The following is a 67,822-nucleotide window of genomic DNA, read 5'->3' on the forward strand; positions in this document are numbered from 1 at the left end:
GATATCGATATTAAGAGCCCTTTATATCAAAATAAAGGGCTTTGTTGTATGGACGGGTGCAGCATTAATTCGGTTTAACGCTGATAAATTCGAAATAAACTCGTAGTGTAGACCAGGCCTTTAACTTGAGCATCTTTTTCCCTCTTCCTCCTCCATCCACATTTCCCCTTGATTACTTTGAGAGACAGGGAGAATGTCTGAGGTGATGGTCAGATTTCAGCTCTGTATGTTTTCATATTCTGGTAAAACTCAAGAGGACATGTGCTCATGAGTGAACCCACATATATTTAGTCAAGGTCCATTTGCTATACAGAAAGAGCACTTTCTTTCTGGGGTAGCTGGCAGGAGCTTTCAGAGGGATTTTGAGTTTGTGGAATTTTCTCTTTATATGCTGATTTGGTCTGTGAACTATTTAGGTTGGTCCCTTGGTGCCATTCAGTCCAATGTTCATTGGACAAAACAGTCATAAATTCAAGCCAGAATTTAAATCTTGCAGGTATGCTCACTGCTAAAGTTGTATGATAAGACTCAAGGGTTCATTTGGCTAATGGCTTTCTGTGTAGCTACGTTCTGCTTGCCTGAAAGCTATTTAGACCTCATTTGGAGTAATTTTAACTAGGAAGATATATACAATTGAACAAGTCATGGAGCTATAAAAATTGTGATTTGTTATCATTAGTGAAACAAAAACCTGCTTTTGTGAAGTCTGCATAATCACTACTGAAAGTCTGTATAGAATCTACCAAAGTTGTACAATGACATTTCACATCACACCAACCACTGGGCTTTCTAATGTAGAACTTGAACAATACTTCAGAGTGAAATTGGAAGACTCGTCCTGTAGAAACATCTCTTTGCCTAGGAATCAAATTTTCAAAAAGGTCTGAGTGACTAAGAAGCCTAAGTCCTATTTTCAAAAGTGAAATAGGCACTTGGAGTCCTAAGTTACATTGCAAATCAAAGTCTAAGTTGCTTGGTCACTTTTGAAAATGTTACCCTAGATCTTGATTTGTAGAAGTGATGGGATTCTGTACCATTGTTGTAGTGTTGCCCTTTGGATCTGCTTTTGCATGCTAACCATTCCTTGTTAGGTTGTTTTTTGTTCTTAATTTATATCCAGTCGGTGATAGTGAAAGATGTATCTCAAAATGTTCACAAGTTTGGTTTCGATAACCACCCAAAAGTTTGGATGCTTTTACGAATTCTCTTAAGCTCTTGATTGTGCAAAGTTGATCAGGAATTCCTGCAAAAGAGGCTTTCTCACAGGATTTCAAATACTTTTTGCTTCCATTCCTTGTGAAAATAATCAGCAAGCAACTATTTTTGTCATATTCGAAGCACCTCTATTTTCACCTAGAGCCTGGAGGTAAGTACAAGTGCAAAAATAATGAGAGAAAAAAATAACCCAACATTTTCAAACCTCAGAAAAGCTCTGGTTAGAATTATGGCAGCCATAAAGATCTGACATGGGAAGTAACTCAAAGCATGTGTTTTCCCCCTGTTCAAAGCAAGAAACACTAATATAGTACAACTAACCATTATCTTAAATACATATATGCATTCTACCAGTGCTTCCCCTATGTGAACCTTCAATGTTACAAGCTCAGCAAGGTCAGAATTATTACAGCTAGCACAAATTATCGATGTTGCAGACAGCTAATCCTGTTCCAGCAGATGTTCCAGAAATACATGACTTAAAGCTGAAATGACTGAACCTGTTTAAGAATGATGACCAAGAGAATTGTGACTGATCCAAAAATCTTTATTAGCACACAGGAGTCCAGATCTGTCCTAAGTTTGCTTGAGATCCCATTGCATGGCAATGCTGGTGGGCAGAGGAAAGAAGTGGTACGGGTCATTTGATTGAGTGCTCTCCTCATGGTTCACTTGCCCTTTGCGGGATTGCAGGGGAAGGAAGGGGAATGTGATCACTGATTCTGTTTTGAAACTACAGATATGTAAAGGCACTTGCTGACTCCCCAGTAGAAAAATGTCCTGAGTCAAACTCTCACCTCAGATACAGGCTGAACCACGAAGACAAGGGAGTAGGCTTTTTCCTAACATATTTTTAATATCTGTTCATTTGTGTTAAAAAAAAATACTAAGGTCCAATGCTTCCCATTTGGGACTTACCTCACCACATGGACAGCCAAGGTGCCATGCTTCATTTCTTTAGTTGCTATTCAGTTTTTACAAGATGTTTAGGAAAAACCTGTTGTTTTTCTTGGTAAATTAGGCCTGTAGTCTCCTCCCTGTTCTAAGTATTTTCCCTGACCCCATACAGGATTTTTTTGAGGGTGGCTGTACCTTTTTCTGTATATTGCAATGAGTGTGTACATCTGTTATCAGTGACCATAACCAGACCCATCATTCCAGGCATATAGGCTGAAATCCTGGCACCACGGAAGTCAATGGAATTTTGCCCACTTAGACTTTACTTGCCAACCACCGCAAAGCTAATTTCAAGGAATGTTTTGAGAAAAATAATTTAAAAGCGGATATTATATTGGTTACCTGGTTCTGGTTATGTTGGGACTCTCATTATAAACCTCTGTTTTCACATGCTCACAACTCTCTGATAAAATCCCCTTGAGAGATGAAACATTCCTGGTTTTTTGGGTTTGTTTTTTAATTCTCAGCCCACAGGTAACATTTATTGGAAAGTTTAAGGCCTTTAGCCATTTTTGTGAGTTATGGGCAAATGAATCAACACATACTCTTCCATCATACATTATTATATCTTTTCAGTGCTGTAACTGTGTCAGTCTTTCCACCCACATCAGCACAAAGCTGAACTCACTGAGACTTAGTTTTTCTAATAAATTCCTGCTAACAGTGAATAGAAGAGGGGGGAGAGAAGCAGCCACGTTCAGAAATATCATGTAAGAGCAAAGCTACATCTATCTAAGAGAATATTGCTAAGGAAAATAAAGGGGTCTCCGCTTTTAAGAACAATTCTGAACAGTAAGAGAGTCTACTGTACTCTCAGAGGGCTTAGTGTAAAGTTAGCATAAGAATACAAAGATGCATTAAAAAGTTGTGGGAAGAGGGCATTCTGGAACAATGGTTTTGTTTAATCAATAGAGATTATATAGTCTATGACCAAAAGAAAAATATTAAAATGTTACCCAACACCCATCCTTCACCTTCATCTCCACCTATGTATTGCACTAATCATGTTGTCTCTCTGATATGGTGTGAAGATTTTACCAGGTTTTAAATAACATATGAGTTTCCTTTAGTTCAATAGATTCTAATATTACTTCATGTATATTTAAAGTTTGTATCAGTGCTCATGAATTGCTAATGCTTTCTACAGTCCGTGGCTACTACTGAAATAACAATTGCATGGGTTTTAGAAAACAGCCAACGCCAGTATTGGCATGTTAATATTCATACATGTCGCTCATTATAGAGGCATAATATAACTTAGGCTTGGTCCCAATGAAGTCAATGAGAAATCTCACAAGTGAAATATTTGCAGAATTGGGCCCCTCTATTTGTGTTTTTTCGGACATCTGAAAATAAGAATGCAACAGTACGCTTATGTTTCCATATGTCTTTATCAGAAATGGGGAAATATTAAATGTGAACATTTTATCAACTTTTTTCTGTTGACATTTTAAAAATTCAATTTAATTTTTTTTGTCAGAATTGGAAACATTTTTATCAACTGTGCTTAGAACTTTAATTTCCCCTCATTTCTGTTAAAAAAAACTTTATCACAATTATTTGAATAATTGAATTCAATTATAGTAATGAATAGTAATAAATGAATACTATTTATATGCTGATTTTCAAGTGTCAAAGCCATTTTTGAGTTAATATGTATGGAAATGAAGCTTAGCAGAATTTTTTTTTTTTATTTGTATATAACTCAAAAATGTTTTTCTCTCCTAAAAAAAGCAAACATCCTTTGGCAGTGCTTACATATAAGCAATTTCAGCTCCAAAAGATAATTTCTTGGAAAGTTCAGAGCAAGTTAAAACAAAGTGCTATAAATGAAACTGTTTTATAAATTTGTCAAGCAAACCTATGGACCAGATTCTGAACTCAGTTACTTTTCTATAAATGTGGAATAACACCACTGAAGTCAGTGGCATTACTTCAGACTGACATCCATCTAAGTGAGATCAGATTTGTGCCCAGCAAGCATGTGTGAAAGGGAAGTAATATTTACTGATCAATCCAGAAGTCATCAAAACCCTATACTAATAAGTGTACACATATTATGGAAAGAAAACCGACTTTATTTGAAACTTACAATTTCTCTCACAACCATTTTTAAATTATAAAAATGTGCTGGGAGTTTCCTTTTGAAAACAAAATGCCACAAACAGGAAAAGCTGAAAGGGATGGAAGAAAATGCTAAAATCAGTAAGAGCAAGAATAATGGCCAGAACTGTACAAACTTGAACAGATGTATTTTATACATATATTAAATGCAAATAAATACTTGTACAATGTGATTAATTAGGTTGTTTGGAATGCTCTGTATCTGTATAATTCTTCCTAGTGAGACAAGCATGAACAATAGGGGAGATCCTGCAAAGCTATGTATGGATAATTCCACACTCCACTCCCTCTCTCTGTAGTTTGTCATCTTCCCGGGTTGGCACTCAGGTATGATATTAAAGGCCTAATGGTCATAATTACTTCAAGGAGTCAAAACCATGAGTGACACAGACAGCTAGTCTAGCTGAAGCTGGTTGAAAAATGATTAGGTGAAAAGTTGCAATTACTGAAAGATATTAGAGAACAACTGACCCAGACAGTTAGTCCAGTGTAACTCATCCAAAAAAGATTGGCTTGTCATCAGTGCGACTGTGAACAATTAACTTGCAAGGGGGTAGATCCAGCCTCAGTCTGGTTTTGATTTGATTCCTTTCTCAAACAGAGACTGCTGTCTTGGGTCAGCCCTAAAGCCATATCAGTCTGTCCATCACCACAAAATGTGTGTGGCGCTCAACAGAGATGTTTAACTTAGCTTTGACAGGATGCAAGAATCCTAGTCACCTGGCTTGAGAAGCCAAGAAAAGATGACAGCAGCTGAGAGTGAGTGAGACTTCACACACTTGGTGTGTGACATAAGGAAAAATAAAATGCTTACTAGTGGGCGGAGGGCCAATGGCTGATCTGAAAATGAACTGCTGATAAGCAAATGGAAACAGTAAGTGTAATATCTTTCAGGGACCCTGTACATTAATTAATTTGTAGGGCTGAGCTTGGGGAAGAAAATAAAGCCTTTGTATTGTATGAAGATACCTGCTATTGCGTGCAGTATCTGTTCCTGCTCATTTGGTCTGGACCAATGGAATTTCCTTCTGCTGTTTACCTCTTGCTAGGTAGATTGATCACTAGCTTGCTTCCAAGCTGCACTTCTTTTGCTGGCTTGCATGCTTTCTTCGGATTCTTTTGTCACCACTCTAGGCAGATGGCGTCAGTTCTCTCTGGAACAGGACAATTACAGGGATGGGGCAAAAAAGTGCCACAGGTGTTACTGTGCCCAAATACCTTCATGTGCCAACCAGCACCAGGGGAAGTTTGCATGGGTTTGTGGTTTACAAGGAACTTTTTTATCTCTAGCAGGGTAGATAAAAACGGCAGAGTTGGAACTCTGGAGAAAAGCTTTCACTACCATTGGTCTGTCGGGCTTGCATCCAGCAGAATAATTATACTGCAGCTGCTCAACCTGGGAACTCTCATTTGGCTGCTTGGGAGCCAAGGCAGTGTATTGACTTATTGAAACCAGCACAAAAGTGCAACAGCCAAAGAACTGGGAAATGGTGGCTTCTCACTTATTTATTTATTTGTATGTGACAGATTTCTGGCAAATGGGGAGAGGAATATGGGTTTTGGGATGTGACTGTGCAGCTGGTAGCTACGTATTTTAGTTATTTTGAAGGCCTGAACTTATCCTAAGTACTCTGTAGTAACCTGTCTGTCTTTCTCAGTAACTTGTATGAATTCCTAGATTTCTCCCTGCAGGAACAGTTTCATGAGACAGAGCTGCTTGAGTAATACAGAAAGTGATGCATGAATATTTTTGCAAAAAGAGTAGTGAGTTGAGGTCACTTTTACAATATTGTGACCCAACAAGCATTTGGACATCTGCCAGGTATTTGTGAATATCTCCAAATCCAAAAAGCTTCACAAATTATAGCACAAATGAGTAATCATCCAAAACTTCACACTTGACGTGTGGTGTTCATTGTCTGATGTTTTGACATTTCATTCATTATTCTCTCTAAAATGTTTGCCACCTAATCAAGGAGCAGAAACAATACCATGCGACTCATGTGTCTAATCACGTGCCACATATAGCCAAAGTGAACTGTTATTGAACAGTCCATAGACTGAAATTTGTAGAAGAAATTATTAAGTGAACAATTACAAATAGCTAATATGTTGGTAGTAATCAAGATCAGTTTGTGATGTTGCATTATCTTTAGAGTATGTATTAACTGGGGATTCTTAAGTAATCAATATAATTATCACTTTGAGGGCTGACAGGTTCTTGTCCCAAGATCAGGCCCAGTATTATTATTATATAGCTGGGAACCCTGATGTGTACAGTTACAACACTCACACTATAGGAATTCTTTAATATTTGCAAATATAGTTTATTAATACATTTAGCACAGTCACAACACCCCAATTTAGTAACATAGATACTACAGAATGTATATCTGCACACCCATATATTCACACCATCTCTTGTACAACCTGAAGTGTTAGCCACCATCTTCCTCATCACCATCACCTTCCCCATCATCACCAGTGGCCATCATTCTGGCACCTCTCAAGGACTACATCTCTCTCTCTCCTACTGACCCTAGACTGGGATGCCACTTTTATATGTTACCTTGATGCCACTATGTTTGATGCATATTCAGTAGGGGATTTTCCCCCTTTTCTTCATTTGTATTTCCTCATCTGACTAATGTTGGAGTGTCTGTTTCCTGTAGGTTAGTATATCAATTATCTCATCTTATTATCATAAATGTCCATTTGTTACCAAGGCCCTTTTGTTGTTAGGTATCACATTTGTTATTTCTGTCTTAACTGATTATTTCAGTTCTTTCCAAGTTGTTGTGTACCTGTTAAGTTTAAAAGGGTATGAACTTAGGAAAGCCTCTATGCCAGTGGTGGGCAACCTGTGGCCCTCAGGCCACATGCATCCTGTCTTGGTAATCCTCTGGCGGGCCGCGAGACAGCGTTTACATTGACCGTCCGCAGGCATGGCCACCCGCAGCTCCCAGTGGCCATGGTTCACATCCTCTATGTTAAAGGTCGCATCCATACATGGACCTTATGCTTTAGCACATCACCATCTATCTAGGTGAAAGATCCCAGACATATGTATGCTAACGTTGCCTTAGCTCACCATACAAGATGTGGCCTGCAGGTCCCTTGTGTTACAGCCAAAATATTCTCTAACTATAAACCTGTTGTAATAAAACAAATAATCAAACCTATAAGAAAAGATATATAGGCAAGCAAGCAGGCTAGCCTTAGATGTATCTCATGTAACTGTTATGTATGTCAGTTCGTTGCCAGAACACTTCTGTGGTTGAATTATGTACCTGTGGTCAGAACTTCCTCTTAAACTTTCAGCTCCTCAAATACTTGGAGTTTTCCGTTGGGCCGTTTATCTGTGCAAAGTTTACCTGTTCAAAGCTCATAAGCCTTAAGCCTTACATTAACGTGTTGAAGCTAATGTCTCACAGGATACAGGCCTGTAGGTTTCTTGTATTACTCCTGAATATAATGCAAAGCAATGAATATAACAAAGGCAAACTAGCCCACTGGGCTATAGTGAAAAGGGCTATATTTGCAATTAATATTGCAAAAAGGGCTATATTTGCAATTAATATTATTGACCACCAATAGTTTTATAAGGTCCGTTCCTGGGGAATGTCAGAGTGGGTGCTTCATCTGGATGCAGTTTCAGAAGCAAAGTGTGATCACTCTTTTCTGACTAGGATCCGAAGCTAGTATTAGGTGATTACACCTCTGGTTCTAGGGATCTCTCATGAGCTATTGCAGAGTTTTTTTCTGTCACATCACATCTTCTGTTCAACATGTATGCAAGACTCTCTGGGGAGATGAATGTAGCATGCGTTGTGGTGGCCCTAGAATCCAGATGGCATATGACTGTCACTTCTTCATGTGACGCAGCTTGTGGAATTTGATCAGCTTATCCAGTGCCTTGCTAGGACTGGGTCTTGCATGCAGGCAGGCTGGAGTGATTCAAGCCAGATAATATGGTGGTAGACTGGTAGAAATGACCCTAATAGGTGGCAAATGAAGGAGTTAGCCTGTTCGTTGTTTCTCAGTTTGCAACCTAAGATCTTGTTGGATCCTCATCTCCTTTTGGATATACAGGTAGCAGTAGGATGTGGCTAAAACTCTAGTCACATTACAACTCTTCATCTGTTAGTATCATTATTGGCTTTGAACATGGTTTGTGTCCATACACAACGTAGTTAATATTTGTTTAGTAACTGTGGAAGTTACAGTTTTTCATGATCAGAGGCATAGGCTAGCATGTTACTGCTTTCTGTGCCTCTTCACACACTGTTTTTACAATATGGACGGGACCGTTTAGTCCATGTGTAACTATTTAAGCTGATCCTTCTCTTTCCCAGCTTTTTGTGCAATAGGACATCCTGGGAGTGCATTGCCTCATATGCTGGTTGTACCAGTGTCTGTATATGTGCTCTGTTCCCAGATGAGGAATGGTAGAATAGCTGCCCTAATTTTCCCAGAAAGCATTGATGCAAACATGGCTAATCACTGTGCTATGGACACACAACCAAGTTTCAGGGGGCAAACTGCAGTATGGACGTGACTCAAACTTTGTTGCAACATGGTCAGTTGAGCATGTCAAACTGGTTATATAAACATATTGGTATTTATAGTGTGCACAGGGGCTGAGAGTGTTATGATGACTTGCCAGGAAGCTGCAACCTTTACCTTTGAATGAAGACTTCATCACAGCTATTCCTGATAACTGTCTGCCCTGAAGGTGAGGACAAGAGTCTTCCACTTGATTTGGTGGGTCAGGGTGAGTGGGGAGTGACCAGCTCATAGCAGCTGGAGATGGTGTTGGTGTCTGTGCTCTGGATAGACTGGAGGGAAAGAAAATCGAAAGCAAAGAAAGTGGTTATAGTTGTCAGGAAGGGAGGCATGAACAAGGCATGGACAATTGTTTTAGCTGAAGGCAGAGTAATGGTTGATATCTTATAGTGAAATGGCAGGATTTCAAAGTAGCCTAGATGTGTATTGAGCAGGGGAGAACATTCACTGACCCCAAGGCTGCAAGTGTAGATGATAGATAAGGTGGTGGTATTATTAGTACCAATACACAAGGGAGGAAGAGTCGGGGGTAAAATGAAAGGAGTTGGTTGTTCTTAGCTCAGTCTTTATTGGACAGTTCTGACATGGTTTCAAATCATATATGACGAGGCATAATATAGTTTTGCATACCTTTCAGTCAGGTGACATTCAGGGGAGTCTACTACAGTACTGCTGGATGTCTTGGGGGTAGTCTTTAAAGAAGAGGTTGATTTAAATTAATATCTGCCAATTTATCATAGCCTAAATGTGACAATCAAAATAAGATGCAAGAGGAAAAAACTAGTGCACAAACCTTGAAATGTCTGGGATTTAGTTTGTTGCCATAGGTAACGTTTTCTGTAACCATAGTTTCATGACTGTATTTCTGATGTCAATTTACAATATGTAAGAGCAACAGGCTCGTGTGGAATGGGGCAAGGGTGACAGCTGATTGTGTGCTATGTTTGGATTAATGATTTAGAGAGCAGTATAGTCCTTTGGGGAGACTCTGATGTTCTGAGAGGGGACCTAATTGAAATGTACTAGGGCTGGGGAAAGGTGTCAGAATAGCAGCACTGGAGACTGACATGTTCTTTATCCACAGAACAGATATACAATGGGAAGAGAGAGCATCCTTGGCTCTGTCCCCTGTCATAAGCCTTAATATGGATGCAGAAGGGCCAAAGGCGGTTCACCAGGTTTTCCCAGACATGTGATATTGGTGGGGATAACCCCATTAATGGAAGCATAGCCAGTGGTCAGGTGTTTTTGGAGGCCATACCAGTGAAACTGGACTCTCAGAGGGTTTTGGTTATGAAAAATCAGTGTTAAGTACAGCCACGGTGAGTTCAGTCTGTCGCTCACTAACTGGCCCGTTTACCAAGACTGCTTACGTGGGTGGTGCTTTCTTGTAGCATGAGTGTACACCTGCTCATTGGGAAGCAGACAGAGACCACCAACTCATTGCACGTAGGCTATAAAACAGCTGTCAGATGATAATGGCTTTCAATCACTACTAGCTTAGGCTGGAGTGAACATGTTGGCTTATTCCATTACTTACACCTGAGCTAACTAGCTCCTCAGAATTTGATTCTTAAAGCAGCATCTCTGCTTGAATACAGAAATAACATCCTGTTCTTCCCCCACTTCTCCCCGCCCTCTCACTTATGTCCTTCAAAAACAAATGAGGTGGCTGTTTCAACTCCAATAAATGATTACTCTTGGCAATGTGCTTAACTGAGAGAGATAGGGTTAATACTGCAGCCAGTCCTCAGAAAACTCTGCACGAACAACAAAGAAATTACAATAAACTTATCAATAAAGGTTAGATTCTGATTCAGCCAGATGACAGAAATGGATAAACAATTCACTCTTCAAGTCTAAGAAACTATTTAGTCTAAAGCTCCCCCCAGTGGCTGATGTACACACATCTCCCCCTAAATCTAATAGTAAGAATAGTAATATTTGTGCCCATATTCAAAATATAAAAGAGGTTTCTTAACATTTGTTTTCAATATTCCTAATTCAAGGGTTGCATTAATTATGAGCATGTTTATTTCCACCCTCTTCCTGGCCAACTCTTCATTGGTCGTGATCAACATTAACAGCAGAAAGTATAAAGAAAATCAAAACAGTGGGTTTCCTTAAATGCCATTGACACTACTGAGCAAACACCATGAACAGCTTAATTAATGCCCAGTCACGTCCACAAGGGGATGCCGCAGTTGCAGCTTTGCAGATCATTAGTTTGTGCAGCATGCTGTCCTCGTCCACATGATGTTTTACCACTGAACAGTCCTAATATTATGGATGTTGTTTGCAAGGTGTTTTGGTAGCATTGATCTATTTGCATCACTCCTATGTTCATGACAATGCTGAGCCTTAGTTTTAGCCACTGCTTGGTTCCTCCACCCCCTTCTGTGTCTTACCAGAGATAATCTCTTTAGAGGCAGGGAAGCTGTCCACTTTAAAATTAGGATCCTTGCAGAAAACCCTGTAGGTCAGCTGATAATGGATAAGCTCCAGATACACTGGCACAAAGCTATAGAGACATCTGTTGGCAAAACTTTCAGTTGTTCTTACTGTATGCTAAATGAAATATCACAAGAAAGCTCATTCACTCAACGTTTCCAGTGGCAAAGGAAAATAAAGTAAGGAGAAAGCAACAACAGAAGGGAGGTGCAAGAAAAGAAAAACAGAGTTAGATTGCTCTAGTGGCTTTCATCCATTAGATGGAAAGCCATGTCTCTCTGTACAACCCCTAGCACTATAGGGAGACCATCCTGATTAGGTTCTATGGACACTACTGCCATATAAATAATGACAACAAAGGATCTCATAGTATTAAATTCTGATATATATACAGATCATTGAAAGAGAGCTGCTTCTGGGTGGAACTGAGCAGGTTCTTAGCAACCCACATTAAAACTGCACAACTCCGAAGACACAAAGAGAAGAAGTGAATAGAGCAAATGAAGAGCAGAAATAGGAAATATAAGGACAACATGAAAGAAGAAAGAGGTGATTACTGTGGGGGGGAATGAGCACAGAGTGTTGTGGGGAAAGTGAAGCTTGCACATTGTCATTAGTGGACATAAGTTGTGCTAAATGAGGTTTTTGTGGGAAGCACGTCCTTCCCTACCCACTCCCAATTCTAGCCTGATCCTAACTCTGAAGTGGGCAGAGGCCAGGACTGCAGAAGGAAGAAGACACAGAAAAAGGACATATAAAATATAGAACCAGAGAAAGGCAGCTTTTTCCTAGACTTCCTATCTGCCCTCCTGGAAGGCTTTAGAGGCCAGTAAATTTTGACTTGTTTTTTTTTGGATTCTGGGGGTGGTGCCTGTACTTAAAAATATGAATGCCTGTGGAACCTGCGCTACCTCTTATGTATTTGTGTCTGGTAATCCAGTCCCAACCTCTGTGGCGTTACCCCAGACATAGGAATTTGGCCCTGTCTTGGTTCTTGTATCACTAACTACAGTAAGACACTATATATATATGTAGCAAGAAGGAAGGCAAGTGAGTAAAAATGATACAGGCTAAAAATGTAAAATGCACCTAAGTCCCATAAATTTCCAATGGCATTTAGGCTCCTAATTTACTTTTTTTAAATTGGATTTAGGCTCCTATGTCAGTTAGGCACTTTTGAAACTTTTGCCCAGTACACTTATTTATGAATTTTCTAAATATTCATTCATAATTGAATATGCATCCTGAACTGTATGTTTGTTTCATCATAAAGAGAAAACAAGAGAGAAAAATTGATTTTAAAATACCTAAATTATATGAAACCTGGAGAAAGAAAGGGGGGATTTGGGGAAGTAGCAAAAAAGTTACAAATATAAAACATAAAAAGCATGATCAGAATGAAGAATGCATGAAAGAAAAGTCTAAGGAGCAGGCAGCATGAGGAAGACCTAGAGAAAGAAAGACAAGAAAGAGGAATTTCAGGACAAGAAAAAAAAATGTGGAGAGAGCAGAGAGAATGAAGGTAAATCAGAAATATACCAAGCAAAAGGAGGGATTTGGTTTCTCCTTTAGCCTTTGCAGAGAAAGAGGTTTAATTTTGTTCTGTTTTTCAGATTACATTGGCACAGGTTTAAATTTCTCTAGTATTGACTGAAACCAAATCAAAAGGACATGCATGCCGTAGTTTGAACCCAGTGTCAGAATATCTGTCTTTGGTATTGACTCTTATCATATGTAAATTGGAGAAACAGGACATGGCCTCTCTCTGTCCTGTAACACTCTCAGTTCTCACAGGGCTAAGTGAGAGCAGAGTCCTGAAGACAGGATATAATCTGGGCCTTCTATTTGTTATCCAACCCCCCACACCACCCCCTCGTGCGCGTCCTCCCATAACCATCTAGACACTGTTCTGATCCTTCCAGCCTGAAATTAGTAGTAGTAGTAATTTTAAGTACACATAAAGGTTGCCTATTCTCTTACCCTTAACAAATCACGCAGGCACTGTATGTTCCAACCTCCTGTATCTAGGCACCACTAGTGCATTGGTACACAAAAATATATAATTGCTGATCTTTTGCTTCCCAGCTTTAATTTTCTCTCTTTCCTCAATAGCCTGGACCAAGCTGGTCTTTTAAATGTCCTTAGCTCCAAAATACAAGGCAATAAATTTGGCTGCCAAGCCAGGCAAATTCTTGGATATGGCATAATAGGCCTATGCCCCATTCAGTTAGCGCCAATTTCCTGATCCCTTTCTGATGTCCATTCTCAATGATGGGATATGAATGTGTGTTTGGGGGGGGGAGGTGGCAGCAACAAGAAGGAAAATTTTAGAAAATGAAGTTTCATGTAAAGAGAATACCACAAAAATACCGCCAGGTCTTAATACACTTACTCTGGTTTAGTAGAAACAGACTCCACAAAGTTGACTTAGTACAGTAAGGCCTGGTCTACACTGGGAGGGGAATCGATCTAAGTTATGCAACTTCAGCTACATGAATAATGTAGCTGAAGTCGACCTACTTAGATCTGCTTACCGTGGTGTCTTCATTCTGGTAAGTCGATAGCTGACGCTCTCCCATCGACTCCGCTTCCGCTTCTCGCTCCGGTGGAGTACCAGAGTTTGACAAGAGAGCACTCAGCAGTTGATTTATCGTGTCTAGACTAGACACGATAAATCAACCCCCGCTGGATCAATCGCTCCCTGTCGATCCAGCAGGTAATGTAGACAAGCCCTAAGGTAGTATTCAAGGCTAGTAAGGGTATCAGAACCTGGACCTACAGGTTATCATGTATATACATAGAATGTGGACAGTATTTGCTGTTAAAAATAAACAATTACCATATAGTGGTATTTTTCAAGGCGCCTGCCCTGTGTGTGTGCTTGTGTGTGTGTTTGTCAGTGCCCACACATAGCTTATACAAACTGCAACAGAAACTAGGAATTATGCATAAAAATATAGCCTGTGGAAGAAGTGATAGTCTCTAGAAGCAAGAAAGTGAAATAGTTTAGAATGGGGAAAATATTTTAAAGGAAAACTCAACCATTATTTTTAAAGTATTTTTATTCCATAGTTGTCCTTTGAGAAAGTACAAAGAGAATTATTGATGAAAAATCAAGGACATTTAAAAAGATACATCAGGGAAAGTGTCTTCTCTCTAGAATGAAGTTTCCCACAGTTCTTTGATAGGATTATATATATAATTCAGTAAGAGAAGATCCTTCCATATGTTTTCCATCAAAGCTACTTAATGTAACAGACTTCTTAACACTCTTTTTGTTTAACTGAATAAGTGCTGCGTGCTAAGAAAAAGTCATTTGTCAGCCTGCACAGACATATATTGTGGCATATTCTTCTGTCCTATGGAATCCAAGCTTAAGCTGTCAACATTATTAAGATCATGTACAGAGAGGTTCACCTTTTACTCCAGAGGGTGTTCTGCACCAAAAAGTTAAACATTTGGCAAAATTCTGCAGATTTTATTTGTCAATAAATAAAAGTGGAGACTCCAACGTGGCGGTGGGGAGCACAGGCCACTGGCTGCATGGAGGTTGGAGATCACCCAGCAGCCTGCTCTCCCCCAGGGACACAGACTCAGCAGTGCATCTACACTCAACCCTGATGTAGTGCAAGGGAGGGGCCTGATCCAGAAACACCGTGGGGTCCTGCCCCTCCATGCCAGGTGCACCAAAAGTGAGAGGGACAGAGTCCCACATGCACTCCCAGCCCAGGTCCCCAATCCAGATGAGGGCAGGCAGGCTAAGCCTGACAGGATCCAAGTGCAGAGGGGCTTAGTGTGGAGGGATCCAGGTGTGGTGTGAGAGGGTTCTGTGTGAGGCGATCTGGGTGCAGGTGGCTCAGTGGGTGGTCTGGGTGTAGGGTGGATCTGGATGCACAGTGGCTTGTTGGGTGCAGGAGGAATAAGACTCTGCAGGGGGTCCACATGAAGGTGGTTGGGGATCAGTGGGTGGGTCCAGGTTCTGTGGGAGTGGGGCTTGATGGGGTGAACATCTGGGTGCAGCTGTTTGGTGTTCAGTGGGGTGGGGGTCTGGGTGTGGGGGGCTCATCAGGGTGGTCCAGGTGCAACTTGTCAGGGTGGGGTTTTAGTGTAGTGGGGGTGGTCTAGGTGCAGAAGAGGAGTCAGCAAAGGCGTCAGGGTATGTAGGGGTCTGGGTCTCTGGGGGTGGGGCTTGGCAGGGGATTCAGGCTGTGGGGGAGCAGGGTCTGGGGAGGGTCCAGATGCATGCAGGAGCAGCTCCTGGTACAGTGACCTCTCCCCCTGTGGCTGAGGAGCGATGGGGGCAGCAAGTGCGGGGCAGAGCTTCCTGCAGCTGGGGGAGGTTTCTGGGGATGGGTCTAACCCAGCCCCGGCCTCTCCTTGAAGGGGAAGAGTCCCAGCTGGGACTAGCAGCTGAACCTGGTGCAGGGTGGGAGCCACCAGCTGGGAAGTCCCCAACCCCCGTAGTGATTTCTCTCTCCACTGGCTGCTCTGGGTGCCCAAAACAACATGCCCGCACTGCTGGGAAAGATTGTGGGACTGCTCTTGTGGCTTCCCTTTGCTTCCCCATAATTTTCTGCAGGGAAGCAAAGAAATCTGCAAGGGACAACATGAATCCTGCACACGGACAGTGGTGCAGTATTGCCCCAGGAGTAACCTTTACAGAGCACTTCAAAACCAGACCACAGAGTGGTTCAATGTGGACACTGGCATGAAACAGGGCTCCATTCTCTCTCTGCTGCTGTTTCACATTGCCATAAACTGGATATGAAGAAGTCTGTTAGCAACAAAAACACTTGTATAGCATGGGTAGATGGCAAATGCCTAGAAGATCTACACTTTGTTGCTGATGTTGCACTACTGAGCAACACCCCAAAAAGCTACAAAGACAGACAGACAACCTGGCAAAAAGAGCAGGCCAAGCATGGGTCAAGATCTGTTATGCCAAAACAACCATTCTTGAAACCCAGCCATTAAGCAGTAACATCACATTAGAAGGCGAAAACATCAAGAAAGTACAACAGTTCATCTACTTGGGAAGCACCCAATACAATATAGACCTATACAATAGAGACCTTGAGAAGGAAGTGACATCAAGGATAGGAAAGGCATCCATAGCATTAATTAAACTCAACAACATCCCACAACAAAACTGAGAATTTTCAGCTGAAATGAAATGAAATCTGCATTAACATACGGGTGTGAGAGTTGGAGATCTACCAAACCCGTAGACAGAAAACTAGACGCCTTTGAAAATAAATGCCTATGAAGGATTCTGAGCATTGGATGGAAAGACTTCTTCACTCACAAAGAGATCCAAGAAATCACCAACTAGCAGCTAGTCTCCACCAGAATCGTACGGAAGCACTGGACATATTTGGGGCACGTACTCTGGCTGCCAACACACAGACTGCCACATGAAGCTGTCAAGTGGAAACCAACTGGCTTGAGGAAAAGAGGGTGCCCAAGAGAAATCTTAATAAGAGCCCTTGGCAGGATGGGCAGAACAGTTGATCTGAGAGAGCAGATGGAAACAGCAACAAATGACAGAGAGAAATGGAAAACTAGTTTTCAAGCCGTGTTCCACCTCTGGCTTGGGAAGGATGTAATGGAATGTGTGCTAAGAGGTATAATGTCACTCTACTGTCTACAATGCTGTTGATGTGACTTTACCTCTTCTCCTTCCCCATCAACCTCCTCAAATTTGAGCCAGATTCTGCTTTGTCACAGCTGTCTAAATCTCCATTAACGTTAGTATGTTTACTCTGCTATAGCCCCAAAATTCTGAAGACCGTTTGAAGCCTGAACTGTAATGTCTTTTTACCTCTAAATATAATGGATTAAATTAAGAAATAAATCAAAACCAATGTTTTAAAGTATATATTTGGCTCTGTTACTTCAGTGTTACTCCAGATTGACAATAGTTAAATTGTTGTCAGATTCTGGCCTTAATCATTTTGGTTTTCAGAATTTCTCCTTAAGGGTATGATAAACAGCTGTTGCATGTTTGAGACCTCATGATCTTATCTTTTCTTTGCTGTACCAAATAGGCATAGAGAGAAAGAAAGAAAAAGTATTTGTGGGAAGGGGGCTGTTTTTATTTTATTTTTTTTCTTTATCTTCTCTGTTTTAGAGAGACAGTGTAAACCCTGGGCCAGTGAATGCAGTATTGCCAACACTCACAATTTTATCACGTTTTTCATGATATTTGCTGTTTGACTTAAAGCCCAGCTCCTGGAGATAGGCAATTATATGAGTGTACCATGGAGTTGCAAAAACCAGGAGACAAATACAAAGAACCCAACCTTTTTATTAAAAAAAAAACAAAAAACAAAAAAATACTAATGATTTTTGAGCCAACCTCATTTTGGGGGGGGGACGGTCCTGACTCATGGATTTTGAATGTTTGAGGTTGGTAAAACTGTGGAGTGGTTTGTATTTGCAAAGTATCTTGTGGTGACATTCCTGGACAGACGAACGTGAGATACAAGTGGTATGTAGGTCTGGTGTTAGGCCTCTACACAGAGGTGAATTTCACCCTAAAGGTGTTATCCCATCACTTCAAATCACTTCAAACACATTTTCAGTACTTCTCATGCTGTTGCATGATTTTTCATATCCAAAGGGTAACTTACTATGTGAATTACTGTGATTTTTCATGCTGAAAGATATCATACAAAAGGACCTGACATAAACCAGAGCTCTGGCAGTTGAGTCAAAACACCTCAAAGCAATATGACAAAACATGAGAAAGGTGATGATAATAAAACAGTTGATGTTACCTACCCTGCCTATCCATAGGCAGATGGATATTTGTTTATATTGAGGATACATAGTTAATGGAGTGAGGTAGAGATCAAGTTCCCCTCCCTGCATACCAACTACCCATTTGACTACAGATATTTTAAGAAAATCTCTGATAATAAAAAATGACAAAGGATCATATCAATTAAAATATCATGGCAGATAATGCAAAGAATATTAAAATGCTTTGCCTTACTGCATGATGGCCAAGAACCTCTTTTTACACCAGTTTTTAAAGGTGAGATGCTAACTTGTCCTCTACGCCCATGCAGGGATGTAAGGAGGTTTAAGTTGCCCTCTTAATGCCCTTTGCTGGTGCATAGCAGTGCTGGGAAATGGCAGGGAGTGGCCTTGGTGAAGCAACTATTTCCCCTCCTGCATCGTTGGATAGGGACTGGGTGGAAACTTGGCCTCCCCCATGGCCTCAGTGTGCCAGTTGGTGCACTTGAGCTGGCACCAGGAGGTTTTCAGTTTCTGTCAGGCAGAGGGTGGCTGCAGATTACTTCCCCCTGTCCCAGGGGAGAACTGGGGACCAGATTGAGAGTCACAATCTAGTCCCCTCTGGGTCTATTCCTGGGTCAACACAGCTGCTTCTGCAAGGGTTGTGGCAAAGCCACAAATGAGCCCTAAGACAGTATATCTACAAACTTGCATATATGTAATGCAGAAATCTACATAGATAGATTTTAGACATGATCTCTTCGCCATTTTATTTGTTTCTGAAAAGAGAAGTGGGCAAATACAAATAGTACTGTAAAATCATCATCAACAATTGGGCATTGATTTAATTGAGACAAGTAGCTATAGAGAGAGACCTAATTGATTGATTTAAAATGTTTCCCTCATAACCTCTAGATACATAGGGAATCAGCCCCAAAATAATCAAAGGAGAAAATATCATACATCCAGTTGATTTAATACACAATCATTTCTTTATCCAAATTATGCTTTTGTTAATTTTTTTTATGTTCATTATGTATTATTTTTCTCACAGGACACAATAGACAATATGCAGATGCACGACAAATCTAATGTACTATTTTTATCTTAGATATTTGGGAAAAGAAACACTTTCTGGTAGAGTTGCGCAAATTTTTTTGAGCTCCTTTTTTGTGGAAAAATATAGATTTGGTTCAATTTTTGCTGATTGTTTCAGTTGGAAAAAAACCCTCAAATGTCAAATCAGTTCATTCTGGCATCTTCTAAATGAAACATTTTGATCTTTCATTTCACAAAGATGTTTTGTTTCTGAATTTCATTCAATTTTATTTAAAATATTTTTTTATAAACCTTAAAATTAAAATGAAAGGTTTTTTGACATTTCACTTTACTGAAAATTTAGAAACATTTCAATGTTTGGTTGACCTGAAACATTTTATTTTTCAGTTTCTTTCAGATTTGCAGCCAAACCAAATATTCAGTTATTAGCTCAGCCCTACATTCTAGTAGCTTTAAAAGGTGGCTAAAAATGATGGAGGAAATGAGAACTAGAAAAGCTCAATTTGTTTTACATCTTTCATTTGTTAATAAAATGCATTCATCAAATACATTCACAACTTTAGTGACTCCTTATGTATCCCAGAAATTTAAATAAATGATTCTTGAGTATATCTGGCATTTCTCAAAGGTTATGATGAAGAATGAGAATTGAATCTTAATCATGTTTAGCTACTTTAAAGTTGAAACACATATACCTATGTATTCAAGCAGCTGGGAGATCTCATTAAAAAGAATGAATGAACAAGGAAGCAACTTTTAGTTGTGCCACTAGTACGTGGTCGAACTCTATGTACTATATGCCAATTACTCCTTGTGTAACTATGCGAATGCACCCTATACTGCTTTGAAGATTACTCTCATAATAAAAGGGTCTGACTAAATAATGGGAAATCTTGGCTTTCTTCTGGAAAGTTTGGTACATAAAATAATTAAATCAAATTTAATAGCATATTCCCCTTGAACTAAGAAAGCAAACAGTGTAAAGCTAGTATTTTCAAAAGGCAGACTTCCAGCTACTGATTGATTATTCATTATCTCCATATCAGATCTATAATCTGTTTCATACTACATAGCTCTAGGAACATATTTAACTTAGGATCCCAAACTAAACTCATCTCTAATGCTGTCAGCACAAGAAGAGAGTTTAAGCTGCAATTATGCAGAAAGGAGCTGATTCATCACTGTATTACACCAGTTTTACCCCAGTGCATCTCTGAAATCAGTGACCTGAAACTAGAATACCACTGTGTTGAATCTGGTTCTCAATACCCCAAACTAGAGGTGTCACAAGGTCCTGCTTATTACCAGCTCAGTGCATCAGCACACCCCTGGAATGTGGAGTTCTGACTTACTTCATCACAGTCACAGATTTGTTCTTCTATATATGAGAGAGCTGTCTCCATCTCCTGCTGTAACAAAGTTTCCCTGCAGAGTGAGCAATAATAGGCTAAACAATACTGCATGTTGCCAGAATTCAATGAGGCACAGATGGAAGTTGTATTCATCAGATGTGTGAACAGCAGCTTACACTGCTTCTAGTAGTTTGTACTAAAATATTTCACCTGGGGGATAAGCATTTCATTCAAACTCTTCTGTTTTGACTTGAAATAGAATCCTGATGCCTACTTTTTATAGCTAATGGTCTGCTAGGTATCACTAGGACTTCCCTAACTTGCAGCAGTGGAAAAGCATGACCTATTTAGATCAAAGGATGAGTTTTACTCTGCTTTAACTCTCTTCTGTATAATAAAAGGCCACATAAGATAAAGAGCCATGGAAATACTAAGCAAGGTACATTCTGTCCCGGGTGTGGAACCTGAGACTAGACCTGCACTGAGATAGTCAAGTAACCACCAAAATATCTGTAGGCATCACCACCTGAGTAGATAACCTCACACATTATTTATCCAATATGGCCAGGGCTTTAAAAAACAGGAAATAAATTTAGGCACTATACTTCAAATATATATGTCTGAGGATGACCCAAGTATTATATTGTACTAGAATTCAGCAGCAGCAGCAATTGTGTAGTTTAAAGGAGATTCCACTTCCTCATTTTGAACAAAGCATGCAGGGGAGGGAGGAGTGATTGATGGTGTGTGTGTTTTGACTCTGACTGGGTAGTTGATGCTTAGAAGAGAAATCCATACGATTAGCTACAGGGAATGCAGCAGATGGAACAAGCAGTGGCCCAAATAAAGCAGTACATACTCTCATGTTCTGGAATGCAATCCAGCCCAGTGAGGGTTTTCTCACCACCTGTCCTGTACCCTTGGTGCCTCAAATGTCCTGCTGCTGTGGCTCACAACCTGGACAGCAGTGGACAAGCATGCAAGTCACACCAAGTGTCTGTGCTGTGCAGCGCTGTATCAGCAATTCTGACTCCATCAGCCTGCCTACAGCACAACAGTTCCACCCTGGCTTCCACCATAGGGTTACCAACTTTCTAATGGCACAAAACTGAACACCTCTGCCCCACCCCTTCTCTGAGGCCCTGCCCCTGCTCATTCCATCTCCCCTCCCTCACTCTCTCTCACCAGGCTGGGGCAGGAGGTTGTAGTACTGAGGGGTGGGTATGGGCTCTGGGCCGGGGTTGCGGGGTGGGGCCAGAAATGAGGGGTCTAGGGTGCGAGAGAGAGCTCCGGGCTGGGGCAGGGGTTGAGGACTTCATCTGGGGGTGCAGGCTCTGGGGTGGGGCCAGGGATGAGGGGTTTGGCATGCAGGAGGGGACTCCAGGCTGGGGCAGAGTGGGTTGGGGTGTGGGAGGGGGTGCAGGGTCCCGGTGGCACTTACCATGGCTACCAGGTCTTTGCAGCTCCTAGACAAATTGGCAGCCAGGGAGGCAACACACACAGCCTTCATGCCCGCAGCCACCACCCCCGCAGCCACCACTGGTCGTGGTTCCCGGGAGCAGCATGTAGAGCTTCCCTAGCCACTCATGCATGTAGGGCTGCAAGGACTGGTGCCCACTTCCAGGAGCTTCACGGAGCTAGGGCAGGCAGGGAGCCTGCTTTAGCCCTGAGCCCCCTGCTGTGCTGCCGACTGGGCTTTTAGCAGCCCGGTCGGTGGTGCCAACCGGAGCCGCCAGGATCCCTTTTCGACTGGGCATTTTGGTCACAAGCCGGGAGGCCTGGCAACCCTTTTCCACCAGTCTGGGTTATAACTTGCAAGGTGACCCCAACTGTGACACTGACAGACTGGTAAACTGGTGAGTGACCCATAACAACTTAACAGGAGGCTCTGAAATGGTAAACAGTGCCATTCCTTGTACATAGTTATCAAAGCCATCTTAACTAGACTTGAATCTTTAACATGTTTGCCTGTAGTGTTAGAGAATTAAGCAGTAGATGCTAAGTGTATTTTGTCTGTGTTTACTTATATCTTGTTAGAAGTTTAATAATGTGATCTAATTAGCTTATAGATTCTAAAATCCTGTTCCTGTCTTTTTATTCTTCATTACTGTATTCTATTGACTCAAAGATCAAAGATGTAAGATACTGCAGGAAATAATATTGTCTTCAGCTAAATTATTTGATATAATGAACTGTTTTACTAGTTTGAATGGCTATTGCTTAATGTTTTGTCTGAGAAAGGATCCATTAAATAGAGATCAAACTATCCAGCTCACTTTCATCAAAGCCCATGTGGTGGAATTATCTGTCAGCACCCCGTTTGCTTCACCTATAAAAGAAACTTCAGGCCTGATCCTTTTTATCTCAGGTTTGCTTAAACTTTGACAGGGAAGGTCTAAGCCACAAGACTGAGGTCTCCAGGTTTACTCTGGATTTACCCAGAAGTTCTCATGGAAGAATGTGAACAAATTCTATTGGACTATAACCTTTTAAATTGATTCCAGAAAGACTTTTACAAATCAGTAGCCTCACCGTCTCTGCTATGAAACTGGCCTAAGGACTTTACACAGATTTGTATGTATATTGAACTCTTAACCATATATGTTTCTCTTTTTTTCTTTTATTAATAAATCTTAGATTTAGTTACTAAGGATTGGCTGCAAATGTGTATTTGGGTGAGATCTGAAATATTCATTGACCTGGTGAGCAATATGTCTAGACTTCTCACATTGGTAGAACTTCAAGTGTGGTGAATAGGGTTTTCAATAACCCCTCACTATAGTAGACGTGGCTGTCTGGGCAGGAGCCAAAGACTGGATTGCCTAAGGGAACTGTGTTTGACTTCTGGTTAACCAGTGTGGTTTGCTGAATCTAATTAATCACCAATCTTGGGAATTGTCTGTCCCAATGTTTGCAGTCTGCCCGAGTTGGCATTCTCAATGTGGTCCAGCCAGGCACCACAGTCACACGGTTTGGGGCAAATTTGGGACTGAAAGTATGTTAGGATCCTCTTGCTGGTTGTAACCAAGGCTGGTGGAAGCCAGGGTAGGGCTGTGGAGCTTTAGACAGTCTGTTGTGGTCAGAGCTGCTGGACAAGGGTTGTCCAGAACACAGACACTCAGGGTGTGACCTGCATGCTGGTAGAATGGATGGGAGCAGTCCAGGTTGGGAGCTACAACTGCAAGGTATTGTGAGGCCCCAGGGTTACAGTGCAGATGGTGACACAACCCATCACTTGTCTGAATTGCACTTCCTAAACAAGGTACTCTCCCCTTTTGCTTCAGGAGAGAGAGCCATTGGGTGACCTGGAGGCAGCAGGTCAGAGCCCTCTTTTCTTGACAAGGCATCTGCCACCATATTTTCTTTCCCTTTTACATACAAGAAACCTGTCTGTTTGCAGTCTCCAGGACATAATATCAGAGAGTATCTGTAATTTCAACTACAGAGTTGTTACAAACATTTCACAAAAAAAAAACAGGAGTACTTGTGGCACCTTAAAGACTAACAAATTTATTTCAACATGAGCTTTCGTGAGCTAAAGCTCACTTCTTCGGATGCATAGAATGGAACACACAGACAGGAGATATTTATACATACAGAGAACATGAAAAGGTGGAAGTATGCATACTCTGTATGTATAAATATCTCCTGTCTGTGTGTTCCATTCTATGCATCCGAAGAAGTGAGCTTTAGCTCACGAAAGCTCATGCTACAATAAATTTGTTAGTCTTTAAGGTGCCACAAGTACTCCTGTTTTTTTTTGCGGATACAGACTAACACGGCTGCTACTCTGAAACATTTCACAGTGACTTTAATGACCAGTAGTTTGTTAGATTTTAAACAATATATTATGTCACCTTTTAAAGAAATATAACACTAGAGTGTGAAGTGCAGTGAGTCTGTCAGGCCTGAAAAGAGTTGCTGACACAGCAATGAACCACATATGGGCCTGTATGTCACACATACCTAGCACAGAAGCGGTTGGCTTTGTTATTGCTTTGGTAGCCAACATCAATGAATTAGTTTGGCAGTGATTACTTATAGGTCTCCCAGGGGGAACAAAGAACATTCTCCTAATCAGCCTCCATGGCTCTTGTTGTCTTTGACAGCATCTTTGTGGTCTTGTAATAATTTGTTCAGCAGTGAGGGAGAAAGGGAAGGGTCAGGCGCCACTGGCTGTGTTCATTGTTCGTCTCCAGTTTAGATCTATTGGCTGAGTGGGATGAGGGTATTGAATGGATTTTCTTTGGGGGCGGGGTTAATAAAAGACAGTTTCCTGCGCAAATTATCCCTGATCTTTTTGTTTAAAAAAGCTAAAGTTACCTCAGTGAGTTCCTTCTAAAATATTTATTGTGCTTCAGAAGCATTCATGTTAGATGTTCAGCTATCTTCATTCTGAATTACTGCTGTTTACATTAAAAAAGCAACCATGTAAGGTGTGGGGGGAGAAGTAGGGGAAAACAGTACATTCTTTGTTAACTGGAGGGTGGAGAAAAGTATACCTCTGTGCACACTTTGTCCTTTTGGGAGATGATTGGCACTCTAACAATATCAAGGGAAACCACTTTTCTAAGAGATAAGGAAAAATGGTCAGAGTTAAGGCTGAGTTCTCAATTTAACGCTACATTTCTTTAGATTGTTCATCTGCCATGGCAGGAATTGGCTTTTTTCTGTGTTTTGTCGTTTGTTTGCTTTGTGGTGTGTGGGGGATTTTTATCTAGTAAGGGTTTTTTTGTGGCTTATTGTTTGGAGACAGATGCAATTAAGCTGTTTAAAGATAGGGGCTTGGAATCTATAGAAATAGTCATAAGAATGGCCATACTGGGTCAGACGAGTGGTCTATGCAGCCCAGTATTCTGTCTTCCAACAGTGGCTGGTGCCAGATGCTTCAGAGGGAATGAACCAAACAGGGCAATTATCTAGTGAGCCATCCCTTGTCATCCAGTCCCAGCCTCTGGCAGTCAGAAGTTTAGGTACACCCAGAGCATGGTGTTGCATCCCTGCCCAGTTAAGCTGATGGACCTATCCTCCATGAACTTACCTAATTCTTTTTTGAACCCAGTTATGCTTCTGGCCTTCACAATATCCCCTGGCAATAAGTTCCACAGGTTGGCTGTGTGTCATGTGAAGAAATACTTCCTTATATTTGTTTTAAACCTGCTGCCTATTAATTTCATTGGATGGCCCCTGGTTCTTATGTTATGTGAAGAGGTAAATAACAATTCCCTATTCACTTTCTGCACACCATTCTTGATTTTGCTGTGCATTGAGCAGATGTTTTCAGAGAACTATCCACGATGACTCCAAGATCTCTTTCTTACCTCACTAATTGTCCTATTAGAGATGGACAACTATTAGAGTTTGGTAGACTACAGGTGAGATAGTCACAGGTGTATGACAAATAAAATTTATCACAAGTGTTCACACTTTATAATGTGGCTAAGTTATCACCTTGCATTTAAATCAATGACAAAACTTCATCGTTTCACTAGGAGGAGAACTGGGCCCTAGATTTTGAGTGTGAACATTTGTTTATAAGGGGAATATCTTATCATATGCCAGGATAATGAATCTCTGTCAAAACCTAGTCTTATGATGATTCAAAGAAAGATCCATTTATATGCCTTGATTTTTATTTTTTTAAACATTCATAAACTTGCTTTCTCTTCTGACTGAGAGGTCTATAGTGTGAAAACATTGTTTTGGGTGCCTCTGTATCTGCAAAAACAACTCCTGACAGACAAACCTTGCCAGGGAAATTTAATTGCTTTATATTGTACTTTCTGATATGTAGTAATAGTGTTACTCCCAGCAAAGGGGGTATTTTCCAATTCCATTTTCATACCAAAAGAACGTTATCTTTAAGCATTTAAAATGAGATTTTCAACTCTCTTAGGAGCAGAATTCCTTCCTTTATACAGTTTGCTTTGCTTTTTGCATATATTTAGCCTTTGGTTACTGTCAGTTCTGGGAAAGTTTTCATGTTCTTGGCAACCTTCCTTGATTAAATCTTTCAATATGCTTGGAATGGAAACTACTCCTTTGTTTTACATGAAATAGTTGTGTAATTGTTGGCTGTAGCTTTTGGTTTCTTCTTCAAAATACATTGGAGGCATTTTCTTACAATGAGGCAGAAATTATACCCTGCATATACTGTGCCTTATGAACTGGACTGCTGGTTGTACCTCTGCAAGAGATTTTAAAAAGTGTATTGTTTTGCTTATGGAAAAACACTTAGGAAAAAACAAATGTAATGAGGATCCCAGCAACTTCCTAGTCCAGCTCAACATCATTAGAAGGCAAAAGAATTCAAGAGTTGAGTAGAGCTGGTGGGAACATTGTGACGAAACAGGTTTTCATCAGAAAATGCTTGAGAAGGGACTCTCATGACTTCCAGGCTCCCCTGCTGAGATGCTGGAAACATGGAGGCTATCACACTTCCATGCTCCAAGGCTCCCAGCTCAGCTGTGGCCTCCAGAGTTTCTCTGCTCTGGAGCTCGGGCTCCCAGGCTCAATTTCATTTCAGATTTTTTCTAATGAAAGGTTTCAATGATTTCCAAAACATTTTACAAATTATTTTCCCCCTGCTATGGGAAATTTAGAATATTCTGCATTTCGTTCTGAAACAGAACACCTTTTTTGTACAATGTTGGAATTTCCCATGGAACAGAAATTCAGATGCATAACATATATCTAATTTATACCATAATTGGAGCCAGATACTGGTCCAAAGGCAAATCTCAAGTGACTTGTGGGGACAGGATTGGCCCTGTGTCTAAGCAGCACTGAGAGACTAGATTAGACGGGGGTGAGATGGGACTGACAGGCAGTGGTTGGAATGCTGCACTTTCTGAGGGGCAGAGGCAATTGGTGTGCCCTTCCTGTGTGCTGTAGAACTCTCAGTCCTAGTGTCCTGGCTGACATTTCCTCTTCAGTCAGTCATGCTCAGACCGGCTACACAAGAACATTCTTGCTCAGTACAGAAAAGCTGTCTCAGTTTCCTGCACAGTCACTGCACTTCCGGTATTTTGTGAAGTGTTTTAGGATACTTTGTACAGAACAAAGTCTGTAAGCACTGGTCAGCCAAAACACTGTTTAACAAGACTACTGAATTCCCTTTGGACCTATTGCCTATGTGATAAAACTGTGTTCAGTATCTCTTCAAATAAAAACAAAACAAAATAAAATAAACCCCCCAAACCTATACTTAAGTCCTGACAAATACCTAGATTTACAGTGCAAACTGACTAACCACTCAGTTGTTTAGTAATGTTTGCATACAGTGAGATATATTAACTGAATATATTTCAAGAAACACAATGAACCCCATCCTTTGTTGCTACAAAAGACTCTGAAAGGCAATGTGCTAAGCCAGAAGTTAATAGAGACCAAACTCATTGAGGTGAATGAACAGCTTTGCATGTTGTGCTTTTTTCACAACTTAAATGACACAATTTAACCATATCTTAAGTGACAGCTCTTCAAATATATGGTCTGTCATTAAATTCCCACTAAAATAAAGTTTAGCTTGTTAAAGTTTTTCTAGGGAACGCTGTTAGAGAATGAGCAAGAGGACCCAGAGGCAGATTGAGTAGACGGGCTTCTTTATTGTGGTACTTGTTCCCCTCGGCCCAATTGTTGAGTAAGCCCTGAATTAGTTATAACACATTATTTTTATCTAAGTTAGTATGTAAATACCTACATTTACTACAACACCCCCAAAACCCTTATTGAGTAATATGAATGCCCATACAATGAATATTAATAGCTATATACTGAATATAATTATCCCCACCCCTGTTTACTGTTTACAGCATTAAGCATATTGCACAGACATTTTTACCTTAAAGATACATTTCTTTACAGTAATGGCAGCCACGAATTCCCTTAATCAGCAGTATGCAGGGAAGGGAGTAAGGGGCCATGACCCCAAGCTCATTTATGTAGTTGGCAAAGGAAGGGAGGGGGGAGATAACACCTCTTTGCACAAAGGGGATCCTTCAGACAGCCACATTCCTTATGCAACAACTGCAACGTTTATCAATCCTTGACAAGAAGAAGGGAAGGGGGAAGGGTAGCACTTTATCCCTCAAGCGCAGAAACAGTGCCTACCCATGCTTCTGCTCCCTAAGACCATTTCAGCATACCCCGACATATCCCAACAAATGCATATCTGTTATTGCACATAACAGGAAATTATCTTAAATGATATGCAGAGCTCTGGTATTTATCTAATTGTGTTTGCACAATATATGCTTGTGGTTTTGCTGACTGCAGAAGAGTACCATGTGCCAGGAGTTGAATTTGTGTATGAAATTATTGTGCAATGATGGACTTGAGCCAGGATCCTTGCTCCAAACATGCCTGAACTTTGGGGTTCTTTAGAATTCAGTCCTAAATTTTGTTTACTCTGAACTTTGAAATCTGAAGTGGAATCTATAACTGAATGGTGCATATGGCTCCTAGCTGTATAAAGGTCTGAACCAGAACCCAACACTTTCAAACTATTTGTTATTTGAAATCCAGATCTAGATCTGAATTTTGTGATGCATTAAGTAGGCCTAAATTAAAGGAAGTAAGAAAGTGATAGCATTACCTAAGTACTTATTGTAAATAGATACAGCTATGAAAATGTGAAATTAAAAACTGTATTTTTCAAAAGGGAAATGAGGAAATGACCTCAAAACTCTGCATTAGACGTCTGCTCATTTCCAGGTATAGTTCAACATATTGCTAATGATCTATATGGTCTGGGACTCAGTGTGTTGTAGCTGTATGGACTGAACTCTCCTAGAGCAGGGACAGGTACACTCAGTGGACATCTAACTTTTCCAGGACTTGCTGCTGCTTGAATCCCACCAGGGATTCAGGTGAAAAACCTACCTCTTTGCTGAGGTCTTTAGTTGCCCATTTGAACAGTTGTGGGCATGTACTATTGTCTTGTACATATGAAGGCCTAGATTTAGTACATTTGGGTCAGTTTATCATGTGCCATGTACACCATTTTAAAATCTCTAAATAAATTTAAATACTAAGGATTAGTACAAAAGGCTTTAGGCACCTAAATCTCAGAATCAGGATGTAGTGAGATTCACAAAACCCCTTCTCAGCTGCCTCCAAACCCTATAGGCATCTAAACTCACTTGGCACCTACATTTTTGCAATAGAAGTTCCCTACCATCTATGTTTCTGTCTCTGAGCACACACAATGCAGCTCCATGCCAGGCATCTGGACACCTCTGCCTCAGTGTGGTGTATGTGGTGTATGAACCATGGAAACATAGGCATCCCTCTGCCCACTCCCCTGTGGAGCCCAATCCAGTAGGTGTGCTCAGACCTCTCCAACAGGATCGGCCCACTGTAGGCAAGCTTATCTAGAAAGGGGTTGGAGAGAGGAGGATGTCCCTCATAACTAGGGCACGACCCAATTCACAGCCGTGAAAAACGTGTCACAGACTGTGAAATCTGATGTTTTGTGTACTTTTACCCTATAGTAAAATCCAGTGCAGTTATATGTACCATTACAGGTCCCAGATGTGATTATTAGCTTGTTTCAATATAAAAAAGAAAGGCCATGAACTTGACAGGGTTTATTGATTAATACTTTACAGCAGCAAATAACACTCAGGGCTCAACTCACTGGTTGGTAGAAATGAGCATCCAGGGCAGTTTTGTATTGTAGTGATCTCAGTTGGTAGCCTACCATAAGACAAGTGGAATTATTTTAAAATGAGTATCCAGGGGCGGCTCTACGAATTCCGCTGCCCCAAGCAGGGCGGCGCGCCGCTCGCGCAGCCGGGCGCCGGTCCCGCGCCTTCGCGGGACCTCCCGCAGACGTGCCGCTGGTCCCGCGCCTACGGTGGAGCTTCCGCAGGCACGCCTGTGGGAGGTCCACCCGAGCCGCGGGACCAGCGCACCAGCCGCAGTCATGCCTGCGGGAGGTCTGGTCGTCCCGCGGCTCCGTTGGACCTCCCGCAGGCATGACTGCGGAAGGTCCGGCGGCCCCCCCTGCCGCCCTCCCGTTAAAATGCCGCCCCACGCGCGCGCTTGGCGCGCTGGGGTCTGGAGCCGGCCCTGTGAGTATCCAAAGTAAATCAAAAACCTCTACAATCATAATTGCAGTGGGTCATGTGAAAGAATTTGGAAGCCAAATTCTACATGCCAATGGTGGCAAACTGTTTTGTACAAGCTAGAGAGTCTTGTTGGATCACCCACAGTGAGCACCAGTTCAGCACCACTTAGACTTGGAATGCCACAGAAAAAGAAAAAGGGCAGAGGATAGAGCAGGGGTCTCAAACATGCGGTCCGCGGGCCACATGCGGCCCTCGGAGCTCTTCCCTGCGGCCCGCGGAGCTCCCCCAGTTACTTCCTGTCGTCGCCAAACTCCCCTCACCCCCGCCCCCCTCCCCGAGTTATTTTCTGTGCCTAAGCTCCCTGTGCGCTGCTCCCCAATGTTTGGGGCCGGGTCTCTCCCCTGGCCCCACCTGCCGCCCCCACGCGCCTCCCCCCAGTGTCTCCTGGCCCCCACTTGCTGCCCCCTCACCGCCCGGGAGCTCACGCTGACTCCACTCCTTCCGGCATCACCTGCTGCCGCAGGGTCCTAGCGCCCCCCTGCACTAGGGCCAGGGCAGGCTGCCCTTCCCCTGCCCTTCTGCCCTAGTCCTGAGACTCTCCAATGCCCCGAGCCTCTCCAATGCCTCAAACCCCTCACCCTCAGCCCCACAACCCTCACCCCTGCACCCCCTCCTATCCCCAAACTCCGTCCCAAAGCCTGCACCCCCACCCCCTGCCGCAGCCTGGAGCCTGCACCGAGCACAGAGCCTGCACTCCAGATCCCCTCCCCACCCAAACTCCCTCCCAGAGCCTTAGGCAGTAAATCTAAGTGCGTGTTTTGTCCTTTGAGTGAGGTGCATTACTGAGTGTATATATTTATTAAAACTGCTTGGAAATGACTTCGTCAAAAAAAAGAACACTCATGGAAGAAAAGAGAGTTTTCCAAGACAAATGGGAGAATTTATATTTTTTCAAAGAGGTAAAAGATAAAATTCAATGCCTTATTTGTCAGCAAACGATTGCTGTTCCCAAGGAGTATAACGTGCGTCGGCACTATGACACGATGCACCGTGAAAAATATGATGCATTCACCGGAAAAATCCGAGAGGAAAACGTTCAGCAACTTAAAGCAGCATTTGCCAAGCAAAGAAATTTATTTTCAGGGATTAACAAGTCTAGCGAAGATTCAGTAAGAGCAAGTTTTGTAATAAGCGAAATGATAGCTAAATCATCGCGACCTTTTACAGAAGGCTTATTCATAAAAGAATGTCTTATGAAGGCCAGTGAAATTTTATGTCCTGATAGGAAGAAAGTTTTTGAAGGCATAAGCTTGTCTGCAAATACAGTTGCCTGCAGGATAACGGATTTAGCTGATAATGTGCAAAAACAATTGATTCAAATGGCAAAAGACTTTGAAGTATTTTCAATTGCTCTTGATGAGAGTACAGATGTATCAGATACCGCACAGTGTGCAGTGTTCATTAGAGGTGTGGACTGCAATTTGAATATAACTGAAGAATTGCTAGACTTAATGCCACTGAAGGGTACCACAACGGGACGTGACATATTTCAAGGATTGGAAGAGTGCATTGAAAAAGCTGCGCTGCCATGGAACAAACTCGTATCTTTGGCTACGGACGGTGCGCCATCAATGTGCTCTGAAAACATTGGTGTGGTTGGATTATTGAAGACCAAACTGAACAGCCTCAATATACCAGGAATTAGCTTCACCAGTATACATTGTATTTTGCACCAAGAAGCCCTGTGTAGTAAAAGTCTACAAATGAAAGAAGTTATGGATGTAGTTGTTAAAACTGTTAATTTTATACGTGCACGAGGGCTGAATCACAGACAGTTCACTTCTTTTCTAGCAAGTATGGACAGTGAATATGGGGAACTTCTGTATCACACTCAAGTTAGATGGCTGAGTCGTGGAAATGTTTTGAAGCGTTTTTTTGCACTTAAAGAGGAGATTGATTCCTTCATGAAAATGAAAAACAAGGAGGTTCCACAGCTTGCTGATTCCACTTTTATCTGCAATCTTGCTTTTCTAACAGATGTAACTGATCACCTGAATGCACTGAACTTGAAACTTCAGGGTAGAAAACAGGTGATAACACAGATGTATGACAGTATTAAGTCATTCAAAGTCAAGCTTACTTTATGGGGGAAACAGCTGACTGCTGGCAATTTGGTCCATTTCTCAACTCTGAATTCCTTAGGAAAAGTTGAACCCAAATCCTTGAAAGAATATGCAGAGATCATTTCTAACTTACACAAACAGTTTGATGTGCGGTTTAAAGATTTCAAGGCACTTGAACCACATTTTCAACTTTTTTCCACACCATTTGCTGTTGAAATTGACAATGTTGCAGAGGAAATGCAGATGGAGTTAGTGGAGCTTCAGTGTGACACGATTTTGAAGCAGCAGTATACAGATGTTGGAATTCCAGAATTCTACAGGTTTCTTTCACAAGAAAGATTTCCCATGTTATTCTCTGCTTCTGCAAGGATAATGGCAATGTTTGGAAGTACATATATATGTGAACAGTTTTTCTCTTCCATGAAGATTAACAAATCTGTGTTAAGGTCAAGGCTCACTGATGAACATTTGCAAGCAACACTGAGATTGGTTTCGTCTCAGGATATCAAACCTAATATTGATGCTCTGGTTGATGCAAAACGCTGCCAGCTAAGTGGCCAAAAATGAAATGACTGTCAAAATTAGCACTGTCATTTCACATTACAGTTAAAGAAGTTAATAAAAAAGTTAATAAATTGACTTTTAATAGCATACTATATTTTAATACTATACTACTATATTACTCTTCATTTTTTTTTCTGCCTACCTCCAGGCGCTTCCCGCCGCCAAGCCGCCAAACAGCTGTTGGTGGCACTTAGCACTTTCCAGGAGGGAGGGGGGAGGAGCAGGGAACCGCGCGCTTAGGGGAGGAGGTGGAGAAGAGACAGGGCAGGGGTGGGGCCAGGGGCAGCAAGGGGGCATGTCAGTGATGCGGCCCTCGGGCCAATGCACTAGTCCTCATGCGGCCCTCGGGGTCATTTGAGTTTGAGACCCCTGGGATAGAGCATTGCTGAGAAACTATTTCATCTCTTTTAAAGAAGATGACAGAGAGCTCTAAGACCCATCATCTAGCTACAATAGAATATGTGGATACATTTGCAAGTGCTAATATGACACTTGATCATCCAAAGCTGCCTGAATTCATTCAATGGAATGTACAAAATATCAATTGCTTCCCAAGTACAAATAAGCTATGACAAGGCAACCTTCCAAAGAGGGGTGGCTCTATGTATTTTGCTGCCCCAAGCACGGCAGTCAGGCAGCTTTCAGCTGTGCGCCTGTGGGGGGTCTGCTGGTAATGTGGATTCGGCGGCGTGCCTGTGAGAGGTCCACTGGTCCCGCAGTTTTGGCGGCGGGTATGCTGAAGGCGCAGGACCGGTGGACCTCCCACAGGCGCGCCGCCAAAGGTAGCCTGACTGCCGCCCTCACAGGGACCAGCAGGCTGCCCCCCGCGGCTTGCCACTCCAGGCATGCGCTTGGTGTGCTGGTGCCTGGAGCCGCCCTTACTTCCAAAAGCTTTTGCTACACATTTTGAGATGATGAAGTCTTCAACTCATGTGAGTCTCTTGCAATTATTTCTGATGAGTTCACTGATGAGAGAGACAACTATGTACTGCATGTTCTGTTTGATTTTATTTCTAACAAGGCTGGAGATGTATAGACGGGAAAGCTAACAACTGTGTTCGCAGACTGCATTTACTTGGATGCTGTTAACTACACTATAATTTCTTGAGTGATAATTAAAACTGTTTCAAAATACGGTGCAGACTTTGATAAAGTATCTGCTTTCATAAGTAACAATGCAACTTCCGTGACAAAATCTTTCAAATCTGTTCTCCAAGGTCTAATGCCAAGTGCTGTCCATATTAGATGTAATGCATATATAATTTCTCTTGTCAGTGAGCTGTGGAGATGCAAGCTTGGTAAAGTTGATAAACTGGTCAGCTGCATTAAAATGATCTTTAAACACTGCCCTGGCCTCAAACTTTGATACAGGCAGAACATTGCAAATGTGACTGAAATGTCTGAAATAGGGGAACAAAAAATTGCACTTCTCCCAGAGTCATTACTCATTGGAATTCCTGGTTTCGGGCTGTACAATACTATGCAGCTCACCGGAAGTGCTACTCTGAGTTTGTCTCAGAAGAGCTCACACTGACACCAAAAATGCAGATTTTAACAGACCTTTCAATCCTTCTAAATGATGCTCAGCTGAATGAAGAAGTTCAGTTCGTTGCCAAGAATACCACAGGACTGATGTACTTAATCACTTGGTTTGAATCTCAACATGTCACAATCCACCAAGCATACAAAAAAGTAATGGATGTACTGTTCTGGACTGACAGTCAAACGAAAATCACTCTGACAATGCTGAGTTACATGCCAGTGCTCAGCGGGTGTTTTCTTGCATGCCAAAGAAGCTTAAACAATATTACTGCTACAGGGAAGAGTCAAGCGACACAGAAAAAATGGCTCAAAAGTTTCAACAACCTGGAGCAGGGTTCCTAAAAATTGTGCATATTTTTGACCCTGCACAAATGCACATGCTGACAGTGAACTCGATCTTCAGTGGAAGGCAGAATCCCTCGCCTTGCAAGGCTAGCTTGGCACTGTCTGACAATTCCAGTGAACTCCATGGATGCAGAAAGAACTGCGTCTAAACACGGACAGGTGTTCTCAGGGGAGAAACAGGGAATGAAGAAAGACACAGTTTCAGGATGCTCCATACTCCCATTCAATTAATGACATTTGAAACCAGAACTTTTTTTTCCACCACTTTTGTTAACTTAAGGACTTTACATGTTTATATTTTTTCCATTTTAAATACATATTCATGCTTTGTTACAACGCTGTGAAATGTAAGATTTAAATATTTGAAACTGTGACATTCAAGATTTTTTAAATGCTAGGATCGTGACATTTACTAAAATGCTCCGCGAATTTGGTAGGCCCATGCTCAGAACTTTTAGCCCAGTAGTTAGTGTATTCACTTGTGCTGTCGGAGATCACCAGTTCATGTCTCCCCTCCACTGGAAAAGGAAAAGGGATTTGAAATGGCATCTGCCACCTTCCAGTGAGTGTTTTAGCCACTGAGCCAGATGATATTCTGATGGGGCAGGGGCTTTCTCCTGTTAAGGCTGTTCCACTGTGGATAAAGAGTCACTGGGCCAGAAAGAGAAAGCATAAATGACACTATAGCCTGGTGGATAGAGCTCTCACTTTGGAGTGGGAGATCCAGGGTCCAGTCCTCCTGCTCCAGTGACTTTTAAAATTCTTTAGCCACAGTGGAACAGCTTCAACAGGAGAGACTGTGAGAGGGCCACATCAGAATATCCCATAGCTCACTGGTTAGAGCGCTCTCCTGAAAGGTGGCAGTTCCTAGTTCTAATCCTTTTTCCCACGTCCCAGGTGAGTACCCTAACCACTGGGCTGAAAGCTAGGAAGTCTGCCGCCACCAGTTTCTTGCTAAAATGGCATAAGCACCTAATGCCAGGAGAGGTTTACAGCTGAAATATATTAAATAAAATGAAAGAACGTACACACATGCTGATGAGCTTTCCAGAATTCATCCCAACTCTCACATGGGCTCAGGCAAGAGCAGTCTTTCAACACCCCATCCTAGGGGCTTCCTTGTGGTTACAAGTTCATCAGAGCTTCATCTTAGAACATGTACCTACTGTTATGAGTCTTCCAATTCTCCCCTAAGGATTGAGGCTCTCTGTGAACTAGGGTCCTGTCCATTTGCAGAATCATGAAGGAGGAACTAAACCCTAGGGTATTTATCCAAAAATTCTTTGTCTTTTGGCCCCTGGAAAATTGAGTTTGAACTAGTGTAAGCGGGGGAATGGTCCCGCTATTGTGGGGAACTTTCCTGGCTTCTGCACTACCCCAGTGAAGTGGGCTAGCGAAAGGATCTGAGTCCTCGCTCCCACTTCCTTTACCCAGAGGCCTTCCTGTCCTCAAGGACTCCCCTTCCACACTCCTGTCTGGCAGAATCCTCGTAACCCCAACAAGGCTGGGCCCAGGATTCCTGGGGGGCTCAACCCCCAACCCTGCTGTGGTCACCCAGGACAGGGGCTAGGATGTCCCCACTCCGGGGTACTCTCTTTGCACTGCGCACCTCCCTGACCCACTGATCATTTCATACAATTTAAAGCAAATACAAGTTATTTAATTAACAATTAATTTAAAAAAAGAATAAGGAAAAATGGGAAAGGTTAAAGGAAAACAAATCACCCCGCTCTGTGGCAGGGAACATCACAAACAGTGTCTCTGGAACATCAGGGCAGTTCAGTCTGTTCCTTGTAGGTCCCAGGCTGCCTTCTCAGGCCCTGGCTGTGCTGCAGAGACGCTGCGGGTCGGACACTTCCTCTGGCGGTGGCCACACACTCTCAGGCTCTGGGTGGCAGGACCCTTCTCCTCAGCATCACCCCCGCCCTGTCAGGGTTACGATCCCCCTCCCAGTCCGGCCTGCAGAGCCTCTTGGCTGAGGCGCTTCCCTGTGCTGGGCCCTCTGCCCAGGGTCCCCCTCGCTCTCCCCAGCTGCTCACCGCACCCAGCTCCGGACTGCTCCAGCCCCAGCTCCAGCTCCACTCTGCCTCAGCACGGCTGCTGCTGCTGCTCTGCTATCAGCTCTCTGGGCTGCTTCTCTGGCCTCTATGGCTCTGATTGCTACAGCTCTGCTCCCAGGGCAGGTCTGCCCTGCAGGCTGCTTCTGTGACTCTGCTCTCAGCTCTGACCTGCTTCCTGGGCTGCTTGTCTGGCTCCTCTGGCTCTGGTTGCTGCAGCTCTGCTTCCAGCAGCTCACCTTGGGCCCCTCTGACTCTGGTTGCTACAGCTCTGCTCCCAGCAGCTTAGCTTGGGTCCCTGCTCTCATCTTAGCTTGGCCCCACTTCGTCTGACTCAGCCAATTCCAGCTCACATGGAGGACCGGCATAGGCGGCAGGTTCGTATAATTTTTGGTGGGGCCCAAAATGGTGCCCCCCCCCCCGCGCTCTCACCCTGTAAACTGATATAAAATGAAGCTACAATGCGTCAGCACCACAAGATTACAAGGGTCAATTAAAAGTGGAAAGTCAGAAGCAGCACTTGTCTATTAATACCTAATATACGGTATTAAATTTTGTTGCACCTGTTGTGACAAAGTGGGAATGTTCTTAATGTTTTCTCTGAATACTGTGTGGGTGCCTCAGTTTCCCCTGAAAAGTGCCAACTGACAGTGTTGGGGACAAAGAGATCAGGTGGCCTCCTTGTCCGGAAGAGACACAAAGGCCAGATGAGGGAGTGTCAGTTTGGAGCTGGCTGGGGAAATCGGGAGAGGCCCAGAACTTGGGTCTGGGCTCCCCACCCCCCAAGATGGACCTGACTGAGGGGTCCTGTTTTCTGTACATACAAGCTCTGTTTTAGACTGTATCCCTGTCATCTAATAAACCTTCTGTTTTACTGTCTGGCTGAGAGTCACATCTGACTGCGGAGTTGGGGTGCAGGGACCTCTGGTTGCCCCAGGACCTGCCTGGGCAGACTCGCTGCGGAAAGTGCACAGTGTGGAAGGGCATGCTGAATGCTCCGAGGTCAGACCCAGGAAGGTGTAAGCTTCTTGCCCTGGAGACAGTCTGCTCAGAGAGGAGGCTCCCCCAGAGTCCTGACTGGCTTTGTATGGAGTTGTTCCAAAGCATCCCAGCATCCCCTTCCACACCATGCGCTTCCCAGAAGTCTGCACAGGCACTGACACTCCCTCCTCTGGCCTTTGACTCTTTTCCAAGCATTAGGAGGCCACCTGATCTCTTTGTTCTCCAACACCTTCAGTTGGCACCTTGCAGGAGAGTGGCCCAGGCCATCAGTTGCCTGGAGACAGGGTGTCAGCCACTCTCTGTGCAGACAGCATCACACTGGCCCTCTAGGGCTTTACAACAATCACACCCCCTTATCCCACCATCTAGAGCCTTAAGAAATGCATTGGGGAAACTGAGGCACACAGATAGTATTCAGAGAAAACACCTGCATACAACCAGTTACATACTTTGAAGGGTGTAAAATAATCAAATATTGTGCTAAATACAATGATACTCCAAACACCTTCAGTTGGCACCTTGCAGGAGAGTGGCCCAGGCCATCAGTTGCCTGGAGACAGGGTGTCAGCCATTCTCTGTGCAGACAGCATCACACTGGCCCTCTAGGGCTTTACAACAATCACACCCCCTTATCCCACCATCTAGAGCCTTAAGAAATGCATTGGGGAAACTGAGGCACACAGACAGTATTCAGAGAAAACACCTGTATACGACCAGTTACATACTTTGAAGGGCGTAAAATAATCAAATATTGTGCTAAATACAATGATACTCCAAACTGACCACCAAATTTAAGTTGCATGTTTTTCCCCTCAGGTGAGGGTTCTGGGGTGGGGCTGGGGATGAGGGTTTCACAGTGCAGGAGCGTGCTCGGTGCTGGGGGTGCAGGCTTTGGGGTGAGGCAGGGCTGAGGATGAGGAACTTGGGGTGCAGACAGGCTGCCCCAGGGCTAGGGCCAGAGAGGACTCCCCATCACCACCACTGGCAGCAGCAAGCTCCAGGGGAGGGACCCCTCCTCTCCCCCCTGCCCCCCACAGCACACTCACTCTGCACCACAGTCACTGCATATGTTCCTTCCTAGGGCCCCTCAGGTCCAGAAAGCCCACTCACCTCCCCTGTGATGGGTACTAGGGGGTGGGGGTTGCCATCACAGGTGGCCTTCCATGTTGCTGCCCCTCACCATAACTTCACTGTGGATGGGGCTGCCCCTTGCCCAGCATGGGGCAGAAGTGGGGTCTGCATGGTGATGGCTATGGGGCAGGGGAGCAGGGTGTCATAAAATTCACCCAAGCCCCAGCTGCTCAGGTAGGTCTATGAATCCCCCTCCAGCATCTGCCCTGTGGTGGGTGGAGGCTGGAGGGGAGGGGCACTGCCTTCACATATGGCTTCCTGCCTCCCTGACCCCTGCTGCAGCCTGCAGCCCCTCACCGTAGCTTCAGTGGGGGGGACGGGGGACGGTGGGAGGGGATGGCATGGGGCTGCCCCTTCCCCAGCGTTGGGCAGGAGTGGGGGCTGGGGGGGAATCATAGGGTCAAACACTCACGGAAGCCCAGGACCTGCTCAGGTGAGTGAGGTCAGTCTCCGAGTCCTGGCCGGAAGTGCCCTTTGCATCTCCTCCAGGTAGGGGGAGGGGAGGGATGCCAAACATGGCACAGCCCCCTCCCCTCCCCTCCCCTCCCCCGGCCAGTGCTCCAGCAAGCAACAGCAGCCGGCAGCAGCAGAGGCAACAGGCAAGGCAAGGGAGAGAGACATGCCTGCGTTTAAGCCTCCAGCCTCTGGGGTGGGGCAGAGGAGAGGGCTGCCACCAGCACGGCGGGCCCCCCTCCCCATCCCCCTCCACTCGGAGATGGTACAGTCAGCAACAGTCAGCAGCAGCTCCAGCTTGCACTGACTGCTGAGCGGCAAGGAAGAGACTGAGACACGCAGGCGCAGCTGCCTGCGTTCAGGCAGTTAAGCTCTCTGGGGCCGGACGGGGAGGGGAGGAGAGGGGAGGGGGGAAGCTCTCCAGCCCTGGCGGCGGCGGCGGCGGCGGGGGGGCGCTCCAAGCAGGGGAGAAAAAACATTGGTGGGGCAGAGCCCCTGCTTGGGATTTATTCCTGGGGCTAAAGCCCCAGAGCCCCATATAAGTTGGCGCCTATGAGGACTGGGACCCACCCTGGCCTCCTGACTCCCTGATTAGCCTGCCCGCTGTTGCCTGATTTGGGGAGGGTTAGTAGGGACAGTGGAATTTATCCACTTAATTTGGTTGTATGTAATAATTAATTTTCTAATTAATTAGTAATGTTAGTAATAATTAATAAGTATTAATAATATGGGTATGGCTCGCCAATATGTGTGATCAGAAGATAAAAGTTCGTCTTGAATCAGGCTTCACAGAATTTAATACAAGGAGATTGGGGTATAACAGGAATTTACACTGAGACAAAGTTTAGTCAAACAAGACCTTTTATTTAAAACCAATAAAACAAGAAGTAAATGTAAAATGTTAAAAGCAGTTTGATTACAAAGTTACAAAATATCACAGTTCTTTAAGAGATATGATATGATATGATATGATATCTAATGCACTTTGCAGCAAATAGTACTAGAGTGAATTTCACACCTCTGCTAGAGGAAGTATAGTTATAAAGAAACTGGTTATGAATTAAACCCTTCTTAGCATAGATGCTTTAGAGGTGAAGTAGAAATTAAGAATTATTTCATACTTACAGCTGTGAAAGGACAGAACACTACGACTTATCATTAGTTGACAGCTTTCGTAGGTGTAGGCAGGGTGAGGCGATGAGAATAGAAGGATGGGTGTATCGCCTGCCCTAATGGTGGATTATCACACCTTTTATAGGGAGAAATCCTTCCTATGCCCAAATTTGTCTTTCCCCCATGGAAAGGTGAGGGTACCTGTTTTCATTGGCTGACCTTTTGTGTGCGTGCTAATGACAACTATCTACGTATCTTGTGGTAGACTTGTTGTATTTTGTGGGCAGAAATACCCTACTTTTGCACCTAACTAGGTGAAAGGTTAGCAGATATTCAGAAAGTCCCTAGACAATTTGCGTAGGTTTGTTTCCTATTATCACTTTTCTGAGTAAGGGTCTTAAAGGTTGCTTTCAGCATCACAGAGGAAATAGGCCAGGATGTCTGGTTTAGAAGCTTCTAGGTATCTTGCGTTTACAGCTATTGCAAATTCTATTAATCTATGCAGCCTACACACTTTTATCAAAAAGACATTTTATACAGACCAACAGATTAATCCTCAGGGCTACACCGCCCTGTCAATCAGGCTGATCTGGAGCATTGGCCTCTCCCCATTGTTCCTGGGGACTGTCAGGCTCAGGCTGCTGATTTCCTATCGACCCTTCCCCTTTTAGTGCTGGGAGCTAGCCAACCAAAACACCCCCACTGAATGTTAGTAAGGGGGCAACAGTCCCCTTACATAATATATCCATTTCTTCCCAGAAGTTAGTTGATAATGGATGAAGTGTATTAGCCTTCCCCCACCCCCAGTTGAGGAGATACATAAAATGCCACAATAACATATACACAGTTACATGTTTAACACAATGAACCCCACAGGTGTTAACCCTAATTCAGTAAGGTTCAACTTAATTCAGTAAAGTTTATCTTAATTCCATAAGGTTTGTTCATCTTATTACAGGTTATCACCAGTCTGCCACAATGATATCACTGTGTGAAATGTTTTTCCTAAAGATCTGCAGTCAAGAGTTGTAACTTGACTTTAGGCCTGGATTGTAGAGAAAGGCATCTAATAAATGCCAGGAGATGGATGTCTGCATTACGGATGGGGGGCCCATATCAACTAGACTGTCCCTATATTAATCAAGAAATCAAAGAAATAATTTAATCTCTGCAAATTTAGGTAACATTGTAAGTGGGTAAAAACTGACCTGAAGTCCCATTCAAGAATGGTTTTGTAACACTGCTGGAAATGATGTTTTTAGCACCAGTTCAGAGAAAACCATTGCTGACAAAAGTCATCAGCAACAGATCGATTTCCCAGTGTACAGAGGGTCTTAAAGTATTTTGAGACTGGGTGTAACAGGGTGATGTAGCCCATTGTGGGCCAGGGCCAGCCAACCCTAGTTACTAAACAGACACACCTGAGCAAGGATCAAGCTATTCCCCTAGAAGAGAGCAGGAAGCTGCAGAGATGGGGGGAAGACGGCTCAGAAAGCAGAAGCCTGAGAAGCTGTAGCTGGTGTGAGGAAACTGCTGTAGGGAGCAAGACTGTCTCTTGCGGGGAAATATTGAACTGTGACCCAGCTTTAGGAAGGAGGGCTGGGGACTGCCTACCTAAGAGAAGAGGGACATTGAACAAGAGTTGAGGCCTGGCCGGCCAAACTCCTAGTTGAAGAAAGAGAGAGAGCCATTGAATTGGGACAAAACTCCAGGAAGGAGGGCTGGGGACTCCCTACCTCAGAGGAGAAAGACACTGAACTGGGGTTGAGGTCTGAAGGGCGCATGTATGTCAGGACTAAATAAATTGGACCCCAGAAAGGGAATGTTTGAATGGTATTTGGACTGTGTGTGCAGGGCTAATTTAAGAAGTCCCTTGAAGGGGAAAGTGAGGCAGACTCCTGTAGAGTGACCTCAGGCCAGGAGGGGGCACTTGGGTGGTGATCCATTCAGTTACACTGGAATAGTGGACATTTTAAAAGAATTCAGACCATGACTGGCTCATTGAAACATACTGTGAAGTCCTTCACAAGAGGAGAGCTTTCATACAATTAATCCCATATGAGAAGTCTCCCTCAGATCCGTGAGGCTTGGCAGTTTTGCCTAGTTGAGCAGAGAGCTAATGGTAGTTTAAACAAAAAGTAAAGTAAACAGAAAACTTCCTTGAACTGGTATCTGCCCACAGAGAAAAGTGCTTGTGGGCAGGAAGTTGGCATGATTTTTTATCTTTAGGATATAGTTGATTAATCCCATGGGCCAGATCTTCACCTGTCATATACTTGCATAACTCCATTGATTTCCCACAGGTGAGGATCTGGCACATTCCCTCTGTTAATAATATCTTAGATTAAATAAACTGAATTATGAATTAAACTCTAATTTACCTTTCTCTAATTTGTAACTCTCTCCGTTTAAACAATGGCAATGGATTTATTAGTTGTACTTTCATTTCATTATTTTCTCAGGAGCTTCACTTCCTGATTGTCACATCCCAGGTACAGTGGTGATCTTTGTGATACAACACTGCATTTCCTTTATATGGAAATTAAGTTCTTGAAAACTTTTCTGTTCTCATTCAGCCTTATAAATCATCCTCTTGCATATTACTTTTATTTATTTATGTTTTAAAATAATCTGGAGGTCTGTAATTATCCTTATCTTCAGCTGGAACAGCACATGGACAAAAATAACAGAAAGAATGGCATGGAGCTCTTATTTCTTAGAACTCTGGCCTGATCTTTAGGCCTGCCTACACTAGGAAATTGACCACATGCTGACAATTGTTGTCAGCAATGAGTCCACATGTTTTCTTCAGCATTATTTCAGAAACCATTCTATCAAGTTTCAAGAACACTTTATCATAAAAGGAACTGGACAAATCCCATTTCAGCACACTAGCATTTCAATCATTTCTCATGGTAGATGGGCCTTTGGAGTGAGTAAGACTCTTTTGGTCTCTTGCAATGGAACTAAGACTCATGGAAAAACTGATGATGTAGTCTGCATGACTCTTTTTCCCACTCTGTTTTACTGTCTGTTGATAATGTATTAGGTAGTATAGACAAACCTTACCTCGTCCTCACCAGGAAAAAAAGTGTAATTTAATGCATGTTAAAATCCTACTGTAAACAAAGCAGTTAATAATTGTTAGCTGGTACAGCTAAGCCCTAGTGGGGTGACCTGGCATCATTTCATCCAGTTAATGTATTGTAGCTATGATAGCCTTATCTTCATTAAGATTTTTACGTGTTAGCTAAGAAATGTTAAAGCCCCTTTTTTCCTCATATAGAGTTTAGGTTTGGTTTGGAGAGACATGCAGGGGTTAAGATGATTACCCAAGCAGTCTAAACCTCTGGGTCTCCAGAATGGAACTTCTGACTGTGTTGTCAGTCCCATCAGAGAGGCTTTCTGATGATGATCTCTTTTTAGTCTTTGCACATCCACAGGAAAAAGAACATAAGAATGGCCATACTGGGTCAGACCAAAGGTTCATCCAGCCCAGTATCCTGTCTACGGACAGTGGCCAATGCCAGGTGCCCCAGAGGGAGTGAACCTAACAGGTAATGATCAAGTGATCTCTCTCCTGCCATCCATCTCCACCCTCTGACAAACAGAGGCTAGGGACACTATTCCTTACCCATCCTGGCTATTAGCCATTAATGGACTTAACCATGAATTTATCTAGTTCTTTTTTAAACCCTGTTATAGTTCTAGCCTTCACAACCTCCTCAGGCAAGGAGAATCATAGAATCATAGAATTTAAGATCAGAAGGGACCATTATGATCATCTAGTCTGACCTCCTGCAAGATGCAGGCCACATAAGCCGATCCACCCACTCCTGAACTAATTCTCTCCCTTGACTCTGCTGTTGAATGCTCCAAATGATGATTTAAAGACTTCTAGTAGCAGATAATCCACCAGCAAGCGACCCCTGCCCCATGCTTCGGAGGAAGGCGAAAAACCTCCAGGGCCACTGCCAATCTACCCTGGAGGAAAATTCCTTCCCCACCCCAAATATGGCGATCAGCTGAACCCCGAGCATGCGGGTAAGACTCTCCAGCCAGACCCTCTGGAAAAAGGCTAACAATATCCTATCATTGACCCTTTGTACTAATTACCATTGTGGCATGTTATTGACCTATTGACTAAACCCGTTATCCTATCATACCATCCCCTCCATAAACTTATCTAGCTTAATCTTAAAGTCATGGAGGTCCTTTGCCCCCACTGTTTCCCTCGGTAGGCTGTTCCAGAATTGCACTCCTCTGATGGTTAGAAACCTTCATCTAATTTCAAGCCTAAATTTCCTGACTGACAATTTATATCCGTTTGTCCTCGTGTCCACATTAGCACTGAGCTGAAATAATTCCTCTCCTTCCCTGGTATGTATCCCTCTGATATATTTAAAGAGTGCAATCATATCTCCTCTTATCCTTCTTTTGGTTAAGGAAAACAAACCGAGCTCCTCAAGTCTCCTTTCATACGACAGGCTTTCCATTCCTCGGATCATTCTAGTGGCCCTTCTTTGTACCCGTTCCAGTTTGAATTCATCCTTCTTAACCATGGGAGACCAAAACTGCACACAATACTCCAAATGAGGTCTCACCAACGCCTTATATAACGGGACTAGCACCTCCTTATCGCTACTAGAAATACCTCGCCTAATGCATCCCAAGACCGCATTAGCTTTTTTAGCGGCCACATCACATTGCCTACTCATAGTCATCCTACGATCAACCAGGACTCCTAGGTCCTTCTCCTCCTCCGTTACTTCCAACTGGTGCATCCCCAGTTTAGAACTAAAATTCTTGTTAGTCATCCCTAAATGCATAACCTTACACTTTTCACTATTGTATTTCATCCTGTTACTAATACTCCAGTTTACAAGGTCATCCAAATCTCCCTGGAGGATATCCCGATCCTTTTCCGAATTGGCAATACCTCCCAACTTTGTGTCATCCGCAAACTTTTATCAGCCCACTCCTACTTTTGGTTCCGAGGTCAGCGATAAATAGATTGAATAAAATCGGACCCAAAACCGAACCTTGAGGAACTCCACTGGTAACCCCACTCCAACCCGACAGATCACCCTTCAATACAACCCTCTGCAGTCTCCCCTTTAACCAGCTCCTTATCCACCTCTGGATTTTCATTTCGATCCCCATCTTTTCCAATTTAACCAGTAATTCCTCGTGCGGTACCGTATCAAACGCCTTACTGAAATCAAGATATATTAGATCCACCGCATTTCCCTTGTCTAAAAAATCTGTTACTTTCTCAAAGAAGGAGATCAGGTTGGTTTGGCATGATCTACCTTTCGTAAAACCATGCTGTAATTTGTCCCAGTTGCCATCGGCCTCAAGGTCCGTAACCACTCTCTCCTTTAAAATTTTTTCCATGACTTTGCATACTACAGATGTTAAACTAACAGGCCTGTAGTTACCCGGGTCACTTTTTTTCCCCTTCTTGAATATAGGAACTATATTAGCTAATCTCCAGTCAAACGGTACAACCCCCGAGTTTAGAGATTTATTAAAAATCATCGCTAACGGGCTTGCAATTTCACTCGCCAATTCCCTTAATATTCTAGGATGAAGATTATCCCGGCCCCCCGATTTACTTCCGTTAAGCTGTTCAAGTTTGGCTTCCACCTCAGATACCATAATGTCTACCCCCATATCTTCATTCCCATCAGTCCCTCTATCACTATTCCTTAGCCCTTCATTAGCCTCATTAAAGACCGAGGCAAAATATTCGTTCAGATATTGTGCCATGCCAAGATTATCCCTAATCTCCACTCCGTTTAAAGTTTTAAGCGGTCCCACTTCTTCCTTCTTGGTTTTCTTCCTATTTATATGGCTAAAAAACCTTTTGCTATTGGTTTTAATCCCCTTCGCTAGGTCCATCTCCACCCGGCTCTTTGCCTTTCTCACTGCTTCCCTACACCCTCTGACCTCAATAAGGTAGGTTTCTTTGCTGATCCCTCCCATTTTCCACTCCTTGTACGCTTTCTGTTTTTTCTTAATCACTCCTCTAAGACGCTTGCTCATCCAGCTCGGTCTAAAACTGCTACCTACGAACCGTTTTCCCTTTCTCGGGATACATGCCTCTGACAGCTCCTGCAACTTCAACCTGAAATAACCCCAGGCGTCTTCCGCCTTTAGATCCCTAAATATGTAGTCCAATCCACTTCCCTACATAGTTGCCTCAATTTAGTAAAGTTAGCCCTTTTGAAATCGTAAACCTTAGTCTCAGATGCAATTTTGTTTATCCTTCCATTTATTTTGAAACGAATTAGCTCATGATCACTCGAGCCAAGGTTGTCCCCTACAACTATTTCCTCAACAAGGTCCTCGTTACTTAGCAAAATCAGATCTAAAATGGCATCCCCCCTCGTCGGTTCAGCAACTACTTGATGAAGGAATTCATCAGCTATCACATCTAGGAAAAGCTGAGCCCTATTATTATTACTAGCATTTGTTTCCCAGTCTATATCCGGGAAGTTAAAATCTCCCATGATCATACAGTTCCTATTAGTATTTACCTCCTTAAAAACATTAAAGAGCTCTCTATCCATATCCAGGCTAGATCCCGGCGGTCTATAGCACACCCCAATCACTATCCCAGGGGACGCTCTAGTAGTTTTCTTCCCCAATGTGACCATTGCCCAAACAGACTCCGTATTATCCATTGCATTGCTAGTTATTTCGTTACTTTTCACCTCATTATTGACATACAATGCTACTCCCCCACCTTTACCTTTGTTTCGGTCTTTCCTAAACAGCACATACCCTTCCATACCTGTACTCCAGTCATGGCTACCGTTCCACCATGTTTCGGTTATTCCTACGATATCCGGTTTCAATTCTCGGACCAGGAGCTCTAGTTCCTCCATTTTGTTACTTAAGCCTCTCGCATTGGTGAACAAACATCCTAATTTTTGCTGTTTGGCTCCTTTCACCCTTTTCACCCAATTTGGTAGGGACACAGTACTACCAGTATGACCTGTCGGTCTAATATCCGTCCCCCCCACTCTTCCTTATACCTACCCATCCCCCTCTGGCTATATTTGTTGTTCTACTGTTGTTCTCACTCTCAACGTATAAATTTGGCGTGGAGAGTACCTGGACCTCTCCCAACCATCTCCCCCCCCCCAATGTCTAGTTTAAAGCTCTTTTAATCAGATGAGCCAGCCTCCCTCCTAGAATTCTACTTCCTTCCCTACTTAGGTGGAGCCCATCCCGTGAGAACAGTTCTCTGTCCCCAAAAGCCTCCCAGTGCCCATACATCCCAAAGCCCTCCTTGTAACACCACTCCCTCAGCCAACTATTTATCGCCACGATCCTGTCACCCCTTTGGCGCCCTTCCCTAGGGACAGGTAGAATCCCACTGAAGATCACCTGAGCCTCAATTTCCTTGAGCGTCTTACCCAACCTGGCATAGTCTCCCTTGATTCTCTCTAGTGAGAATCTAGCCGTGTCATTCGTTCCTACATGAAGGATGATCAAAGGGTTCTTACCTGCTCCTCTTAGGATCCTTTTCAACTGCAGGTCCACATCCCGTATTTTAGCGCCCGGTAGACAGTACACCCTTCTGTTTTCTGGATCGGCCCTGGTCACAGGCCTGTCCAACCTTCTCAGTATGGAATCCCCAATCAGATAGACCTGCCTTTGCCTGGGGACAGTGCGGTCCTCTAACCTATCCTCCGTCCCCCCTGGTTGCAAGCTCCTTCCATTCCCATCATCCCTTGTGGTTCCCCTTAAGCCATCCTGTATCCTCCCTGGGCCCAAACTTGGTGCTGCCTCCATGGACCCAAACTTGGTGCTGCCTCCATGGACTCCTCCCCTCTTTCTATCGGACTAGCCGCTCTTCTCTTTTTCCTTGCCCTCCCACCATCAGCTACCACCTGCTGTACCCCTTCCTCATTCTCCAAACCTTCAAACCTGTTCCTTAGCTCTATTTCTCCTTCACTGGCTCTCCTTTTCCCCTGCCTGCTTCTCACGGTCACATGCTTCCACCGCCCATATTCCTCGTCTGGCAGTCCCCCATCACTGGCCTTAGCCCCTGCTTCCCCCTGTACCTCTGGGCATTCCCCTTCAGTCACTGCTTGCCATTGCTCAATCAGCTGCTCAAACCCCCTTCTATGCTCTACCAGGGTTTCTACCTGCAACTCTAGACCCTGGATCTTTTCCTCCAGCAGCTCTATTAGGCGGCACTTCATGCATACATAGTACTGTTCTGGCTCCCCCGCGAGGACCATGTACATACCGCAGCTGCTGCATGCTATCATCCTCGGTGTATCCTCTGCTGCTTGGCTCATGGCTGCTGCTGTCTCGGCCTTGCTCGGCGTTCTTACCTGGGGAACACGGGAAGCACGGTGCCGCCCCCTTCCACCTCCCCCTGTAAACTCCCACTCAAACTCCCCTGTTAGCAGCCCTGTTCCATAGATTGACTGTGTGCTGTGTGTTGTGTGAAGAAGAACTTCCTTTTATTTGTTTTAAACCTGCTGCCCATTAATTTTGTTTGGTGGCCCCTAGTTCTTACATTATGGGAATAGGTAAATAACTTTTCCTTATCTACTTTCTCCACATCACTCATGATTTTATATACCTCTATCATATCCCCCCTTAGTCTCCTCTTTTCCAAGCTGAAAAATCCTAGCCTCTTTAATCTTTCCTCATATCCCTAATCATTTTAGTTGCCTTCTCTGAACCTTTTCTAATGCCAGTATATCTTTTTTGAAATGAGGAGACCACATCTGTACGCAGTATTCAAGATGTGGGCGTACCAGGGATTTATATAAAGACAATAAGATATTCTCTATCTCTTTTTAAATTATTCCTAACATCCTGTTTGCTCTTTTGACTGCCACTGCACACTGTGTGGATGTCTTCAGAGAACTATCCACGATGATTCCAAGATCTTTTTCCTGATTAGTTGTAGCTAAATTAGCCCTCATCATATTGTATGTATAGTTGGGGTTATTTTTTCCCATGTGCATTACTTTACATTTATCCACAATAAATTTCATTTGCCATTTTGTTGCCCAATCACTTCATTTTGTGAGATCTTTTTGAAGTTCTTCACACTCTGCTTTGGTCTTAACTATCTTGAGCAGTTTAGTATCATTGGCAAACTTTGACATCTCACTGTTTACCCCTTTCTCCGGATCATTTATGAATAAGTTGAATAAGATTGGTCCTAGGACTGATCCTTGGGGAACACCACTAGTTACCCCTCTCAATTCTAAAAATTTACCATTTATAAGGAAGACATGGTGTGATAAATAAGGAAGACATGGACTGATAAAAACAGAGTGGGAAATTCTTTGCTAGGTACGTGTGTGCTTGATGCAAAAAGAAATTACAAGAAAATACCTACTATAAAGGCCAAGTACTGAAAATTATTAGCTGTGTTGGTCCCAGGATATGAGAGAGAAAAGGTGGGTGAAGTAATATCTTCTATAGAACCAACTTTGATGAACTTTCGAGATACACAAAGCTCTTTTTTAGGTAGCGCAAACAAATTTTTTTCAGCACATTATATAGAAGAAATTATTCAGAACCATCTCCATTCTAGGTGAAGTTTTATGTTGACTTACTGAGAAGTCAGTGAAATCCAGGGTTATCAGATATTAATATTTACATAAGCTTAAATTGTCAGCAGTATACAATACATACATTGTTTTCAAGTTTCACAAGTGTTCTGTTTCAGTTCCTCGTTCATGTTTTGCCAATGGGAAAATATTCATTCTGTGTATCTATCCTTATGATCATGGTTTCAAGACCAATAAAGCATTAAACTATAACTCCTATTTACTGTAAATAAGCACAGCTGAGAAACCAGAGTTCATGTTACTTACTCTGTAGTATATAAATAGACAGTAAAATTCAGTAAATTATTCCTGTGAATGTTTTTTCTAGCACACCAGGTACTGCAGAGTAAGTGACTGGATGGTATCTTTGCTCTCTCTTTTAGTTCTGTTCTTTAGTTATAAAATTGTGCATAGTTGGTAAACATACAATAGAAATTTCCTTAAAATCTTTGATTTATGTGTATTAAAAGGTAGAACTCTGTTTATTTCTTCATCAAACAAGGTTTAAGGTTACATTGTGTTATAGTTTATGTATTTTAATTTGAAAAAAAAAATCAGTCATGATTTAATGTTCCTACTTTGTTCAGAGTACAACAAAATATGTCTTGTCTAATTTTTTATGCTATTCATTTAGGAAGTATATGCAACTTTACAGGTAAGTTGGGGAGTCTGTTCCCTACATTATCTTTGACTTGACAGCATACAGCTGTATTAGCAAGTGCAAGTCCTGGTATTCACTTCTATACCATCCCCAGTGCACTAGTGCAGGGCAGAAAAAAATTCACTTTCTTAAAAGCAGTTTTTACTAAAACTTTAAGGATTATGTTTGCAGGCAACCTGATGGGACTTAACTGAAATTTGCTGCTTTTTTTGCTAGAAGTTGTGGGGTTTTTAGAGCAGGACAAATTCCAATAATTAGGGGTACTTCATTAAGATCTGAGAAAAGAATAGTTAAGAAGTGTTTTCAGGAGCACCAAAGCTCTGATTTAAAAAAAAAATAACTACTACAAATATTTTAGGAAATAGACATTTAGCATTCCTTTATATAGCCAATGTGTAATATTGCAACATTAAGAGCTTATTTTCACTCAAAATGTTTTTAGGGCAGTGGTGGGCATCCTGCGGCCTATCAGGGTAATCCGCCGGTGGGCCTCCCGACCATTTGTTTACATTTGCATGGCTGCCTACAGTTCCTAGTGGCTGTGGTTCACCGTTTCCAGCCAGTGGGAGCTGTGGGAAGTGGCACAGACTGCAGTTTGCCCGTCACTGCTTTAGGATAATTCTTTTAATAATTTTTCACAGGCTAGGAATCAAACAATGCCGCTGCTTCCAATATTCAACACTTTTGTCTTGGTGTTAATTCTGGTGACAACTTCCAACTCAAATCCTGCTCAGGTTGTCCAAAAATGGGATCAGAATGCATGTACACTTGTTGTGTGTGGACCTGCTCAGAATGGACTACCAGGAATCGATGGAAAAGATGGCCCTAAAGGGGAAAAGGGAGATCCAGGTATAGAAATATTTACTTACTGTTCACCTGTTGGTCAGATTGGTGTTTAAAAAAAACTGATAAAAAAAGAAAGCATAATTCAAATAATGTAGCTACATGGAACTTGAGCAAAAACATTTGTCAAGCATGAAAAATCTGGAGATCCTTAATATACTGCTAATTACTAAAACACTGGGATGAAACTAACATTCAAATAAAAGCTAGGTTAGAAATTAAAATCGATGCTTCTGAGATAGATAATAATCTCTAGAGCCTTTTACTTCCAGGCCACCAGTTTTGAATCTGATCCAGATTGGCAGTGTCTGAAACTTGTTACCAGCCAATGCCTGTCCTGTGATCTATGTGAAATAACTTGCTTGTTACAGTGCATTTCTTGGTGGTTAAGAGACACACCCACACCCACACACATAATAAACAAGACTAATAGCACTTTTGGCAGTGTCAGCAGATGGCCAACACCAGGGTGATATACATTCTGGTATTGTCAAGCCTCAAAATAAGTTGAATTGGCACTGAAGAAACAGGTCCTGGAAGAGTTGTTCAGTTCTCACTGCTGCAGATAGAGGCAAAGGATGAAGAGGCATTCAGCCTGCTCTCTAGAAATTACTATAAGAAGTTATTCTCTAATCACACTGTACTTAGTATTTATTTGTATTACAATATCACTTAGAATCCCTAACAGAGATCTGAAAATCATCTTGTTGAGCAATCTACATAAAACATGGTAAGAGAAAAACTCTGCCCTGAAGAACTTACAAACTCAATAGACGAGACAGAAAGAAAGATGGGAGTAGTATGTCCATTTTGCAGATGGGCAATGGAGGCATAAGGGATTATGAGCTAGGTTTTCAAAAGAGTATAGCTCCCATTTAAGCACCATATTTTCAAAACACTGCACTGAGTGCGGAGTTATTTTGAATATCCAGTTGCAAGGGTCACAATGAGAGAGTTTATATTCTTTTGAAAATCTGGTCCCAACTGTGGATTCTGAGCACCTGAAAATCTGGTTTCAAGGTCTGTTGAAAGTATGGCTTTATCTGTACATGCTCGGAAACATTTTAAGAATTCCAGCTGCACTCACATACTAATATTTCCATTAAGAAGTGAATCCAAACCAAACTTCTGAAGACATTTCAGATGTTTGAATTTGATATTCTAATAATAGCGGTAGAGTCAAGCTATAAAGTTTGGACCTGGATCAGGATCTCAACTTTTCCCAGAATTCATTATGGTCTTTTTTTTAATCTAATCGTCATCCATCTGTAGTTATGACAGCAATCACAAACTCTTATAACACCTACAAACAGTGATGAGCTGCCAAAATACTAACAACCAGTTCCCTCCTCCTCACCTCATGAGGGGGTCATGCCCCCCCGGGGACTCCTGCCCCATCGAACCCCCCCATGTTCCTTGACAGCCCCCCCCGGGACCCGTGCCCTATCCACCCCCCTTCCCTGTCCCCTGACTGCCCCTTGCCACCCCATCCAACCCCTTCTCTCATTCCTGATGGCACCCCGGGACCCCTACCCCATCCAACCACCCCTTCTCTCTGCCCCCTGACTGTCCCTGGAATCCCTACCCCTAAATGCCCCCCACCGCCCCTTCCAACCCCTGCTCCTTTCTGACTGCTCCCCCGGGACCCTTGCCCCCATTCAATCCCCCTGTTTCCTGCCCTCTGACCGCTCCACACTAATCCATCCCCCCAACTCCCCTGCCCTCTATCCAACATGCCCTCCCTGCTCCCTTACCGTGCTGCCTGGAGATGGGGGCCCAGCTGGGCTGGGGCTGGGACCGGAGCCACCCGGCCGAGCTTGCGGCCAGGCCCGGGGGCCGGGCAGGAGCCACGCCACCCAGCCGAGGTCGTGGCCAGGCCTGGGGGCCGGGCAGGAGCCGCACCACCCGGCCGGGCCCGGGGGCCGGGCAGGAGCCGCGCCGCACTGCCCGGCGAGGTCGCAGCTGGACCCAGGGGGCAGGAGCCACGCCGCCCCGCCCCAGGGTCCGGCCGCGACCTCACCAGGCAGCGCGGCGCCTGGAGCCCTCCTCCCGCTGGCGCCCCCAGCCCCGGCCCCAGCTCAAGCTCACCTGCAGGAAGCCTCTGCTTTCTTCTCAGCCTTCCCGCACAAACAGCTGATTCGCGGGAAGCTGGGAAGTGGGAGGAGAAGCCAGAGGAGCTTCAGAAGAGGAGGCAGAGGCAGAGTGAGGTGAGCTGGGGCCGGGGGAAGGGTGGGGAGCTGCTAGAGCTTTTGTTAAATTTAAAAGCCCTTTTGGAACTAGTTGTCCCTCCAGGAACAACCGGTTCTAAACGGGCTTCTAAATTTAACAACCGGTTCTCGCGAATCGGTGCGAACCGGCTGCAGCTCACCACTGCCTACAAAGTCAATTGTTTACTTGCTTTATTTTTGTATCTTCCTTTTCCCTGAATAAACACATTGGATTGCAAGGATTAAGAGGGTTACCAGGTCTTCCAGGAAAGGATGGATCCCCTGGACCAAAAGGAGACAGAGGTGCAGAAGGACCAAAAGGAGACTGTGGAGGCACAGGTAAGCAGTGCACCCCTTTTGAGGGAGGGTAAAGAAGAAGCCCAACAGTGCATACACGGAAGCTATTATGTTCCAGTTGGGCTTTGCTGCTTCTGTCTGAGTGGGGAAGAAATACACAGAGGTGGGCACTGGGGAAACCAAACAGTCTGGTTTGCAATGGAAAGAAGTGAGTGAGGCTTGAAGGGTTAATCTGATGAACTCAAACGTCTAAGAGTAGCATTCTAAAGGAGACAGACACCACAGTGATGGGTACCTGATCCCTGGGTTTGTGGGATGAAGGATGTGCTGTTGGAAGACAGGGAAGAAGTCCTACAAGAGTTCACCAGGAGCAGCTGTACAAATGATCTCAGTTCTTGTTCATGAAATTTGCCCGCATAGGCTGAGATTGGCAAACATCATGATAGTTCTACCTACTGCAAAGGTCAAGTGGGCTTCTAGTGAATGCACATTTTCTTCACAACTCTCCTCAGAACTTTGCTAATTAACTTTATTCTAATTTCCAAGGTTTTATTTTTCTAACTATGTTGTCTTCTGCTACTAATTTTTAGTTTTTACAATTGAATTGAAAAGCTAGCATTACTGCAGGTGCTATTAAGAATTGCACTCAACGAGTAGTTTCCCTTTTATTTTCAGTGGACTCGTGGCCTCAACACCTCAGTTTTAAACTTGTATCTTCTTGAGGAACCAAGAAATCAAAAACAGTATCTCTGGTGTTACACTTGTGATTCATTACTAGTTCTGGAGGTGACTTCTCTGGCTTTTTTAAGCTTTTAGAAAACCTTCCATATTTTAATGTAACACAATAAGAACAATACTATTATTTTATTCTTCAGAATGTGAGCTTTTAAAAACTGAAATAAGTAATTTTCAAGAACAACTGAAGACCCTGAAAGCTACTGTCAGCAAAATCCAAAAAGGTAAGACAAGTGCTGTTCATTCCAGTCAGTGATAGATGGGTCCAAACGGACTAATTTGGATGCAGATCTAGACCCCTACTTCTTTAGAGTTAAAAAGGATTCATATCTGGTGTCTGATCTGGGCTTTTTGCTAGTCGCTCATACTCCAAACTTCTATGTACTTGTTGGATGTTTTTGTAAAGTAACTCAATTCTACAATATGGGCAGTACCGGACTAACCTTGTCACATGTATTGTTAGCCTCGGCAGGTCTCCACTTTGATGTAAATAGGAAAGTCCATCCAAGAACAGCTGTGGGATCAAGTGCTAAAAAAATTCCATACAAAATATACTTAGGATGAAATAATGTGGCTTAGGTATGGTCACTTTGTGTCTGAAATGTTATTTGATTTGTCCTATGACCAAAAAGAATAATGAGAGACCACCATTGTCTGACATATACAGCACATGTGGCCTCATTCTGCCCCTTGATTTCCCATTTACTTCCTCTGGAACAGGAACAGGCCCTTGAGTCTTACCTGTAAAGAGAGCTGCAAATGCTAATTGATATAATGGAATGATGACAGAAATTCTCATATCAAGGACAATGGGCCTGGCCTCATAAAAAAATACTGCAGTAATGTTCCCAAAAACTGCACTTTACAATAGTGACATGGCAATATTTTAGGCTACCAACATAGTATTAAACTCTGGTATTGTGTACAATTCCAACTCTGCTCTCTAGGACAATAAAAACTTCCTCAGCTCTGCCCTCATTGCTAACTAAAATAACAATAATAAAGTATAAACCTCAACCTAAGATTTTTCCTGGTTGTTTTAGGGTCATCCTGAGACCTTTTGCCTCTGTCCATAGTTTTCTCTACACCAGTAAAATATTCTTCCCCTTTCAAACTTCTGGGTTGGTGTGCAGCTGGTCTGACAGAATGAATCAACAAAAATAACTGCCTCTTGCTCCAGGGTCCAAGAACTTGTTACTCTAATCTAAAGACTAGTGCGTGGGAAAAAATGTAACTTGATGTACTGTACTTCTGTGTTTTTTCTAGCTTGGATTTTCATAAATGGCAATAGTGCCGGTGAAAAAACATTTGTAACCAATGGTGCTGAAGGTGACTTTGAGGCCTCAAAAGCCACATGTTCCCAAGCTGGTGGCCTGATTGCTTCTCCAAGGAATTCTGCAGAGAACAGCGCCATACAACAAATAGTAGTTCGTCATAACAAAGCAGCATATATTGGAATAAACGATATACAAACAGAAGGTTCATTTAAGTATCTAAGTGGTGAAGCAATAGCATACTCAAACTGGGCTGCAGGAGAACCAAATAATGTTGGTGGAATTGAAGACTGTGTAGAAGTATATCCAGATGGCAGATGGAATGACAAATCCTGTAATGAAAAACGGTTAATAATCTGTGAATTTTAATCTCCCTAACCTTGTAGTTTTCATTAAAATCAGTTGTACAAGTTGGCTTGCAGCTTTAAAAATTATAAAAATAACCCTGGGTTTAGCAGACCAATGCTCAAACCACTGAGCTATCCCTCCCTTGTTGATTTACATTAGCCTCGCATTTTGCATACTGTGCTGCATCAGTGATGTAAAGGTATAGATATGCTGAATCTTGCTGAAATTTCTATTATGATAAATTAAATTGCAATAAAATCATCATGCAACTTTGAACTGTGACCTGAGCTGGTTAAAACTGGAGATACTACAAGTGCTGTGAGAAATCGATATCCACACAGTTTCAGACTTGAACAAAAGTGACGATCATGAGGAACTGATCGAGAATACAGATCAGGGTTGTCACTTATGTAAAAGGCGAAAAGATGACCATTCTGCTCCACATAGTTCCAACAGAGAATGCCTTAGCTTTATGAGTATATACTTGTCTTAAAGTGAAGTGTAAGAATGAAAATGCTGGAATTCCATCAATTTCTGTTTAAAGCCATTTACAGATCTACAATGTGCTTATTTACAGCCTTGTTCTCAGGTTATTAAAATGGGGGGGAATTCTAGAAGCGTGTGGGTCATGTCCCTTGATAGCCTACTGGAGTTTGGGCACATTGTGGATTTTAAGCGCCATTATTCAGCACTCACAACTGCCACGGCATTTTACAGACAGACAAAACCCCTGCCCCAAAGATTCTACAGTCTAAATAGAGACAAGACAGAGAAGACAAAATTGGAGGAGGAGATAAGGGAAATGGGAAAGGGGTACAAAGGCCAATAATACAAGATAACACACTGCTTGGTGGTTTGACACACTTTTGGTGGATTAATGCTTCTTGTTTTATGTATTAATTCACTTTTGCTTAGTGTCCAGGGAAAGCTGTGCAGTTCATAGGGACCCTGGTATGAAAATATCATTGATTATAGAGGGGTCAGAAAGAATTTCTAGAAATATGCTTGGTTGCCCTAACATGAATAGTGCTCGAAATAAAGAGACTCCAGGCCACTTACCCGGAATTTCCAGAGGGAAATCTATCCTGTCTAAAGCAGCTTTCAAAGATTCCTTGAAGCCTTACTTTGCTGGTGTTTGGTAAAGCACCTCATCTACGTGTTTGTCCTGCTCTGAGATGTGATGAACTTGTTTCAAGGTCCTCATGGACTCAACTATGTAACTGTGGATATGTCGCTACTATAGGCCCATGAAGTGAGGATCTTTGCATCCTCATTTTAAGTTATGTCATCTCATTTATTCAATAGTAACTTTATTAAACAAAAAACAGTCCTAGATGCACATTTCCTTACCTAGCTTAACCTCTCTATCCATAGCTCAGGCAGGTCCATCTGATTCCCCATCTCTGAGTTGGGAGAAACAGCCTGCATGGCTCTTTTCATTGCTACGCTGAATAGCATCGCTGGCCACTCATTTAACTCCTTCTTTTTTCTTCCGACTAGCCATTATAAAGATTTGGACATTAGGCTGAGTCTTAAAAAGGGTAAAACATCATAGCCTGGCTCATGCCAGATAGATCGCTTCTGCCCACAGTTGATGGCCCAGGCGTTGTTACCTTAATTCCTTTGAAGGTGTGTATCTTGCCTTTCCTGCTAGTTCTTTAACAGTCCCTTTTGATTCACCTATGCATTCCGTCAAGAATCAATACAAAACTGAACAGGGAAACCAAGTCAAGCACACTAGTAATAAAAAAATATTAGGCATTTTCCATTTAAAAACCAAGCACAAAGACATAAGCTCTACACACCCTAAAAATTACTTACCCTAGCAATACAGTCATGCTCGCACACAGTTAAGTCAATTAATGTAGCCAGCCTTAAATCAAAGAAGCAGTATGTGCCCTATCCCACTGTTGTTGACAGACTCAAAAAGGTAATAAAAGGCGATGGGATGAGCCAGAAAATCACAGAGACTAAGCTCATTGATCTGAATGTCCATCACTAGTCTGTTTGCTGTGTTTTTCAAAACTAATACCATTTAGAAACATTAATAAATGAATGCAAAATAATCATGATAACATGATATCGACCATAATATGAGAAAGAGAAATCAGAAGTTGTTTTCCTTGTTGATAATATCAGTGAGTACATTTTTTTTCTGCAAAGCTCTGGAGCCAAGAAATTTAACTTGACTTTAGGACTGGATTATAGAGAGAGAATCTAATATCTACTTGGAGACAAGTGACTGCTACCCCACATTATTATATGCAGCGTAGTTGTAGCTGTGTCAGTTCTGGGATATTAGAGAGACAGCTTGGCTCTCTCACCAACAGAAGTTGATGCAATAAAAAATATTTCCTCACCCACCTTTTCTCTCTAATATTCCCACATTACTCAGAAATCTAAGAGCGAATTGAATCTTTGTAAATTTAGATAACATTGTATGATGGCTTCCCAGTAAAAACTAACTCTGAAGTCCGATTCAAGATCATTTTAACCTTGCCAAAATAGCTTTCTCCCATCTACACTGTCACTAAAACTGTTTTTAGCACCAGTTCAGGGAACCCACTGCTAAAAATGGTTGTCGGCAGCAAGTCAGTTTCCTAGGTAATCCAAAACGCAGGAGAATTTGAAATGGAAACTGAAAAGAAAAAGACAGATACTGCCACCCTTACTTACTTGAGGAAAAAGGTATTACACAGAGGGAGCAGGTATGGAAGACTCCAGCCCTAAATAAAGTGAAAATGACCAGCCTATTTTCATTGTCTAAATAAGTGAAGTGCAAAATGGGAAAAAAAGGAAATTAAATTTTAGTTTTTAATTTGGTAATTTATGGAGATAACTTTTTTTCACACGTAAGATTTTTTTTTGTTAACCTTATCTATTTAATTTCAATATGCAATTCCATCTTCTGCAAATGCCACCAGCATTTTCTTTGTAGGCAGATGGCGTTCCAACTGAGAGATTTTGTTTACTTTTATTCAAAACTACCATTGGTGCTTTGTCAACCAAACTTGCCAGGTCTCATTCATTTGTAGAAAGACTCCCTCGTTCAGGACTCTCTTTAAAATGGAATTAAAACACTTGTGCTGAAGGGTTTTGCAGTGAGTTTTAGTTTGATTTCAGTCATTCCAGTTATCAAGGTAGACTGCGTAGACTGTCAGTCCTTCATCAGTTAAGACTGAGCCAATCACAACACATCTTCCAATCTTCTCTCGCTCTGGCCATCCTTCTCCATGTTTGTCCATATCTCCTTGTTAGAAAATCATCCCACCTCTTTTGAGGCTGACCTCGTGGCCGTTTCAGTTCTCGCGGATACCAGTCAGATATAGCTGCAGTCCATCTGTTGTCACTGAGTCGGGCCACATGTCCTGCCCATCACATTTTTCTGAGCCTGCTTTCAACAACAACATCTCGACTCCAGACTGCTGCTTAACTATTTCATTGGGGGTGTGATCATGGAGCAAAATGCCCTCTGTGTGACAGACAGTTGATGTTCTTCAATCTTCATCAGTGACCATGTTTCAGTGCCATATAGCATCGCTAGAAGCATGGTCGAGTTAAAAAGATTTGTATACGTAGTTTTGCTGATCTTTCCTTGGAGGATGTCCCTGATGTCATTGAATGTGCACCATCCAGCTTTTTTTCTGTGTGACAGTTCGCCTTTCTGATTGTGGCACATGTTGACTTTCTGGCCCAAATAAATGTATTTGTCAGCCTCTTGGATCTGCTTTCCTCCAAGAGTTATTTGGGTTCTTGGCAGAACATCTGATCTCATATTTTGTTTTCAACTGGTTCATTTTTAGTACGACATGACTACTTTTTGAGTTCAGTTCTTTAAGCATTCTCACAAGCTGGACTGTATTTTTGGCTATCAGCACTATATCATCTGCGAACCTGAGATGGTTTAGCCACTTGCCATGGATATTAATCCCGCCTTTCAGAACTGCTCATCAAGAGACCAATTCAAAGCAGGCTGTGAATAATTTTGGTGAAACTGTATCTCCTTGTTTCATACCTTTCTCGATGGGTATTTGGAAGAGAGTATTGAATAGCGATATACCTGTGCTGCAGCCAGAGTTTGCTTCCTTTAATAATGTGATATATTTTGCACTGATTCCCTGCTCTGAAAGAGCTTCAAGAATGGTGTTGGTCTCCATGCTATCAAATGCCTTCTCGTAGTCCATGAAGGCAATGCACAAATGGAACTTGTATTCCCTTGAACGCTTTAGTAGTTGGTTTAGAGTGAAGATGTGGTCTATTGTGCTGTCATTTCTTCAAAAACCGGCCTGCTCTCTAGGCTGCTGTTCATCCAGGTTTCACAACAGTCGATTTGTTATTATTTTAGTGAACAATTTATAGACATGCGAAAGCAGGCAGATCAAGCGATAGTTCTTTAGATTTTCTCGATCGCCTTTCTTATGCAGCAAGATGGTATTGGACTCTTTCCACCTGGATGGTATCTTCTGGATTTCCAGGTAACTGCTGAACCTTTGGGCTAGAGCTTTCCAGAGTTCCTGACCGTCCACCTTAAGCACTTCTGCTGTCAGACTATCCTTGCCTGGAGCCTTCCCCTCTTTCATTTGATGGACTGCATGACGGATTTCGCTGATGAGAACCGGGAGTATGTGTTCATCGGTTTGTTGAAGTGATCGCATTGGGACATCTATATGGGATGCAAACAGCTGGGTATAGAAATTCCTGCAGATTGCTTCCATCTCTGTTTGACCGGTTACTGAGTCTCCATTCTTGTTCTTCAAAACTGTTAATGATGACTTATACAATGCCAATTCCCGTTTGCATTTTTTGAGACTTTTAGCAGCCTTTAGGAGCTTTTTGGTTCGAAATTTCTTGAAGTCTTCCTTCAGCTTCATTCGTGTGAGCTTGCAGAAAAGAGAATACTCAAGCCTGTCGCTTCCATTTCTTTTAATTTTCCTCCTATTCTCCAATAAGATCTTTGTATTCTCCGAGATTCTTCCGCTATCTCTTTTTTGGTCTTTCATGCTCAGCTGATTTCACGCACCATTTCAGTCTCTTGCTGAAGTTCTCATAATCCTCGCCACAGTCATCCAGGAGGCTCCTGTCTTCCCTGCCAATGTTTTCTTTCAGGATTGCCTGATCAAAAGCTACCGGTTGGTGCCTTCTGTTCACCATACACAGTGCCTTTTTCTCTACCTTCACAGTGAACGTGAGTCTGGCTCTCAGTAAGCGATGATCACTACCGATGTTAAATGATGGCAATACTGAAATATCCTTCACAATGCATCGTCTATCGATCAGAAATTAATATATTTCATTCTTTGTCTTCATGTTCAGTGTGATCTAAGTCCATCTCCTGTTGGCCTTCTTTTGGAACCAGGTGTTACCAATGAACATTCTCCTCATCTCTGCCAATATAGCTAGTCGTTCTCCTCGCACGTTTCATTCCCCGATACCGTACCTTCCTATGAACTTTTTGCCCTCTCTTTATCTTCCAACCTTGGCATTAGAGTCTCCTATTACAATTGTATATGTGGAACTCTGAGTGAGGGTTTCCTCCAGCTCCTGATAGAATCCTTCCACATCATCATCTTTGCATGCAGTTGTGGGACCATAGATCTGGATGATTTTGAGAGTGCTGTATTGGTTCAATCAGAGGTAAAGCACCCCAATACGCGATGACTTCAAATGGCACAAGATGATTTTTGAAGCCCATTCCTTGTTTATGATTAATCCAACTCCTCCAGCTGTACTTGTGCCTTCATCTTTTCCTAGAATGACCGTGCTTCCATCCCGCCAGCTGACCTCCATCGCCTTCTTTCGTTGTGTTTCGCAAACGCCCAGCACATCGCAGGCTGTTTTTGCCTTTTCCTCCATGAGATGGTTTATTGATTCCTCCCTCATCAGTGTTCTGCAGTTATAAGTGCACACTGAGAGAGTTGCCCGGTTTTCTTTTGGCAACCTGGCACTTGAGATTCTTTTCAGCCTCTCATTGATTGAACGTCTCACTGCCTCTGGAGTGGGGATTGAGGGAAGTGCAGAGAACTGAAACTTGGTTTTCCATGTTGTTTTAGACATTGTTTTCAGCCACACGCTGGCTGGGCTGTCAGTGGTGCACTTAACTCCTCAACTTAGCTAGTTATCCAGTTGACAACCAAAAATCAAAGGAGTTTAAGCATTGGTTGTGTTTGGGATTCCAACTCAAAATAACCAAGTTCAAATAAATTTAAAATCATCTTTCCAATTAAATTAAAAATACAATTCTTCAAAACTATCTTGTTCATACTAAGTTTTGCAAACCCCTTCCCACCTTTTAATTAATTGATCTTTTTAAAGTTATTTCTCAGGCCTTTCCAGTTTCCTCTATAAGGAGACTCTGTCATGCTATCTCCTCCCTTTCCCTTGCTAGGCCCATCTCCTCCTTTCTAACCATAACCTGACCTCTTCAAGCCTAAGGGTATTTTCCCCTTTGTTTGTCTCTACAGCCTTACTGGACCTCTCTAGCAGAAGGAATAATGAGGGGTTCACTTGCTAACCAAAGCAATTTAGGCCTATTTAGTTTCAGTTAGCTGCAGCTTACAATGTTAACAATGACCAAAGTATTAAGAAACAGTGCAACAATATGCAATGGATAGGGAATGTAAGGCATCCCATGATGACTTGCAAACCCAAAGCTAGAAATATGGGTGCTAACTGGGGAGATATGAATCATGATAGGCCATTGTCAAAGCCTGTGACAGTCTTGTTACTTCCCTTTTTGATGGGGGAGAGGGGAAGAAATAACCAGGTTATTAACTATTTTATACTTTACTCTTGGAGTCCTGATAAAATGGCAATTTTCCAATAATCATTTCAATACATCCTCTTTTTTTCCACAATAGGCCATTTTAGTATAGCCAATTATTGTATTCAGATAGTCTCTCCTAGTCATAAAATACTGTGTGGTAGGCCAATTTCATCAGAATTTAAAATGAAATACCTGTATAAATGCATGCATCTCTACTGAGATCTCATATAAGCGCTTGATACTGTCCTCAGATATGGACCCATTAATCTAAAGTTAGAAAGTCCTTAAGAGTATTATTTTATTGGTCTCAATAGCTCCATTGCAGAGATAGGCGTGCCATTGATTTCAGTTACCTGATGTGTTGTGGGAAAAGAGGGAAGTGCTGTTGTTTTCCAACTTTATAGATGGCCTTGGATATTATTTGAAGTGATGTCTCCGATGGAGATGTCCCATGATAAATGGATATTCACTTACAACAGTTTTCTATATCTGAGAAGGAGATCCCAGAAAGGACCCTCTATTTCTAGTAGAGAACTTTCAGTAAGAGACAGAGACAGATTACTCTAAAATTGTCTTAAGGGAACTTGTAAGTATTGGTTTTCATATAGTATACTGTTTAGTTAGTGCTTCCTTTCTGTTGTTTGGGATTGCTAGAAGGGCACTTCCTCAACAGCTTGGTTTTCTTAAAAATTTCAAATCTAATGAAAAGAAAGCAAGAGTTTTGTTTTTATTATAAAATAAAATATACAATAATACAAAATAAAAATGAACAAGCTTGTGAACAAATAAATTAACCTTGCTTTGTCTAAATTTCTCTCTGTAAAATTGGGACAATACTATCCCTCCTTTGTAAATAATGTAACTAGCTTTGGATAAGAAGCTCCATTAAGTACAAAATATAATTAGTAAATTAATATGAAGAGCCTGACTAAGCTCTTGCCCTCCAAAAAGCCATGTAAGATAGCGTTAAACTGCTACTTAGTCCTTGACTCATGCCATCATTGCTACGTAGTTTGAAATGTCATGTGGAAGCTTAGAATATACAGAATCTTTGCTAATAATTTACGATGAATTGTACAGATGTCAGAGTTTAGAGGCAAATTCTTCACAGAAAAAACACTGTAGCTTTGGATGCAGCAAGAGACAGAAATGTAGAGCTGGTCAGTGCTTTGCAAGCCCATCCCTTGAAGATGGGCTGTGGGTGCTTGCTGGTGGTCTGAGAAAAGATGACTCATTACATATTATTGATTCTCCTCCTTCACCTCAATCATGTTAAAAGATGCTAAAAGAACTTTCTTAATATTAATTTTCTGTGTGAACAATTTCTTTGTTTGCCACAGAAATGTTATGTCAAGCTCAGTAGGAGGAGAGAGTGGGTTCAAACACCAATCAGAGGGGAAGTGTCCCGCATGCAATCTCTCCATTGGAATGTGGTCCATTCTGTGATAACGTGTAGTAGCTCCAGGACAGGATTGCAGGAGGAGGAGAATTGTGGCTTTTCGAGCTTCCTCTGCGTCCAGGCCAAAGAACAGAAATATGATGAGTGGCCAATCCCAGGAGCTGCTGTAATATGATCAACAAAGGACCCCCCTGTGAAACTGAAAATAGGGTCTCATGGACCTAATGCAGATGTTCAGTTAATTTCAAGTTAAAATCAAGAGGCCAGAATTATTAACACTTGACATCCGTGGGAAAAGGAAACAGTCCACAATTCATAGTTAAATAATGGGAAATTTTAGCTGCAAAACAGTTGTTTGATGACAAATAATCCATTTAACTTTGAATTTATTTTGGAGAAAGGATCGCATAGATGTACGCACAATGAAATGCAGGAACCGTGTAATCATGTCATTGTAACTCTCACCTTCCCTCGTTTCTGCCCCTTGCTGTTTGTAGCACTTACTCATTATATAATGTCTAAAATTAGAGTCCAATCCTGCAATTTCAAATGCACTGGCAAACCTTTGCACTGGCATGGATCCCTTCCAAAAATCTAGCTCAGGATCTGGCCCTTAGACTGCATATTCCTTGAGTCAGTGACTGTCTCTTACTTGTTCTGTAAAGTGCCTAACACTATATAAACATTAGCTTTATGATGATGATGATAACAGGCAATAACCAAATACCATGAAGAAAAAAAACAAACCATTGTTGGCAGAACAAGAACAAAAATGTTCTGTTTGTATGTGTTACTGTAGTTTGTGGCTATTATTATTATTATTTTATTTATTATACTGGGTGTATTTTTACATGCAGAAACTGTATTTTGTCTTTTGGGTACCCTACCTGAAACACCTTAAAGGGCCTTGTTTTTCAGCAAGTGCTGAGCATCCCACTACCTGAAAATCAGGCCACTTTAAGTTGTCTCAAGTTGGGCACCCAAAATCACACATCAGTTTTTAAAATCTTGGATTCCCAGTACTTCGGAAAATCATGTCACTGATTTATCAGCCTACTGGTTTAGCAGGTTACTTTAGTTGAAAACCTTGACTTGAGCCTTTGATAAAACAGAAAATTCTCAGAGATGTCTTGAGGATTAATTCTTTATTGCTTGTAAAACACCTAGAAGATGTTTGGTTGAAAGGCATTGTAGAAGTATAATACAATCTATGACTACTGGGTGATAACATAATGTATTTATAAATGGTTCAGCTCTGACAATTTTTGACAAGCAGGGCTGTAAATCAGCCAAATAATTAAAAAATGATAATTTTGGTTTGTGTGGGGAACTTGTGTGTGAAATTTACAAAAAGCCAAGCCTCACCATTGTTCTCCTTGCTCTGCTGGACAGTACAAAGAAACTTCTACAAGAGATACTGGGGGAAAGTCTAGGTCTGTGTCACTGAAGACTCTTAATGCAGTAGATAGTAATGGGGAAATCTCTAAGGAGTCTGAAGATGGGTGTGATTCAGAGAAGCATACACACATTGGGATGCTTATCCAAGCAGTTCGTACCTCTTGGTGTGCAGACAGAAAGTGCTTCTCAGCTTATGCTACTTGAGAATTTATCAGTTGTCCCAGAGTTGGTTCTGGATTTAACTAAAGCCCAGGAAGGAAATGTTCCTAAGTTTGTGTCTGCTAGAGAGAAAGATATTGTAAATAGGTTGCATCCAGTTAGTGTCATAACAAAGTCCCAGAGACCAGGCATGAAAAAACCATCCCCCTGAGCGCAGCAAGTTTCAGTTTTGTAAAGTTCCAGTGTAGATGGTGCCTCAGCACTGGGAGCCACGTCCCTTATTGAGGTGGGTTTTTTAGAGCTGATGTGGTCTGCCGTGACCACACAAGCCATGTTAAAGTGCTGCTGTGGCAGCACTTTAGCATTGCCAGTGTAGACTAGCCCCCAGTGTGGATAACTTGAAGAAGGTTTTTACAAGGTGGAATGAAGATTGTTAGGGAATTTGAACGGCCCTATGATGATCAACTGACTGTGTTTGGCCAGCTTGTTGGGAAGACACTGTTGTTGGGATAGGAATGTTTCCATGTTGATTCTTTAAGTGAACAGTCTGTGTCTCAGGTTCAGAGGTCAAGACTGGGTAGATGAATCTACAGAGCAGGACAGCTGTGCAGTTGATCTCTCAAGAATACAGGGGTTGACAGGCAAACTCTCATCTCTAGACACTTTGGATATGTCTTGTAGTCTCTTAGTGGACTTAACATCCGATTCCATGTGGAAGCAGAGGTTGGTAATGGAAGGACAAAAGAACCTTGAGTCTAACATGCTAGTGAAAATGGATGGTATCTTTTTAAGACAAAGTCCAGCCTTGCAATTGGTAACAGTTAAGAATCTGAAAATTTGTAAACTCTAGTGCAGGGATCTCAAACTCAAATGACCATGAGGGCTAGTTCATTGGCCCGAGGGCTGCATCACTGACACCCCCCTTACTGCCCCTGGCCCTGCCCCCACTCCACCCCTTCCATGAGGCCCCACCTCTTCCCACCCCTTCCCTGAAGTCCCCACCCCAACTCCACCCCTCCCTGCCCCCAGAGGGTGCATGAGGGGTGTGGTGGAGGTTCAGGGCAGGGAGGTGAGGTGCAAGAGGTCTCAGGGTGCAGAAGGGGTGTGGGATGCAGCAGGGGGCTCAGGGCAGGGGATTGGGGTGCAAGAGGGGTGTGGGATGCGGCAGGGGGCTCAGGGCAGGGGGTTGGGGTGCAGCAGGGGGTTCAGGTGCAGGCAGGGGGCTCAGGGCAGGGAGTTGGGGGTGGGGTGCAGGAGAGCTTCGGGGTGGCAGTGGC

The 67,822-nt window shown here is 42.7% G+C and overlaps 1 protein-coding gene across 1 annotated transcript; it reads left to right on the forward strand.

Moving 5' to 3' along the window:
- The first annotated feature begins 9,004 nt into the window (after positions 1-9,004).
- On the forward strand, positions 9,005-57,102 carry LOC123374446 (pulmonary surfactant-associated protein D-like). Its single transcript, XM_045024452.1, has 5 exons — positions 9,005-9,060; positions 51,764-51,971; positions 54,413-54,511; positions 55,345-55,428; positions 56,471-57,102. Exons 2-5 carry the CDS (start codon positions 51,779-51,781, stop codon positions 56,845-56,847), a joined length of 753 nt encoding a protein of 250 aa, XP_044880387.1. The 5' UTR covers positions 9,005-9,060; positions 51,764-51,778; the 3' UTR covers positions 56,848-57,102.
- Positions 57,103-67,822: the final 10,720 nt, after the last annotated feature.

This window comes from Mauremys mutica, chromosome 7, assembly GCF_020497125.1.
Source record: "Mauremys mutica isolate MM-2020 ecotype Southern chromosome 7, ASM2049712v1, whole genome shotgun sequence".
Taxonomy (NCBI): Eukaryota; Metazoa; Chordata; order Testudines; family Geoemydidae; genus Mauremys; species Mauremys mutica.

Bases quoted from the DNA above. Each gene is read 5' to 3' on its own strand.
- LOC123374446 (XM_045024452.1), top strand. From the start codon at position 51,779: ATGCCGCTGCTTCCAATATTCAACACTTTTGTCTTGGTGTTAATTCTG. The intron at 54,512-55,344 runs GTAAGCAGTGCA...TTTATTCTTCAG, and splicing joins AGGAGACTGTGGAGGCACAG to AATGTGAGCTTTTAAAAACT. The intron at 55,429-56,470 runs GTAAGACAAGTG...TGTTTTTTCTAG, and splicing joins TGTCAGCAAAATCCAAAAAG to CTTGGATTTTCATAAATGGC.